At 45.9% G+C, this 70892-nt stretch overlaps 3 protein-coding genes across 16 annotated transcripts; all 3 read right to left on the reverse strand.

Annotated features, from left to right (window-relative positions):
- Nucleotides 1–19358: 19358 nt before the first annotated feature.
- LOC115316216 lies at nt 19359–28333 on the reverse strand. 12 transcript variants are annotated; one of them, XR_005798913.2, is made up of 4 exons: nt 26832–28333; nt 21971–22178; nt 20947–21058; nt 19359–20623 (listed from the first exon to the last, which is right to left on the reverse strand). XR_005798913.2 is itself a non-coding variant. In XM_042287775.1 (3 exons), the coding sequence occupies exons 1-3, from the start codon at nt 27004–27006 to the stop codon at nt 20433–20435; spliced, it is 507 nt and encodes a 168-aa protein (XP_042143709.1). In that variant the 5' UTR covers nt 27007–28333; the 3' UTR covers nt 19360–20432. The 12 variants fall into 12 exon arrangements, 2 of the variants coding, with proteins under 2 accessions (XP_042143709.1, XP_040360444.1); XR_006077022.1 differs by lacking the exon at nt 21971–22178; XR_006077019.1 differs by having other exon boundaries at nt 19359–21058.
- A 454-nt stretch (nt 28334–28787) lies between these two features.
- LOC121834037 lies at nt 28788–32102 on the reverse strand. Of its 3 annotated transcripts, XM_042287776.1 has the most exons (3): nt 31982–32095; nt 31139–31253; nt 28788–29056 (listed from the first exon to the last, which is right to left on the reverse strand). In XM_042287776.1, the coding sequence occupies exons 1-3, from the start codon at nt 32093–32095 to the stop codon at nt 28791–28793; spliced, it is 495 nt and encodes a 164-aa protein (XP_042143710.1). In that variant the 3' UTR covers nt 28788–28790. The 3 variants fall into 3 exon arrangements, 1 of the variants encoding a protein (XP_042143710.1); XR_006077024.1 differs by lacking the exon at nt 31139–31253 and having other exon boundaries at nt 31982–32102; XR_006077025.1 differs by lacking the exons at nt 31139–31253; nt 31982–32095 and adding an exon at nt 29301–29357.
- A 4760-nt stretch (nt 32103–36862) lies between these two features.
- Nucleotides 36863–52304, reverse strand: LOC121834030. The gene is made up of 5 exons (XM_042287768.1): nt 51445–52304; nt 50690–50902; nt 48727–48885; nt 41702–41954; nt 36863–37065 (listed from the first exon to the last, which is right to left on the reverse strand). The coding sequence occupies exons 2-5, from the start codon at nt 50852–50854 to the stop codon at nt 36863–36865; spliced, it is 780 nt and encodes a 259-aa protein (XP_042143702.1). The 5' UTR covers nt 50855–50902; nt 51445–52304.
- Nucleotides 52305–70892: the final 18588 nt, after the last annotated feature.

Here is a 70892-nt window from a genome sequence, read left to right on the forward strand (position 1 = left end):
TTTAGTCGAACTGTGGTAAAGTTTGAAGGTGGGCCAGTCGGTGCTGACACGTGTGACGTCACTGCTTCTCGCGCATACGCAGCACGGCTCGCGAGAAGCCACGCGAAACTTCTCAACCTCGGCCAGTGTAAACTACGCTACAAAATAAACTCCGAAAAACACGCTCCGATTCTATTCAAAAATGAACTCCGAAAACACAGTACGCTACCTATAATACGAGTCTATGCGCAGCCAAACCCCGGCGTAAAACAACGAGCGTGAAGCGCGCGAGCGTGAGGCGCGCGTGCCTTGGTTCAAAGCTGAGAAAAGTGGAGTCGACCGCCATCATTAGTTACCTCGACTGCATTTCGCTCAAAGTACAGGGTGTCACAAATGAAAATTTACGCGGTCTTTTTTACCGCAAAAATAAACTAGGCGTCGCCGAACGCTCATTCTCCGCCCAAAGGTAGAGCTAGAGGTCACAATCAGATGCCAAAGTTTCAGCCCAATGCAATAACCGAGTCAAAAGTTATAAGTGATTTTCTGAAATTTTCAATGGGAAAATGGCGGCCGACGGCGTTTTCAAACACATGGGGCTGTATGGCACCAGAAACCGAAAACGGGCGAAAATGGGCTCCATTTTCCCATTGAACTTTTCAGAAAATCACTTTTAACTTTTGATTGAGTTATCGGATCGGGCTGAAACTTCGGCATCTGGTTGTGACCTCTAGCTCTACCTTTGGGCGGAGAATGAGCGATCGGCGATGCCTAGTTTATTTTTACGGTGAAAAAGACCGTGTAAATTTTCTTTTGTGACACCCTGTGGGTTGAGCGACACGAACACGCTCAGAAGTAAACATATTGCTTTTAAGGTGAATGATCCAATGAGTGGTTTAATTAATGATGAGGTGTACCCTGACCAACGGGTTCGAATAAAACACAGATTTCATTGCTTCGGCAAGCTGCAGGTCGCCTCTTTAAGAGGTTTTTCAGGGGAGGCACTTACTTTTTTTTATTTATTTGTTTAACTGACATACCCTCAGGGCCATCAGCATTACAGAGGTGAGCGGGAGTTAGAAGAAAACAGAACAAAGCTGTACATTTTGGAGCTTAGCCTGAGCTGTATAGATTATTTGCGGCAATTTTAAACATATAGTAAGTGGCAATTGTGGCAACAGATGTGGGAAGATAGTTCCAGTCCTCTGAAATTTTCGGGAATGGATGACTCTTGTTTTGGAATGTCTACTTTATATATATATATGATGAAATCCGTGACAAAATATTAGACGGGTGATTCAGCGGTTGGTTGTGAAGTATTGCGTTATCATGGTATCTCTTATGAAAGTGGCATTAACGCGCTATTTTACGACGTAAAGTGAGGTAGGCAACGATAGGCTGGTTTCCATGGATCATAATTATTAAGATAAAATACACAGAACAATTTTGTACTGATCGAACGACGGTTTAGCGAGCGAAACCTGGCCCACGACGTTTCATTGAATGCCACTTTAGCGAATGGCGGCGTTCATTTGACCGAATAGATAAAATGGAGCCCGCCGCTGTCCTGTTTTCGAGCTTGCCGAACCTTTGGCGATTGACGCTCGAACTTGAGTTCATATCCCTTGCTATCGTTCCGAACAGACCGCCTGGCGCGGTCTGTTTGGATGCCCAGTTTGCCGCCCCTACAAATGCCTAAACGTCGACTCGCGTATGTGATCTCTATTCGCTAAAATATAATTCGCTAAAACGTCTTCGTTCATATAATATGAACTCGTATTAATGTTTGTAAGATGTTTCACAAAAATCGTGCACGCAGGTTCGTGTCTGTCTCTCCTTTTTGCCCCCTCGGCGAGCGGTCGTAAGCAAAAATATAAGCGCCTTCTTTTTTTTTTTTTTTTGTGGAAAAAATTGTGTGCAACGAAAGTTTAAAAAAAAATAAGACAGACCAGAAGGTTTTGAGGTGGGGTCGCCTCCACAATCACAATGCCGACAACCAGGCGAAGTCTAGGGAGCCTTCATGTGCGCTTTGCTAGGATGATGCCACCCTTTGTAATACCGCTCGCCCACAAACCAGCAGTCATTTTGGTTCTGGGCATTCGTGGGGCTTATAACTCTCCCGGAAACAAGCACCTTATCTCACAAGTTCGAAGCAGGGAAGTCAAGAAGCCGCTCGCTCTCCACAGCATGCGCACACGATGAAGAAAGCGCGAAACAAAACGAAAATAAAAGAAACGGGACAACAAAACTAAAAGCCAGAGGGAACAAGCTAAACCAAGAAAATGACAAGTGCAGGGTGCGTTGCCCGGCACAGCCCAATACCACCCCCCCCCCCCCCCCCACACACACACACACAGACACACACTGACACACACATCTGGAGCCGTCAGCGCCGCTGCGAAAGAACTTCGACGATGGCTGAGAGCCGGAGGCAGTGGCGGTGGCCGCGGCTGCAGGGGCCGACGCCGCTTTCCGTGACCTCGGTGACTCGGTGAATGGCTGTGACTCGGTGAATGACTGTGACTCGGTGAAGGGCCATGAAGTCGAACCGGTCGAACTTCATGAACGGGATCAGTTCACGGACGTGAGGGGAACGACTTGCTGAACTCGATGAGCTCGTGATGGGACGGTGAGCGACTTCGTGAATTCAGAGTTGGCGGTGATGGGATGGGGAATGCTTCATGAACTCTGTCGGATTCGTGATGTGACGGTGAGCGACTTTGTGAATTCAGAGTTGGTGGTGATGCTTCATGAACTCTATAGGATTCGTGATGTGACGGTGAAGTACTTCGTGAACTTGACGGATTCGTGAAGTGACGGTGAATGACTTTGTGAGTTCAGAGATCACGGTGACGTGATGGGGATGAGTTTGTTGTCCGGTTGAACTCCGTGATGTGAATGGCCGTGACTTTTGGACGTCGGTGTACTTTGTGATGTGAAGGGCCGTGAATATTAGACATCGGTGTACTCTGTGATGTGAAGGGCTGTGACTTTTGGACGTAGGTGTACTTTGTGATGTGAAAGGCCGTGACTTTTAGACGTCGGTGTACTCTGTGATATGAAAGGCTGTGACTTTTGGACGTCAATGTACTTTGTGATGTGAAGGGCTGTGACTTTTGGATGTTGCTGTAATTAGTGATGTGATGGTGAGTGAGTGGGTTCGGAAATGCCGACCTATGGTGAAACGTTGGAACGCCATAATGAAGGCCTGGGTTGGACGCCTAACAGATTGTAATGATGCATCAATTGCTATAGCACCCCACCTCCCATCTTTTTCCTAGTAGAGAATTTGCGATCACATTGATACACTGTAAATTAGGTCAGAAGAAATCAGTCAAGAAATATTAGAACGAAGCCAGGTCTCAGTTAGCACAATAATAGACGCATCAGTTATTGTTACGTTACCCCGCAGGGGGCAGCTGTGAAAGCAGGTGTTTGGAGAGTGGCGTCTCCACGGACCCCGAGCCATGCGGGTTCACCCGCCCACGTCTGGCTGTGCGTGGCTTTCCCGTGTCCGGGGAAAAGGGCATCCTGGTGGTTGAGTCGAACCCGGGGTAGGTTTGGACCCTTCGGGGCCCCCCGGGTGAGGCAATACACCACTTCGGCCCCCGCTTCCCGTAGACGGGTGTCCTGGCTTGGCCCGACCAGGATGATTCAGTCAGTCGCCACTTCTACTATCCCCTCCCTTCTTTTACCTTTGTCTTCTCCTTCTTTTCACTCTTCTCATTTTCTCTTCTTTCGTTTTTTCATTTCCTTTGGCGGCAAGGGCTAACCTTGGGTGGCGACAGACTCCTCGTCCAAAACCACACTTGGTTATAGTACCTGGGCAGTGCTAATGGTCTAACGGTTCCAGCAAAGCCCTTTTTGTTATGGTCCGTTAACTATTCCCTTGTTGGGCTCCGTGGTGGGCGGCACACCACAGGTTCTGAACACTTTCCGCCTCTTATGGCTCCCTCTCTCTCTAAACCCGGTTCCAGGCAGGCATCCAAACGGCCCTGTCTGGAACAAGTCATCGCCAAAGCACCAGAAACAGAACACTTTGTTAAGTTTTTTGTAGTTCACTCTGAAGACAATCAACGCCCTGCCGCCAAGCTGTCTCCGTTCATTGTTGCCAAGGTTCTTGAGCATTTGATCGGACACTCCTACCAAGCAAAAAAGTTGCATTCTGGGGACCTCCTGGTTGAGGTCACCACACAAGAGCAAAGTGTGGCCATTCAGAAGATGAAGAGCATCGTGGAGACCTCAGTCACGGTAACACCGCACAGGACTTTGAACACTGTGCGTGGTGTCATCTCCGAAGAGGACCTGCTAGATGTAAGTGAGGATGAGATCCTTGAAGGCCTACGAAACTCGGGTGTCATTGCAGTAAAGCGGATTATAATTCGCCGCGAGGGTCAGGAGATTCCCTCAAAACATCTTATTCTTTCTTTTGAACGGCACTGTCTCCCAGCAACAGTAAAGGCAGGCTATCTGAACTGCCGTGTCCGTCCTTATGTGCCGAACCCCCAAAGGTGTTTCAGGTGCCAAAGGTTCGGGCATGGGTCCAGGAGCTGCCGTGGAAGAGAGATCTGCGCCAAGTGTGGCAGCAACGAACATGTCGCAGACGTCTGTGAAAGCACTGTGTGCTGCTCCAACTGCAAAAACACCCATGCAGCGTACTCCCGTGCCTGTCCCCTGTGGAAGCAGGAAAAGGAGATACTGAGTTTAAAGGCTAAAGAGAACATTACATACCTTGAGGCCAAGAAACGCTGGTCATTCCTTGCACAAGGCTCGTATGCCGACGTGGCGCGCCGGGGTCCTGCGCCGCGTATGGAGTCGAGGGCAACCCAGGTCTTGCTCGAAGACCTGGCTGCCGCCCTCAGGACCCCAAAGCCTACCCAGGGGCAGCAGGCTCCCTCTCTTCGCGGAGAGGGTTCGCAGGCTGCTCCCACATCCCAAGACAGGCCAGCGCCTGCTGTGCCTGTACAGTCTGCACGGTCTCCTACCAGGGAGAAAAAGCGAGGCCCTCGGCCTCACTCCCTGGAGAGACCGCCTGCAACCAAGGAGCTGCATGGCCCTCATGCAGCTTCTGTAGCACAGAAGGAGGTGGAGAAGATGGACGGGGTTGAATCCCTCCCCAGTACATCTGCCACCCTCCCGTCAGGTTCTGGTCGTGGCCGCAGGTTAAGATCTCGCAACTCCGACCCTCCCAAGTCGGCAGGCAAGCCTGCTTGCGGAGCTCAGGAGAGCGGTGCTCCTGCCCTATCCACCTCCCCATCTACCCCTGAGTCTGACCAGGAGGAGATGGAGTGGCAGAATCCGAAAACCAAGCAAAAAACTAAAAAACCTGTGATACAGTCATGTCTCGTTAATATGGACGCCTCCGTTCCCCAGAAAAATCGTCCATAATGTGAATCGTCCATAATAACGAATCAAGGTCAAAAACACAAACATTAGGTAATAATTGTTAAAAAAAAAGCATTGTTTATTTCGCAAAGAACGAGGAGATATGAGTTTGCACTGACGCTTTCGATCCCACTTTAGTGTCCAAAAAGCGCAACACTTCGGCCACTTGAAGTGCACGTTCTCCGTCCCCCTTCTGCTCAAGGTAGGCGATTGCTGTCTCCAAGCCACGGCGAGCTTCACATCGAGTAACGGTTGGTCTCTCTTCTTCATCGTCTGTTTCTGTCGGCGCAAAGTTTTCGACAAGTTGATGGCCCTGTTGAGCGGATTCACCGACAAGCTCCATGATCTGCTCGTCGCTCATAGGCTCCCAGCTGTTAGTCTCTTCGTCTATATCCAAGAATGCCGATGCCTCTTCATCTGGGTTTTTCTCCCCGAGTTGTCGAAGAGCTTCACGAAGGGCCGCGAGCGGAAGTTCATCTATCGGATCCTCCACCTCCATAGCAGAGCTGTTAACAAGAATACCTGCGTGACGCCAGCAGTTCACAATGGTTTGAGGCCTTACCGCGTCCCACGCCCTCTTCAGCTTTTGAAGGCACCACCTCAAGTCAACAGTTTGCGGTTCGTTGTCTTCCGCGCAAGCGATGTAGTGCCGCACAAGTTCACCTCTGTAGTGTGCCTTAACCGCGCGAATAATTCCTGCGTCCAAGGGCTGTATTTTGGCAGTCATGTTGGGTGGAAAGAACTTCAAGGTAAGGTTTTCATAGTCCGCACGAACAGAATGGCATGATGCGTTATCAACCAACAAAACAGCCCTCCTCTTCTCAGCCTTCAAGAAGCGGTCGAATTTCGCCAAGAAGATTTCATATATCTTTCCTGTCATCCATGCTTGCTTGTTACAATTGTAGGAGCAATACATGTTCGGGTCAAATGTCTTTCCAAAACATCGTGGTCGCTCCGCTTTTGCCATGACAATGGGCTTCCACTTGTGGGTGCCGCTTGCGTTGCACAAAAATCCCACCGTGATTCTCTCTGCTTCGCTTGTTTCCAGCCACAGGTTCGGATGCCAGAGTCGAAGATGGGCCCAACTTGTAAAAAAAGCCAGTCTCGTCGAAGTTGTAAATATCATCTGGAGAATACTGAGCAAGAAATTCCGCAAGCTGTTTCCGAGCACTGGCAACGGCGGCTGTATCCACGCTTCCACTCTCTCCATGAATACGGTGGCTTGAAATTCCATGCCTTCTCTTAAACCTGCTGAGCCAACCCCTTGAGTAGTTCAGGTCATGAATGTCAGCATAAAGACGTGAAGATTGCAGACATTAAAATAAAACCACTGAAGAGAGAACAGTTATTTTAACGTAGATGCGTAATTGCACAAGAACGAGCAACTAGAAAAATCATTAGAAGAAACAACATTTTTGGGGAGGAATGCGTAACACTTTGAGAAAACATTTTCAAACTCGGCGCTTAAGAAGATACGCTCAGAACTGACTTACCCATCGTTGTGCCGAACTCCTTCGCCTTTTCTTGCAGCATCTCGTCGCTGACGGCGGCCCCTCTGGAGCGCATTTCCGTAAACCAGATGTTGACGGCCTCCTCCAACTTCTCAAACTTTGGGGGTCGCTGCCGGCAGGAACTGGAGCTGGCTGTGGGAACGCTCATCCATTTCTTTGATTCTTTTAGAATTGCGTGCACTGTTGATTTTCCGAGATCAACGCCAAGGTTTTTTCCACTCCACTCTTTCACGTCCTGAACAGACGCTGAAGGCGTTTCAATTTTGAATTTGCATATCTCCTTTTTCAGCTGAGCAGAAAGCTCTGTCCGTTTACGCTTAACACCTGTCATCGTCTCCACCTCCGAAATGACCGGAGAAGCGTCCAGCCTTGCCTCTTGCCTCTTATGCACAACGAATGTGATTCATCACGTATGCCAACCCGGAAGGAGATGGCATACGTTTAAGCTTGAAAAACAAGAAACAAACAAAAAAAAAAAAAAAAAAGACCACCTTCAGGCGCGCAGCTCTTATCTCAAGGGCGGAGGACAATAGTGAATTCCGGGTACAAACTGTGACCTCTACGATTCACTAACCTTTTCTTCTGTCGGGTATGTGGACTCGCCTTCAAAGTAACCAGGCGGGGAACAAAAAGGCAATGGTGAATTCCGAGTAGTACACACTGGGGTCACTAATATTTTTTTTTCGTGGACACGTGTCCATATTAACGAGACAAAAATGCCTGTATTTTCCCGTTTCGTCCCCAAAATAGCCGTCCATAGTCCGGACTGCGGGTTTCTCTATTAACGGGACAGAATTGCATGGCGGGAGACCGGTCGCCGAAAATTTCGTCCATATTGCGGGGTGTCCCGATTAACGGGGTCCATATTAACGAGACATGACTGTACCTTTGAAGGGATGATTTTTATTTTTTTTACTGTTCATCCATGTGCTCATAATTTCAAATCTTAATAATGGTTTCAGTGCTAATGCAGTGGAACTGTCGAGGGCTACTACATAACTTGGATGATGTGGAGTTTTTGCTGGAGGAACACAAGCCACGTGTGCTTTGCTTACAGGAGACTCATTTAAATCCCAGCCATACCAACTTCCTCAGACGGTACCAGGTATTCCGAAAGGATCGTCCGTGCTGTCAGTTCTTCTGGAGGAGTTGCGGTGGTTCTCCCGAGAGAAGTGCCCTGCGTACAGGTCTCACTGTCTACCTCACTAGAAGCAGTGGCTGTACGGTTCATGCTTCACAAAGCTCTGACAGTGTGCTCTTTGTATCTACCACCATCCTTTACTTTGAAATCCTCAGATTTTAATTCGTTTTTAGACCAGCTTCCTGAGCCATTCCTTTTGATGGGTGATTTTAATTGTCACAACCCTCTATGGGGGAGTACACGTCGTGACATCCGAGGAAAAATTATTGAGTCTGTGTTATTCTCTCGAACACTTCGTCTTTTTAACACTGGTGAGCCTACCTTTTTTAGCTGTCAACACCTTTCTTCATCATGCATTGATCTCTCCATTGGGACTGCCACACTTTTCCCTAACTTCTCATGGCATGTGCATCCTAACCCATATGGTAGCGACCATTTCCCCATTATTTTAAAGTGCACTGCTCCTTCATGCTCTCTTATGACACGTTCACCACGCTGGAAAGTAGACCAGGCAGACTGGGCCATGTTTGAAAGTGCATCTGAGATCAACCCTGAAACTTTAGTTGGCTTGGATGTAAATGATGCCTGCAAATGCCTTACTGCCTCTATAATTGAGGCAGCTCATAAAGCTATTCCGCAGTCTTCTACACGCCTTCCTGCTAAGCCAAAACCTTGGTGGACTAAGGAGTGCAGTGAGACTCGAAAAAAAACAAAATTGTTCATGGGATGTGCTACGCCGGTACCCGACCCCTCCAAATGTTTTAGCCTTCAAACAGGCTCGGGCGAAGGCTCGATATGTCCGTCGTCAATCAAAAAAGACGACATGGAAGAAATACACCTCCTCCGTTAATAGTCACACCAGTGTAAAAGTTGTCTGGGAAAAAGTGCACAAGATTAATGGGGGTTATCGAGCCTTCTCCATACCGCTTTTTGTTCTGCCAGGTGGTGTACTGCCTAGTCTTGAGCAGCAGGCCAATATTCTAGGGGAGCACTTCGCATCAGTATCAGGTTCATCGCATTACTCGGCTGCATTTTTAAAGCATACAAGTGTTATAGAGAAAAAGAGAATAAATTGCTCTGGAGGACTACGAGAACCCTATAATAGACCTTTTACTTTTCGAGAGTTACAGGCAGCATTAAATAAAAGTAAAAATACGTCCCCGGGACCAGATCGAATTCACTACTGTATGCTCAAGCATTTGCATTCCAATACCCTGCAGGTTCTTTTAAGCTTTTTTAACCAGATCTGGAGAGAAGGGGTCTTCCCAGATTCTTGGAAAAGAGCTGAAGTTATCCCGCTCCTCAAGCAAGGAAATGATCCTTCATTACCCTCAAGTTACCGGCCCATAGCCCTCACAAGTTCCTTAGGGAAAACCTTTGAACGAATGGTAAACTCAAGATTGGTCCATTTTTTAGAGGAAAATAACCTCCTCGACAAGTTTCAGTGCGGTTTCCGTGCCCACAGATCAACGGTGGACCACCTCGTACGACTTGAGAAAACTATTCGTGAGGCTTTTGTTAATAGACAGCATTGTGTTTCTGTCTTCTTTGATATAGAGAAGGCTTATGACACAACATGGAGGTATGGAATTTTGAACGATCTTGTCTCGTACGGAATTCGTGGCCGAATGCTCTCACTCATCAAAAGCTTTTTGGAAGACAGATACTTTCATGTCAAGCTTGGTACAACCTTCTCTCGTAGTTTCGTCCAAGAGAATGGAGTTCCACAAGGTGGTGTTCTTAGCGTAACACTATTTTTAATAAAAATGAACTCTATTGGAAAGTCTATCCCACAATCACTTTCCTATTCTCTTTACGTGGATGACTTGCAGATCTCTTGCTGTTCGTGTAACATTTCGGTCTGCGAGAGACAACTTCAGCTGGGAATTAATAGTCTGATGAGGTGGGCTGATGCCAATGGGTTTAGTTTTTCACCAGAGAAGTCAGTATGTGTCAACTTTTCTTTACGTAGGGGCATGATCCTAGAGCCTAGTCTGACCTTAAGGGGGCAGGCAATTCCTGTTCGTAATGAACACAAATTTCTAGGAGTGATATTTGATAAAAAGTTAAATTTCCGTAGTCATGTACTTTACCTGAAACAGAAATGCTCAAAGTCAATGAACCTCCTCAAGGTGCTTTCACACAAGTCTTGGGGTAGCGATCGGGAATGTCTCCTTCGTCTCTATCGCTGCTTGGTTCTTTCAAAATTGGATTATGGATGCGTAGTGTATGGATCCGCACGTCAATCTACCCTTCAGGTGTTGGACCCGATTCACCATCAAGGTCTGAGGCTTTCCACTGGTGCTTTTCGGACGTCCCCTATTCCTAGCCTATATGCTGAGAGTAATGAATATTCACTTGAAAAAAGACGGTTTTATTTAGGCTTTCAGTATGCATTAGGAATTCGCTCTATCCCTTCTCATCCGATCCAGGAAGCAATTCAGGATTCTCGCTATGAAACTACATTCCAGAACAAGCCATCTGTCGTACCCCCTTTTACGCAGAGAATTAAAACATATTCACAGGCTTACAACCTTGACAGTTTCAGCCTAGTTGCCCAACTTCCACTGGCAGTGGCTCCTTGGGAGTGCGTGGCACCCATAATCAATTTTACTCTGATCAAATATAATAAGCGGCAAACTGCTGTTGCTGCCCTGCAGCAGGAGTTTTTCCAGGTTGCTTATACGTACAGTAACTGTAGGAGTTTCTTCACAGATGGTACTAAGAGTGACTCTGCTGTTGGTTGTGCTGTTATAAGCGAGACATGGAAGGTTGTTAGGCGTCTTGATGCCAGAGCCTCAATATTTACTGCAGAATTATATGCTCTAACTTTAGCTGTTGAATTCATTATAGAAAACGCTATCGAGCATTCTGTTATCTACTCTGATTCTCTCAGCGCTTTAAAGGCACTTGCTTCTTTGGAAGTACCAAAGAATACCTTCGTTACTAGGCTCCGGAACATTGTCCACACTGCAGCAAAATCAGATTTACACATCAATTTCTGTTGGGTGCCTAGTCACGTCGGTATTCAGGGAAATGAGGATGCTGATAGAGCTGCCAGTACGTGCATTGAGAGGCAAGTGGATATCAAGGACATTCCGTACACTGATTACAAACACAGTCTTAAAAAAGCAATCCAGAAAAAGTGGCAGTTAGAATGGGACACGGAAATACACAACAAGCTTCATTGTGTGAAACCTACCCTGCGGGAATGGGCAAGTTGCCGACACAGGGAGCGCTTCTTTGAGGTTGTGCTCTGTCGTCTGAGACTGGGACACACCCATCTCACGCATGGGTACCTCCTACGGGCAGAGGCAGCTCCGAAATGTGAACACTGTAACGAGTCTTTGAGCGTCTTGCATATTCTTATCGTATGTCCTAAGTATCATCACGAACGCACCACTTTTTTCTCTACCTTTTTCCGGAATCGCGTCCCGTTCCACCCGGCATTATTATTGGGTGACGAACCTCTTGTGCCGCACCGTCAAGTTTTTAAGTTTTTAGATCGCATTGACATCCTACATCGGCTATGAAATTTAGTTTGTTTTCTTTTCTGTTACGTTTACCTGAAAATTAGTGGTGGCAGAGAGCCGGCGATCTTGTATTGTCGGCACATTTTCCATACTTCCTTGCGTGAAGGAAATTCCTTTAGAGTGCCTCTGGTTAGTGGAGCATTGGTTAAAATTTCTGGAGGCCTTAATAGGCCTGTATCTTGTAAGGTTTTAATCATTCATTTTCCATAGTTTTAAGATAGAACTACCTACTATAGGTCTTTTCAGTATTGCCTTTAACTTACCTTGTGTTTGGCACACTATGGCCTTAGTTGTCGCTGTGCCATTAAACACCTAAGTTTCTTCTTCTTCTTATTGTTACGTTAGAAAAAAATTTGTTATCTTTCGTGCGGAGACCTCAGATGTTCTGATATCGGACATTCTGCATTATCGGAGAGAGGCGCTTGGAATACCGCTTGATATGTGCGGCTCTCAGTCAGCTGGCCTGTAAATTCTTTGAAAAGGCTTCCCTCTGGCCTGAGAAGGGGATAGAAAAGTTTTTCATATATAATAATAATAATTAATAATAATAATAAGATTAAGAAGACGACAAAGAAGAAAAAAAATGGCGTGCCAGGACGGGGACGTTGGTACACAAAGATATATGTTGTATACGTATAACTGATTTTAAAGATGCAACCAGCTGCTCTTTAGCGGGCGGCAAGTAGGTTAGCAGTTATTCAAGGAACACTGGTGCTGCACCCCCGTGACATCACATCATGGTTAGCTTAGATTAGCTCAGTTGCGTAACTGCTGATAGACGGTGCTTTCACAAACACTGATCCCCTCTGCCTTCAAGACTCTCCTCCTGTCGTTTTCAAAGCACTGGGCGGCTGCTATGGTAACTGCAGTGTATTCTATGGAATACAGACGTTTCGGAGCGCACCGTCTAGATGGCATTCCTATAGTCCGTTGCAACCTAAGAACGAAGGGCGAGGGTAAGACGGGCCGGGGAGGAGGAAGCAGACAGAACGCTAAAGAGAGAAGGAGGTTTCCCCCTCTCTTCTCCAGCGTTCCGTCTGCTTCCTCCTCCCCGGCCCGTTTTACCCTCACCCTTCGTTCTTAGGTTGCAACGGACTATAGTGTTCTTTATGGAGCACACAGTTTTGGAAAATAAATTTAGATGGTGCTTCAAACGACGGGAGGCAGACTGAAGTGAGTGAGAGAGGGGAAACCCCCTCCGCGGGAGCTCCTCAACTGAGGTAATTAGTAAAGTTGGGTGGAGCTGCGGTTGATTGGTTGTACTGCATACCGCAGCATCACGGTGACGGCATGTCGAGGCTGTACGGCTGATGATCAGTGTTGCCATTCCTCTAGCAGATAGTGTTGGTTTTGCCGTAGACACCCGAAACCAAACTTTGAGCCGTGATATCTATGAAACTACATGAAATATTGAAAGTAAAATTAGGCCTTTTAATTTAAGGGTAACGGTGCCTTAGCTAAAAAAGTCATAATTTTCAATTAAAAAGATGTTGACAAGAGTTGCCCTTAAAGTTGCTCTTCGTGAGAGCCCCAGCGGAAAAGACACACTCTGTTTCTGCATTTGATAGTGGCAAGACTAGGAGTGTCATTGCACCTTCTGCACCATCTCGCATAGGATTTGCATCGCCGAATCGTTGTAGATATGCCATGACTCTAAATAGAATCGTTTTTTTTCCAGTTTCTTTCGGTGTCTAGGACGGAACTGCTGTTGAAGTTGATGACATGGTTGTTCTTTTCTGCATGTTTCGCTAGAGCGTTTCCTTGCACGTCCTTCTTTTTTACATTTTATTTTTGTCTGCATGGACGTTCGGGGAAATTTTTGATTTCTCCCACATATGAAGTGTTGCAGTCAGCGCAAGGATATACAAGGCAGTCGGCGCAGTCGGCGCAAGGATATACAAGGCTTTTTCTTTTTGTTGTGGACGACAATCTTTTGGAAGAGGAAGATGTTGGCCAATGGTTGAGATGGGCTTTTGTGTCACTGCTATGCCGTATGGTTTGAGAGCACGGGTGAGAACTTCGCTCGTGCCTCTGAGGTACGGGACGCACATGCGGCTGGAGGGATGGGTTTTCTCGGCTGCAGATGGGTGAGAAGTTTCTTGTAGATATTGTTGACGAATCTTGTTGGGTATGCGTTTTTTTTCGAAGGTCCCGTTCTGTGGAAACGGTTGCCCGTTTTTTTCACGTAGTGTAGTGTACACGTGAAAACCTTGGCCACCATAAATACCCTGTCAGTGTCCCTTCAAGAGTGTTGTGACGTCATGGAACAAGACTGCCTGCCACTTCTTATTGCAATTCGCAAGTTTCACCGAGTATAGGCGCTGCTGCGGAATTCAAAGATGGCGGTCTAGAGGGGGATTGTTTCGCCGTGGGCATCGCAATTCATAGAAATCAATGTGTTTTGAAACAGATAATATTGCGCGATCAACTTCAGTATCTCGTTAATCCGTTTCTTAACATGCACTGGCAGCTAGTCAAACACTTGAAAAACAGCTTGTAGCTTCAAGCCACACGACGTAAGGTTGCAAAAATCGGCTCTGGCACGGTCGAAAGGGTTATTGTTTCTCAGTGGGCACTGCGTCTCAGCAAGACCAGTCTTCCGGCACAAAGTGTGATGCGATGGGCTGCCGGTTTTTGTTTTATGATGCATGGGCAGCCAGAACATATGAGGACCACCACTGATTGGTCATGCAACGTAAGCGTGAAAAAACGAGCGCCGCGACCACTTTGATACGCTGCTAACATGTCTCGCACGGAGGGACGGCGCCAGGTTTTTCATAATGGGGGCAGTGGGGAGACCAATTTTTTGGGGAGGCTTTCAGTTCGTTGACTGTCACAATATGACTAAAAGAAAAAAAATCCGTGGCGACGCCTTGGTAGACTTTAAGTCGCTTTCGTCGATGTCGACTGCTGGCACCGAGCCTCTTGGTGCATTTATGATATATATTGGCTCAGTTTATTTCATTATTTTACAATGTATCTATAACTCTGCTTGTTGTAGCATTTCACATGCAAGATATTCACATATTTACATTATGCGTTACTAAATAATAGTGATGGACCGAATCTGCCCAACTTCAGATTCGGCAAAGTTCGGCAAATGCCAAACTTTTGAAAGTAAGTTCGGCAAAGATTTGGCAAAAATTCGGCAAATGTTTGCGCACGCGCGAGGACGCGACGGAGCCATGGATTGCAAATGGACGCCGTGCAGTCGTGCGGTTACCATCGTGCAGTGTGGTACAACCAGCGGTTACGGCGCGGTGTGGAGCAGGCAATGCGGTAACTTTGCGTTTGTGAGCAAGTGTGGTCCTCTTCAATATTTTCTGCCTCAAGAATAGAAGATCGACCAGTGAAGTGACAAATGATGTGGTGCATTCTGAAACATTGGCCGACAATTACTTTAAAGCACTCCTCGCAATTATAACAATTCTGTTTTCGGCTCAGAAGTACTGTGTTCTAAAACAAAATAATATTGCTTTTTCAGTTAGTGTTAATTCACGATTTCCATGTATCTGCATAAAACTAAACACAGAACTATAATGCTCGACGTTGCACATCCGACCATTCCTAACTCTCCCTATCTTTCAAAACGTTTGTGTGTGTCCTAACACCAGAAACTGGCATTTTAAAGGTTAAAAATGAGACGTTGCGAATATGGGACGCACACTTTCATGCAAAGACGTCAAGTGACTCAAATCGAAAAACATGCATATTTACAATATTATTATTATCTCTTCCAGTGAAGGCTCAGCAACCATTGCATTCGTTTTCGCGCACAAAACGGTGACTCCCAGAGAAAGCAAGAGCGCAGCGTTATTGCCTTTATTTTAGCAATGTACACCAAGGAGTAGGGGTGTCGCGAACCGGTCGAGGTTCCAGTTCGACCATGTTCGACTTTTTCTAAATTTTAGTGGAAAGTTCGACAAACCTTGTATTGAGGTACGACTCGTGTGCTCATGCGCGACAGGCTGACCAGTTGACTTTGGATTGGGTGGTGAAGGCTAAGGGATGAATCAAGGGCAGTGCTGATTGGTTATTTCAGTTAATATAGTTACAAAAAATTAAGTTATTAACTTCTTTTGTGATTAGAATTAGTTTCTTTTAATTGCAGTTGTTCACAAAATTAAAATAACCCTTTGCAAAAAAAAAACTTCTCCAAACCTAGACATGCTTATATCAAGGTCTGGCCACACTGTCCACAAAGTCGAAGCGGTCGAATTTGGTGAAAAGTTGGAAGGTTCATCGAAACGGTTCGACCCAGTCGAACCCCGAAAGTTCGACCTAAAAATCCGGTTCGACAGAAGTTCGCGACACCCCTACCAAGGAGTTTGATTTTCCACATACATGCAGGCTTGCGCTGATGATGCCTCAAAACCGAAACTCTCGTAGCATGATTCGTGACAGTGCCACGCTCGCTTTTACCCGACCTTGTTGTCATGCCACTTCTGCAAGGAGTCACTAAAATTGCCAGTAAACACAAAAACGTCACCGATACAATTATCTTGCAGAATATCACCTTATTTAGTAATAACTATGTCAATATGTATTACATGTTGCATTTAAGCTAAGACGAAAAAACGAAATATCAACGTTAAGTCTGGTAACAATGTATTTTTGCCGAATCTTTAAAAAAGTTTGGCAAAAGTTCGGCTTTGCCGAATCCCAAGATTCGGCGCCGAACTTTCGATTTGGCAAAAGTTCAGCCCATCACTACTTAATAAGCACGTTTACACTCGTGATCCAAAGTTCACTGAAGGCAAATCCATCTGTTATGATGGGAAGCATCGGAAGCATGATGTCAGTGACGCGTCACTCGTCTGCTCTATAGGCAGTTCCCTGCACCGCGGAAAACCGGAGGACGTGAGTGATCACGGAGACGTAGTGATGGTTCTCTTTTACCTTTGCTGAATTCGCTTGGCTGAGGTGCACGGCGACTAATTTATCTTTGCCGCTTTTCTTCAGCTGCTTGAGGGAAGCCGATTTGGGACATCTTGTATGGCGCGCTGTTAGAGTGGAGTCATAGTCCGCCTTCCCTTTGAAGAGCTTTTCCAGTTTCTATTGCCCTCTGTCAAAATACAGCACTTCCACTGTTCTGTCCGTTAATAGTAGAAAACGTTGCACCACTCATGGCGACATTGAAGCTCCTGGATGTGATCAGTCTAAACCAGTGGTCCACCATCTCCAAGAACCAAGCTGTCGTGAAGGCCTTGCATGAGAGCTGTCCCATCTGTACTAACAACCTGATGGCTGAAGCCACAGCATGATTGAAGACTGCCACTGCACTGGCAGCATTTATTTTCTCGAAATGGTTGGTTTCCAAATACTTTTCCTTCAGATGAGGTGCAATTTTCAGGTCTTGGCGGGCATCAATTGCAGCCAGCAAATGTCATTAAATGCTGCCGTGGGACAGCAAATGAATGACATTTTGGGGCTAATGTGATTTGCTTTGATTGGCATTATTATGAAATAAGCGTGATGTGAAGTATTGTTGCAATATTACACACTGCTGTACCACGGAGCAGCTCGTGCCACATAGCAGATGGCTGCACACTTAGCCGACACTCATGCATTTTGCTGCGACCAACCAGGTGGCACAAGCTGCCGTCTAAAACACGCAGGTGCTCATTCGCGCACATTCCATCAAATAATGCTGTCACGCCCGCTGGCTGCTGGTTTGAAGTTGTTCATGACAACATTTTTAAAGCCGTCTCCAAGCCAAGAAAAAGCACTGTAGAAGATGAGCATGCATTGTTGGCAATTTACTGCATGAGATGGTAGCAAATTTCAGTCCTCTTCCCCCTTCCAAGGAGGGATTGCAGAATTCTTTCTTTTTTTAGCTTTCATGCCTCGTGAGCTTGCTTACTCTATATTTTTCACGTTTCTTTTTCACCAAGGTTGGCCGTGCTTTCAACTCCTGGCAATGTTTACACATTTCTTTTAGATTTGAGTATCCTTTTAGTTTTTCCATCAGAACATCAGTATGATCAAAATGGATGCAGGATCACTATCTACATAGAGTGTACTAAGCAAACCGCATTTACCCTTTTCAAGCATTTTTGCACAAAGTGCGAGCTGCAGCTCGCTGTTTAGATTTAGCAGGCCCTCCTTCTCGGCGTTCAGACGGAGAATCTTGGCTGCCCGCCTGTCGAGCTCAACCTTCATTCACCTCTTGGTGCTCCTTCTCCTCCTCAGAGCCACCTAGATGCTCCAGCAGCTTCCTTTCAACTTGTCTTTTTACAGTGCCCTCAGTCTTTTTTTAACTTTCCTGAAATGAAAAGCATGATTTACTAAACAAACACAAACGTGTATTAGTTTGTTTCATTTGCAAGATTTCCATTAAAGGAAAACTGAAATACAAATAACACATTTTATGTTACTTCCGGAACGGGTCAGGTATTTCCTAAGATGAATTATTGTTGATAAAGATATTTCTTTTGCACAATATTGTCACGAATGATGAGGCGACGAAACAAAGAGTAACTGAGGAAACTGAAACGTTTAATGGGGTGAACTTGTGCCCAAAACAAAAAGGAAACAGAAGATAACAAAAAAGAGCTTCGCGGGCGTCAAAGTCAGCATAACAACAGGATTGAACGCTGGGGCGAGGTTGACTCGGAAACCAACGTGGATTGATCGGGCCCATTGCACAGCGTCGATGATTGGTCAGTTTCACTCACAAAAAGCACCAGATTGGTCAGTCTCACTCGCACACACCAATGATTGATCGGTCACACTGGCACGCCAACGGAGAGTGGTCTGGCTCGTTGCACGGCGTTGATGATTTGTTGAGATCGTTGTGCAGCGTCGATGATTGGTCAGTTTCATGCACGTAATGCAAATGATTGGTCATCCTCACACGCACAACACCATGATTGGTCGGTCTTTCTGGCACACCAACGAGGAGTGGTCTTCACGGCTTCGAGGCAGTGACGGCACCGCTCGCAGCGCCGTTCGTGGAGCCTTTGTTTTCGCTGCTGTCCAAGTGTTTCTGTCTTGACGCCTGGTCCCGCGGCTTCGAAGGGGTTATGGCATCGCTCGCGGCGCCATTTGTGGAGCCTTTGTTTTCGCTGCTGTCCGAGCGTTTCCATTTCGACGCCTTGTCCCGCGGCTTTGAGGCGGTGATGGCATCGCTCGCGGCGCTGTTCGTGGATCCTCTGTTTTCACCGCTGTCCGAGCGCTTCCACTTGGATCCCTGGTCCCGCGGCTTCAATGTGGCACACCGTGGCCGCACCTGAAGAGCCGACGCTGACCTACGCCGCAATGGCCCGACGACTGCCACCAGCTGCTCAACATTACCCAGTGGCGCCACAACGGGACTCACCAATGCAGGCATTTTCACTGCACTGTCCTTGCTGCCTCATGAAATTTCGCTTTATCGGGAAGGTAGCCATAAACAACAGCTGTGATTAAAGATGTTTATGACAGTTAACATCTTTAATGTTGTTGTTGTTTAATGTCCGACAGTTTCCCACTGGCACTTTTCACATAGTGTGCCTTCAACACCCTGTTTTGAGCCTCTATGCCAGGGGTGGCCAGGCTGGCCTGGCCTAAGAGCCGCACACAAAACCACGGAACTTCTAAGAGCCGCGGGGGGGGGGCGGGGGGGGGGGGGGGGAGGGGGAGGGGGGAGGGAGGGGAGGGGAGGGGGAGGGGGAGGGAGGGGGAGGGGGGGGGGCGAACATAATTTTCGTTCAGTCTGACTGTACGTATGGGGGCACAAGACTGTACGACTGTACGTACGGGAGTACAAGGTTGCCAAACTGCAAGCTGCAGTGTACTTTATTCTGAAATTCTTTTTCTTTTTCCTGGGGAAACGCGGAAAGGGGCGAAGGGGGGGGGGGGGGGGGTGTCCCCTTACGAGGGATCCGCAAGCCGCACTTAGACCAGCAAAGAGCCGCATGCGGTTCGCGAGCCGCGGTTTGGCCACCCCTGCTCTGTGCTATCATTTGTGGTCAAGACAGCATCCAATAACAGCCTGTAAGACATGGCCCACAGCTCTTTTACAGAGGGCCACGCTACTTCAAAGTAAATGCGGAAGTTTTCATTTTCTCAACACTCTTAGGCAACAAGGACTTTGAACGCCTTGTAGAAGTCATTGGGATTTGAAGCACTCGCTAAGTGTTTTATAAGGTTCGGAGCCTCATCCAGATCGGACATGCTGTTTTCCTGTCTGCCCAGCCACCTTTGCCATGCCTGTTTTTTATGGAAGTCGCAGATGGAGATTTTACTCTCTGGAAGCACTTGCTGGAAGGCAGCTATTTTTGTTTTGCTGTAATCTTCCATCCAGTGCTGTGGTGACCAGTTATTACACCACTGCTTGAAAACGTCTAAAGCCTCGGTGATACAGTGGGCTGTATCGAACTGCACAATAAACATACCAGCTTGTGTGTATCCTGATGGCATTTTCACAGCAAGCAAGGAAGGTGGTAGGGCATGTTCACCAGCTTTGTGTACACAACCTACTGAGCCTCTATAGTTTCTCAACATGTTTCTCATGAATTTTGTCTGGAAGTAGAAGAGCAACGTGTCCTCACACTCACTGGCAGCACTGTCTTCCACGCCGTCCGAGTCGCTGCTACCCACGCAGCTGCATGCCGCATACAGCCAATAGACAATGAAGCATTGGGGCTCCTGATCTTTTCAATTAGAATGCTACTATTCTCTTGATCAACCGTGCTGAAGCAGTCTTTCTTAAAAACAGCTTGGATCTTGTTAATGATATCACAATGTGTCTGGTAAAAGGCCCTGCAGCTGCCATCAGGTTTTCACTTGCTTAAAAAAAGTATGTCATGCACATAATAGTGCTGGCTGTTTTTACATCTGATACAGATGTAAGTCCTTCCCTTGCCAACATTTGTTTTCTCTCAGTAATGTCCCTCTCCGTGTTTAGGCTAAAAGCTTTATGTCCTCGAAACCATGGTTACGATGGGAATTGCAGTTGGCAATTCTATTGTACGCTCTTCTCTTCTCTCTTTGACCAGTCTGCTGCTCTGCATCAAGTGCCTCCTGCAGCTGCTTGGCCTTGTCTGTTTTCAGCTGACCCTTTTTTATTGGCCGTATGTTTGGGGCACGTCCACCTAGAAAGTAGGAATTATTACTTAAAATTAGCACACATCAACCGAGTCTAATGTGCCCCCATCTTATATCACAACAAAGTTGTCTGCACTGTGCAGTTACTGGCAAAAGGAAAAGCTGATATCATCTGCATAATGCTCTTGGGCTTTTCCTAAATCCATTCATTTATTGGGAATACCCTAAGGGGCATTACATAAGGAAAAATAAGTATAAAAACAGTTGTCACAAAGTATCCTCTTTACACTCACTGCACACAATCTTTGGGAGGCTGCTGGATCGGTGCATGAGATTGAAACGTTTGCAAGTGCATTACCATGTAACATACCTGTTTTTTTTATTTCTCCCAAGTCTTTTTGTAGTATTACATTCCGAACATGCAGACTTTGACTGTTTCCTTGACAACTCGAAATGATACATTGTCCAGAGAGATTTGAGACCTGTAGTGGACCATGAAGGACGGCATTCGCTGAAAACAAACACTGAAGACAATTTATTGACGGTGTCTAGTTTTATGCATGGCAGAGGGCAATATCAAATCTGGATTTAGTTTTTGTTTAATGGCAACAAAAAACTTTAACCTCTGGCAAGAAAAAAACTTTAACCTCTGGCAAGAAATTCTGGCTCTCCTTAGCAAAAATAATAATAATAATGATCAATCAAGAATCAACAATCAGTTTTATTTGGTGCCCAGTAACAGCCATTCGACCGTGGTACTGGCACACCCTTAAACATGAAATATAAAAAAATGCACTTGACCCATACAACACAATGATTAAAACCAGATTACAATAAAACAAAATTCAAAACATGCTTTTAAAAAAAGGGCCGTGCATAATGAAAAGGCGTCGGTCGAACAGACACGACCGGAGAGAAGTGAACACACACTGACAATCGGCACAAAACAAAGAATGTCGACAATGAGAGAGATCAAGGTAATCAGGCTTCTTATACGTAGGGTTTGGAGTTTTCGGTTTAAACCGATAAAAACCAGTAAAAGTACGCCGAATTCATGTTCGGAGATTCGGTATTAACTAAAAAAGGGTAGTTTTTAGGTTCGGCATTTTCGATTTAAACCGATAAAAACTGATAAAAGTACAACAAATCCATCTTCTAAAATTCAGTTTTAACCGGAAGCGCTCACTTTTACCTTCCAGTCGTACCGCAGAGCCGTGGCGAAAAAGTGGAACGACAGTGTCTATTGAAACGTGTCCGAATGTATGAGATACATAGATGCCATCACGACGTTATGGTGTAATGTGCGCATCATCGATTGGAATGTGAAGTGAGGAACGCCCCATGACTTCGCCATGTACGAACGTGTTTTCAAAATCATTGTAAGGAAGACTAACTTGATGCGAGCTCTGCATGTTGTGTTGTGCTTCAAAACGTCGCACCGTGCCTCTTTCGGCAGTCACAATATGTTGATTGGCCGATTTTGACTCGGGCAGCGCTTCATCTCCTCAGCCTGCCAGTGTCCAGTGTTAGCGTTGAGAGGCCATTCTCGAAGCTCAGGGTCATATTAACAGGAAAGAAAGAGTGCGGATCAACGAGGAGAACCTGGAAAAGTACATATGGGTTTACTATAATAAGATCACGTAATCCTGATGAACAGAAGGTGAAGTTCCATGTTTTGGGGGCATAGGCTTCATATATGACCTGTTTGTACTGTTGTGTTTTTTATTGATTCTTTTACAGTTGCACACATTTGCCATATAAAGTGTCCATTTCTTTTTGAATATATCTGTGCCATTATTCTTTGAGTAATCACAAATATCAGAGCTACAAGGATCATCTGACCCGGTGTCCATTGGTGTTTAATTTATATTCACTGGAAAAAGCCGATAAACTTTTGTGGGCATAAATATATGCTGAAAAAAACCGAAAATTCTAAAATAAACACAGAAAAAAGTACACCGAATTTTGAAAAAAATAGAAACTGAAAACGCGGAGGGATTTTATAAAGCTTTGAAACATGATGAAAAACAGCCTCGGATAAACAGGGACGAAGAACTGGTAAAGAACTGTTACTAACTGGCCCATATCACCACCCTACTTCAGTTTATAAAGCTTTCCTTCTATTCTCAAAATATGTTCAGGTCGCTGGGGTGACCATTGTACGTTTTCGGCATACAAAACGGAGGGTCATGATTGTTAGAAGGGCATGGTACGTAGAAAGGTAGCGGCACACGCGTCGCCGTGCGTGGGATTCGTAGAGATACTAACTACTTCTGCGAGCAGACTAGGACAGTCAATAATACCATGAGCTGTTTTAAACGAGAACAATAAGTGGTTTTTCCCGACGTTGATTTGAGCTGGATAAGTGTAGGTCACTCATTACAAAGCTTTTGTGTACTAAGGGTAGTCTATCATGAAAGTATCAATATTTATAGATTGACGAATTTATTTTGAACTCTCTCCAGCTTTAAAGAGTGTCTCTTACAGATGCCATTCCACACAACGGATGCGTATTCCATACGAGACCGTAATAATGCAGAGTACAGGACAAGTAACGGTCTTGGGATGCGAAAACTCTCTCTGACATTCTGCAGGCCATTCCCAGTGTACGATATGCGGACAAAGTTATTTGAGTTACGTCAGCATCGAAGCGGAGGGAACAGTCGAATAACTCTCCTAGATCTCGAACCTCACTAACGCGACATAAATCTTCGGAATGAATTCTGTATGGGAAACATCTACTGTGAGTCTTTTGTGTTTGACCCATTACTTTTGTTTTTTCCTTGTTTAAGAGCAGGCCACTTGTCAAGCACCAATTATCAAATGTGCACACATCTCTCTGAAGCATCTTGCAATCTCTATCACTGTATATCTTGAAATATTTTAGTATTGTCTGCATATTGTAAAACCAAAGAATGAGGCACAACCAGACACATCATTGACAAAAACAACAATAATAATAAAAATAATTGTTATTATAATCATTATTAATTTTTAATATTAATAATAATAATACATTTTTATTGATATATTAGGCCTGTTAGGGATGGATATGTTTACAGGTACATCAAAGCCAGTGATGGGCTTGTTGGATGTCACCCCCCCCCCCCAAAAAAACCCAGAAAAGTGCATGCAAATTCTACATAAAAACATTGAAATGAGTGATGGGGCGCAGGCGAGCTGGTTTATGTTTATGATTTAAGACAACCCTGAGACTGGGGAAAACAACGACAAACACGACAAAATGTGAAAACATTACCTTCCAAATGACAAGGTATAGCACTAAAATACCCCCCCCCCCCCTCCCTCCCCTCCTTTTAGCACAGAGTACTAAATAATTATGGCAAAGCATGAAATTATAGGATGGCAAAAGAAAAACACAAATACTAATTCTGAATGTTTCCAGCTGAACGTAGAAGTAAAAACCAAGGAGTGGAGAAAAAGAGACACACACTGCTGGACTATCAACCATTTACTGAAATTCTTCCTTTTTCTTTTCATCACCCTCATGAATTAAACTATTTACTGGAATTCTTCTTTTTTCACCCACCCTCATGAATTATACGATTGAGATCCCAGGGGTAACTTCTTCGGTATGACATTTGGTGGCTAGCGTTCACATATTCCTGACTTGGTTCCTCACTTGGGGCGCTCCCAGAAGATACAGTTTTTCTTTCGAAAATAGCGTGATGGAGGCGGCACTCACGCAGTCATCCCTGTGCGCCTCAATAGCCAGAGATTCCAGGATTTCCCTTGCAAGCTGGTTTTTGTGCTTTCCGACGATGGTAATGTTTTCGAAATCAGGAGCACATTGGCATACTCGGCAATGCGCCGGAAGATGGCCAGCTTACATTAGTGCGCCAACGGAAGCTGCATGCTCCCTGGTGCGGTCGTTAATACACCGCCCAGTTTGTCCAATGTAGCTTTTGCCACATGACAACGGAATACGGTACACAACTCCTTTTTCGCACGGGGCGCACATTGTTTGGTGTGCGATGCCACAGATGGACCTCTGATTTTGATCATTCCTACAATTTACCTTACGGCACATGGCATATGCCTTGTTGGGGGCTGAGCATACGACCTGTACGCCTTGTCGGCTGGCGATCTTTTTTAGGCGATGCATTATCCCGTGGATGTATGGCATCACCACAAGAGGTTTGGGGGGCTTCTTTTTTGTTGGTTGTGCATTGGTTTTCTGTTTTTGCCGCACTTTCTTGCAGAGGGTCTCGCATACTGGTATTAGGAGTGTACTTGCGTAACCAGAGTCCTGAAGCCTACAGAGCTGCTTTTGAAAGCTACAGCCGACTCTATGGGGGCAAGATTGTTGTAATGCCGAGGCGAGAGCTTTGGTTGCCAATCCTCGTTTTACAGTTCTTGAGTGTTCGGAGTTGCTTGGAAGGAATCCTTTGCATGAGCGGGCTTCATACATCCAGCACACGTGGGTATTTCTGAACTCCAAGGAGAGATCCAGAAACCTTATGGACTGGTTTACCGGAAGTTCCTGGGTGAAAAATAGTCCTGGACAGCTGTGTTTCAAGGTGCGTGAAACACCATCTAAGCACCCGTTGCTGGGCTCGTCTGCATTGGAATTACACAGTACGAGAAAGTCATCCACATACCGGAAAATGACCTCGATGCGTTGATCTTTTAGATTTCCTTGGATATCCTTACCGTACGCTGCAAGGTACAAATCGCACAAGTATGGGGCTACTCGGGATCCTGTGCAGACTCCACTTTTCTATACATAGCGTTGCTCCTGGTGTGATACCACAGTCGCTGTGAGGTAGATTTCTAGAAGCTCCAAGAAGCTATCGAGGCTCATACCAGCTGCATTCTGGAAGCATTGAAGGCCCTGCTCCTCGATGGTTGTTCGGAGGATCATCAGGAGAGCGGCATGGGGAATCGAATAATACTTGTCTGTGATATCTAAGGAGAACCCCGATACTATTTCAATATCCTTTTTTTGAAGAAAGGAAATCACTCGGTCCGAGTTTGGTATTCTGAAGGGGTCGTTTACTTTAACTTGTGCTAGAATCTTCGCCAAGACCTGTGACACATTACTTTGCCACGTGTGTCTCTCTGATACGATGGCGTGAAAAGGAACATGTCATACCAACCGGCTCAGCTCCAGGCAGTCACAATTACTAACACACAATGCCAAGCAAAGGAAAAAAGATCAGTCACATACGCACGCAAAATACAAAGTAGTACAAAGCAGTGCAACTAAGAAAACGAAAAAGTACAAAAGGAGAGGCAAGGTTCAGAATCTGAGATAGCTATGGCAACTAGCACATCAGGTTCATTCTATCTCCTTAGAAAGCAGGCATTAAATATTTATTATCAAGGCTAAGAGACAACTTTTTTTACAGAGCCTTCAGTGAGGTGATGTCGGATATATTCTTGGAGAGCGTTGAATATGCGGGGAACATAAAATCGTGCGAGCATTTTCCATACCGAGTCGAACAATGCAGCATTACAAAACGAGGAAAGCGGCGCAACTTGGGGGCGAATGTAGTGATGTCTTAAAATGATTGCTCCAGAAACCGCAAACGGTCTGAATAAAAAGTTAGTGAAAATTCGGCAGTCTAAGACCCTCAAAAATGTTGGCACTGGCAGACAAATGTGAATTGTAGAGGATGCTGGTCAGTATTTCTCTTAATAAGGTGTTCTACTTTCCGTGCCGGCGACCTGAGCAGATATCAAACAATGTTATGCCGTAGCGAAGCACACTCTAGGAAAGCACGTGGGCTATTAAAAACTGAACACTGATGGGCATAAAAGCCCGTGTGTTATAAAGCGTGCAGGATATAGTTTGTAGTTAGTCGCATGAGTAGGACCCAAGTATTTCACATAGTTAACAGACTCAATCAAGTCACAGTTACATGGATTGCAGCTTGACGAGTGGAGAGGAAACTTGGCATTAGCGTGATACCTCTTAAAATGCATTCTACGAGGTGTATGTTGTTCAGCCGTCATATTTTATCTGCGCGATGGAATCAGCGCCATTTTAGTTTCTGAATATTCGTGGGTTGAATATAACTGCGTTACAATCGGGGGTATGTTAAAATTGTGCGAATTTCATACAGGATTTTTTCTTCCACAAATAGATGTGCATTCATGCATTTCTTGTCCTTCAAAATATTTTTTTTTCTATACAAATGTTTCATTATACAAATATTTTACACAACAAAATTAGATTCGTATCAGAGTTTTACTCTACTCTAACTGGAAATAAACAAACTGTTTACTTACCCGAGAGGGCCAGCACCTTTTGTGGAGTGAGTGGTGCAAACGCCTTTTCTTGCCCCGCCATCTTTGCCTGGTTGGAGAGGGTGTTGGTCACCGACCTCTCCAAAAGCACTTCAAGTAGCCATATGGAAGAAGCCTTGATTTTGCAAAACATGGAGTCGCACTCCGCTTTCCGCATGTTGCCCCAGGATTCCTGGTTGATATACACAGCTTGCCCCACATGGATCTGCTATAACCCTTCCCTGCCCGGTAAAAACGTTGACCACAAATATGAAATCTTTTGTGGATTTTCAGACCACTGAACGCCTCTTATAATATATCTGAAAGATAAAAAAGAAAATTTACTTTCATTTTCAAAACGGACCCACAGAAATGTGTGGGTCGGGCTTCAATTGCTATGAATCTCACGAACTGTAAACAAATATATGCCAAGGAAAACATTGCCTCAGAGACACATTTGCCTCACAGGGAAGTATGAAATAACTTGAAGCAGTTCCTATCGCTTGTCAGGCAAAGGTAAACATTGCATTTTTCGCAATGCGTCCTTGACCGTGAGTTGCATCCCGACAACCTGCATATTCGGGGGGTCTTCAGGGCATCCACGGTGGGCCAGTGGTCAAAGGAATCTAGCCGCTTATCTTCACCGGGGAGCTTTGCCACCTTGTAAGGCTGCTGAATCTGGCCATTTGAGTCATCGACCTCTTCCGCGGCTTCACTTCTTTTTCTTTTGGGTTTTGAGCAGAGAGCTTCAGCGACTGCCAGGCGGAAGTCGAGAAGGTCCATAGTGTCTCGCTGTGGCACAGCATTTGCCCTGCAGGCGTCACTGTATTCCATCCAACAGTTGGCAAGAGAGAGGTCGATCATGTGTAGGCTGACCTTTAAAGTCCATTTCCTTGTCTTGATAGCGATCCTGTAATATTCCAACAGCTGATCACAAATGTCGACGCCCCCCATGCACGCATTGTACCTTCGGACAATTGCCGGTGCTGGTACATCGATGTACTTTTTTTCCTGTTTTGACCAGCGCTTTACAGGTTCAACAGGACTGGCTCCAGTAGAAGTTGATGCAAGGGTCATGGCTCTGCTGTCCTTCCACTTGACTACAACCACATTTCCATCGTCACGGGTGTACCCCGCGTATTCTCTCTGCTTCATGGTGTTGTCACTTCGAAACCGAATGTTCTTAATTTGATTTGCCATTATTGTTCCTGTTCCTTCGATGCCCCTCTTTAGAAGCTCATCCAAGAGAGGGATCGTTGTGAAGTACCTGTCAAAGGAGATGAGGGACCTCTCGGGCAGAGTTTGCACAAGTCTCCAAACAACATTAGGACCAAGGCCAAGTGCTGTGTCAGCAAGAGGGGTTGATTTCCCTCGATATATCTCATAGTCCATCACCAGGCCTTTGGAAATGGTCGCAACAAAATTTTTGAGTCCCACTGGCCGTGGTTTCCCTTTGACGAACTGTCGCAGAGAGGACCTTCCCGTGAAAGGTATCATCTGTTCATCAATGGAGTAAAAAACAGGTTTCCTCTCCAGCTTATGGCAACATTTTCTGACAGCATCAATTATTGGCTGCACTTTCCACAGTCTGTTCTCGTCTGGTTCTGCGGGTGGCCTCTCCGTGTCAACGAAGTGGAGGCATGTTCTTAGCATCTTGAACTCTTCACGTGCCATGACACCATGACACTGCTCACCAGCTCGAGCTGAAGCCCCCTTCGCCAGTACATGTGTATGTGCGGAAAGCGGAGACAACCCATTATAATGTGCATGCCAAACAGTTGCTTGATCTTGTGTGAAGTCACCTTCAGAACCTTTCCTGTCCGAGACATGTGGTACATACTTGTCTTCTCAGCAGCATTCTCGAAGAACTCGTCGTCGAAATGTCGCACAAAGTAGCTCGACGGTGTGCCGACAGTAGGGGGCTCATGGTCCTCTTCACTTGCTGGAATCTGATGCAGTTTTTCAGTGAAGGTCTTTCCATGAAACGTTTCTGGTCTTTTTCTTCAATGTCGCACTTAACGATGAAGGCGGGGGAAAGAACCCTTTTAACGTTGAAGGAACCGGGGTGGCTTCCTCGTTTTCTCCTTCATCATCACTGCTGTTTGCATCTGGAGCATGTAGCTGCCAATCGGGGTCGTCGCCATCACTGCTGTCACAATCGATGTCAGACGACTCGAGAATCTTGAGTATTTCCTCCATGTCAGCGTCATGTTCAGGATTTAATATTCCTAGAAATAAAATAAAATAAATCTAAGTAACAAGCATTTTTTCATGGCGACGTCAAATGGTGTTTTTGTCGTCATACATGCCCAACCCACACAAATGTGCGGGTGGCTGTTTTGAACGTGCTCGACACCTCTGTGCGATATTGATATGGCTATTTGTACGCCTAATGCCGTTTAGCGGGTCTCGGGATTGCTTTCTAATTCCTAGTTCTGAAAATGCACAAGAAAAGAAAGCAAAATGATGCACTTAGTTTTCAAAGGCGGCCGGCATGCGTCTCTCGAGGAAAGTGCCATTTTGGAAAAGGTCCAACTAGCCCCCTTGCGGCGCAAACCGGGGACTACTCGTTTCAATTTATTCCACGCACCCACACAAACGTGCGGGCTGGGTCGGAACACCTAGATTTGATAAAGGTAAAACAAATTCTATTTGAACCCGCACGTTTGTGTGGGCAGGGCAGGAAAGGGATAAACAAAAGCGAGAAACAGTTTCACACATACCGGTCTAGTTGACTCAGAGTTCTACTGTATTTTCCAAGAAGATGCATGTAAGAGGCACTAAAATAATTACATGTACGAAATTTAGGCCTTTAAATTTAAAACAGCACTGTCTAGGAGTTTCTATGTACATGGGCGTCTGCAAAGCTGATGGGACCATAAAGCTTCATGGCATTTGTATCAAACAGGTATGTAATCCCTAGTTGCATCAGGTGACAGCATGAGAATAGAACGTTTTGCAGGCCCCAGCTATTATTACAAGTAAGAGCCTGCCTACAATAATGTTTTAATGGTTTCTGGTAGTGATCGATTCAATCTACTGTGCTTACTCTATCCTAAACCCTTTTAATGTATGTCATATATTGCATGGAAGTGTGAAAACATTTCCATGCAATCCTCATTTTGGAGGCCGATGGGGACATCCGCAATCTCGTTCTTTGCAAGGGTGTCCTGCTCAGCAACTGAAAAGCAATTCCACATTAATTGAAGTAATGACAGTTTAAAGTTTCTGTGTTTGTTCATTAGCACAAATGCAAACAGGATCATGTTAATAGTTGATTAAAATTTTCTATTCAAGGAGCGTCGTGATGCTTTTTGCGAGCCCCTCAGTGGTGGCACATGCAGTAAAACATCTGGTAGAACCTTAATAATTTGATTTCGGTTAATTCGAAATCCCGGATAATTCACAATATTTCCACGGTCTTGTAACTTTTCATGACATGTGATCAGAAATCAATAAATTTGAAATATCTTATATATCTTCCCTCTGATTTTTGACAGTTGGCAGTCTGCATATTCGAACGGTATTAAAAATACTGACGAGCACTTCCAACTATGTCGCTCGCTGCACAGTATACGCTCTAACAAATGATTACAATAAACATACTTGTTCAACACATCTTGCAACATCAAATAACGTATCACAAATTACATGCACTTAATATTGTTTCCTGCTTTCCCTTTGACCAACCAAAACTAGAAACCTGTACCTTCCGTTGTGTACGCCTTCGCTCAAGACAGTGACAATTCGCATAATTGCCACACAAACTGAGTTTTTAAAGGGTTGAACCCGCACTCCGGATGTATGACTCGCCCGTTAGCCTGATGATCTCGGCATCGTAGTAGTCGCAACGCGTGTTTCCGTCCCCGTCCCTAAAGACTTTATAAACCTTCTTCCACTCAAAGCCAGTGATGTTGGTTGGGTGAAAGTTTTTCACGACAGCCTTGTGGACTATGCACATCTTGCCATCTTGAAGAATTTTGACTTTAGCGTACATACTCATTGGGAGAGAAAGAAGAGGAATGAAACATACAGAAAAACAAAAAAAAAACAGGAAAGATGCAGAAGCACGTCACAGTAGGGGGGGGGGCGGTACAGTAGCAGATGCGAATGCGAGGGAACACACGAAGCACCAATCCAGCACGAAAGCAACATGGAAACCATGGCCACCATCGGTCGCACATTGCTTGCACACATTGCCCCATCATTGCACCACATTGCGACATCGCACACGCGGGAATACGGAGAGTGACGGGAAGACGACAACCCGGATATATTAGTCACTGACAGTTGAAGAACGGTGTTCGAACCGGAGAAAGGGAACCAGTCAGTAGCTTGGAGCGATGTGAACGTCCCTCCTCCCCGCTCCAGGCTTTCGTGCTTTCTTCTCTTGCCAATGGCACAAGTTGGATTTGGATCTGGATGCTTTGTGGTTGTGAAAAGATTGATTATGGCGAAGTTGGCGAAGATATTCGAATTTGTTTTATAATTTCAAAACAGGTTTTGAAACTCCGAAGCACAGTTCAATCTGAGCACGCCTGTCATTGAGGTGTGCTGCATTCTCAGGGCGAATGAGGTTTTTTTCCCGGTGGATCTCGCGACGAGTGCGTCGGATGGTTTTTATTTTCACCCTGTATAATGTTGGAAATATCTACGAAAGAAACTTCTCTATGGGGTACGGGGGAGAAGTAAAGCCCCCCTTCATGTTTTAAAAATAGTGCATCAGTTCTATATGGGAAGGGGGGGGTGTTTAGTACGAAAGAACAACACATGCGGAAATAGGACACAACCATACACAGCAACGTAATAATAAAACACCTGAATTCATGTCAAAAGGAGACCCATTCAGAGGCAAAGATGCATTCGATGATGCCTTAGCGTTCAAGTTTGAAGATCTAAAAAACCGTGTGGCAAAGCGTTATCGGGAGATGACGTAACTTTAACTGGACAGGTGGGACAGTGTGTCGCACCTTCGCTATATGAGTGTGCTTCCGTACTAAACCCAGCTTTCGTTTAAACGGATGTTCGAAGTCTTTGAAACAAGGCGTCTACTTTATTTTGCTTTTTGTATCAACTTGACTGCAGGTAGTTTGATTCAAGGTGGAGACATGCAATCTGGTGTCAATTAGAAGATGTAATGGGCAACCGTTTACCCTAGCGTCAGCGAGGAATGCATTCAGGCGGCTGGGATTGCCGGCTTGGCGGGACGTGGCTTGACCGGGCACCTTGACCGGGCACCTTGCTGGCCGTGGGCCTCCACACTGCATTGGTCCTGTCCAGCTGCAGCGGCCGCCGGAGGAGGATTTCTTCGGAACGCCTGGTTGTCATATTGACGACCCTGGAACTGGCCTTGGGCCCGAGTTGGGAACGAAGCAGGTTGCTGGTCGCCTCGAAAAAGACGACTGCGGTAGTCGACAGCTGTGGCTGACCACAGCAAAGTATCCCATCTCAGCACTAAGGAAACACTGGGCCAGCTGGGTAGGGCAGACGTTGGGGCTTGGCTCAGCTGCCCGCAGAAACATCAGGGGCTGCCGGTTGTTTCCCACTCCCACAGACGAGGAGTAGGTGCGTCCTGTCCATGGGGTCTCTCAAAGTAACTGGTTCGCGCCGGTGAATGCAGCGCGTGACTGCAGGGCATCCTAGCACCGCTCGCTGCTGGCGATGAGGTGTAGCGATGGTAGACTGTGGGACTGGGCTCTTCATACTGCACCGGTTTACTATGATACATTCGAAGGAGCTATGGATACAAGGTGTGCGATTTCAGAAGACAGTGAGCATGGACGAAAAATTTCTGCGGCAGTTGCTGCACGTGGCAATCGGCGATGCCTTTGTCGATACTCAGCTCTACACGGTGTAGGCAAACCAGAATCCAACCGACAGGTTGAAAATTTGGAGTTGAAGCGAGACATTTTAAATCCAATATAGCGCATTCGAATCTAACGTCCTCCCCAAACCATGGCCAAGATGGCGGCATTTTCGAAATTTCATACATACATACATACATTTTATTTCCTATTTTTAACATGTTACAATCTGAAATGAAAATGAAATTTGGGGCTCTGGCATGCTCAATAGTTTCATTGTAATAGTGTACATATTCAACTCTGTTTTCAGAGTTAAAACCAAGATCAAACCAAAACTTCTATAATACTAAGGTCAATTTTAACGTTTGTTTATAATGTGAGGTGGAACAAATCACAATAAACAAAGTATCTATAATAATAGACACTAACACGTCTCGGCCAATATGCTGTCACGTCCCTCAGCCAAACATTCCAATAGGCTCGTTGGTGCCATAGCTTTGTGTTGGGCAAGTTAGGGTGAAATGCAGTATAGCACTTTTGCAACGCCCTGTAATGCAGAGCTCGGTGGGTACAGGGGGAGTCGACCTAGTTCCTGTAGCGGTTCACCTCATGTACAAATGTGACCAGAAAATGCTCCTGCCACCCAAGAATGAAGGTCGACAAATTTCCCAGCATACAGTCTCCGATTTTCTTCTTGTGGCCCAGATGATGAGCTGCCTCTTGAGTTTTCTCACCTTATCCCCCTGGTTACTGATGGTCCATGTCTTGGGTGTCTGGCCCTTGGAGCTTGCCTCCACACGTTTGTTGCCCTCGTGGTATTCTCTTTGATTTTCCGAGGAACCGTCGTACTGGGACAAGAAAGTAACAGCATGCACTGAATGGACGAAGTGAGACACACCTTAGACTTCTAAATTAGAGAACTACTGTTCGTCTTACTGTTTGAGGTTCCAAGCAGAGAAATGATGCCCGGAGCTTGACGATCGGCGGCTTGACGCGTGTTGAACGACAGGTGCGAGATGCTGCCATACCCACAAGGTATCCTGAAGAGACAATTCATGCGCGGATCCCAGAAACTGTGTTGTTCGAGCAACACTGTTTTTAGAGGTACCTTCCCATTTATTTCTTTCAAGGTGCATTTGTCTGACTAGGCAATTCAGAAGTATGTTCAATTTACCCAGTCCACTTGCTTGGCCACTTTGCTAAATTTGGTACATTCATATTTTAAAGTAATGCAGATTAAAAAAAAAAATGTTTTTCTTAAAATATGTTTATATTTCGATGCCAACTTTCCTTTTATAATTTCACAACTTGGCAGACCCCAGATTCGCTCCTGATTAACATCCTTTGCCACAATATTTTTGATTTTGCCAGTAAAGTGGTGTGAAACTTTTGATGCGTGGAAGTTGCCAAATCATTAAGCGTGAACTAGCAATTCATTACGTTGACCGTTTTACAAGTCTTGTCTCACGTACATACTCCCAAGAAATTAACTTGGCCACATACACTACGTTCGACAAAATTAATTGTGTCCTGCCTGATTCGGAGGATAGCGCGAACACTTAAAAAATGTTTGTACCCATCGGTAACGAACTTGAAGCAAAATTTCAGAATCTCGAACCGCCAAGTGAGTCCCCTTTGGCTTCTTGCCTGAGGAGGCCCATTTAGAACACATTCACTGCGTGATTCGGTAACTCACGTGACATTAAAATGCCAGGAGAGGATCCAACCGAAAGGGAAATACTTGGAAAGAGACATTCGCAGAACAGGAACACAGACAATGCCATCAACGCGACCGGCAAAGTTTAAAAACATGACTTTCGTTAGGGCAATGAGCTTCTAACCTTCTAAAGCTAGCAGTTACTGCTCGATTTTTCCTTTTCACATTGGTTTATCATTAAAATCGGGGCTTATTATGTTTTCTAAAAATAATAACATCAACATGTAGTATATAGATAATCAAAATTGAACATAACAATCAGCAGAAAAGGATCTTAATAACCTCAAGTGGTTTCCTGTGGCGTTAAGTGGTTCTCACCTCGTGAAGTTGTCCTTAAAGGGGCGGTGCAACAATTTCCGAACTTTGGCTAATTAATTGCGGGAATTGATCCCGGCCACATATAAAACAAAGGACCGGAAAGTATTCTTTCCTGCTTGCCCTAGTTTTTATTAAAAAAAATAAAAGAAATTGGTATCTCCGGCACCCCTCATTTCAACTTTGAAGCGGCACCAGCTTCGCCTGTGACGTCATTCGGAGTGGCGCTGGTTTCCGGTTGGGTTCTTTTGGCTTCCGTTTCCCCAGCGCTTGCCGGCTCGCCAGGCTCGCCGCTCGCCGCTCTCCCGTCGATTCCCGACCAACATGGCGGCGCGGCGGAAGTCGAAGTCAAAGTCGAGGTCGAGACACCAGGAACAATAACGATACCACGATACTACGGACCACGAACAACGCACTCCGTCGAGCGAGGGAAAGACAAAACGTCCGGGTTGCTCGTGTAGCCGCCGTAGGCGCCTCGGGCGTCGACGAATGACGGCGACGGCAGGTTTTGTTGACTTGCGGTAGATGGCGCCACAAATAATTCATACGCTTTTAGCGACAATATTAGGCTTTTGAAGCGTTTCTGCATGCCTAAACAACAAGATTTTTTAAACTTAACCTTAAATCAGGCTTACAATTGCCTAACACTATCACTTACAAAAACCACTCCGAATGACGTCACACCACAGGTTCCATTTGCGGCCACCATGTGGCCGCAGGTTGGGAAAAGAAAGGGTTTTTTATTTTGCGATTACGCAGCGAAATAGAGGTATTTTGGGGTATGGTGGCACTTTTTCTCTTACTTATGCCGAAGTAAACAATGTAAAAAATACTAGCTGCATATTCGTTCAGTGTTAAAATCATTGCACCGCCCCTTTAAAGGGAAACTCCACTCAGTTTTTGCTACTGAGAAAACAATGTCATTCTATTCAGTATAATCTAGAAAGGCTACAAGTTAAATATTGGGATTGAATTCCGTCTAAATCCTTATTAAATTGGCCATAAAAGTTGTACAGGTGCAAAACTAACAATATCAGCTAACTGTAGCGGGAACGTGAGGTGCAGCCAACACTGCATTTTCACTGACCTGCTTCCGTTGCCAGCGACGTCTATTGGCGAGGAGATCAAATTCTAGGAGGCACTGCATTCACCGAAACAAATACCGCCTGCATGGAAAACAACTTCAGCGTTCCAGTGTGCTGTCGTTGGCTGCCGTGTTGTTGCCGCGTTCCGTGCAGGTTTGTTAGAATATAGTACGCTCTTGTTGCATACTGCAGTGCTCAGCGTATGCTTTAGAGCCTGGAATCAGTTTTCATTGACTTCCTGTCGAAAAAAGCTCAAATCGCAGTGGATAAGTAGGGAAGAAGTTGACTGTGCACGACGCGGTGTGTGGGCGTCACTTTTCAAGCGATGCCTTCCAAGCAAACTACGCTAATGGACGAGGCATGTACGTGCGTAAATCACGCTTGCATCGACATTCGTTCAAACCGTACATAGTAAATGTTCTGCCAACAATCAACACAACAAACCGAAAAAAAAAAAAAAAAGTTGCCGGTAGTTGTTTCTATTGGGTTTTGTATAAAAGGAATAGTCGAAACGGGAACTTCTAGTCCTGGGACTAGCTCATGGGAAGGGTGTCCGTTTCACGTGTCGTGGGTTCCAGGTTCAAATCAGAGTAGGCAAACCTTTTTTTTTTTTTTTTTTCGTGAAACATTTCACGATTTATGTATATATATTTTTTTAGAATAATCATTGCCGTCTGAAACTCCCGGCAATCTTTTTTTCCCGAGTGGTTGTGCCGGCTACCGAAAAATATCCTCCCCCCATTTTATAACAGTGCACAAGAGGAGGTTCTTGGTACGCAATGCCGTTCCATCAGAGAATTTTTCGAAGGGATAACACGACCAAGTCGTGAGTCTTTGGAAGCCACCGAGAGGTACTGCTATCATTTGATCACTATTTTATTCCAGGCTAGCTTTTACACTGGAGCATATTAGGTAGTGTCTCGCGGGGAAGGAGCGACCAGCCACACCGGAGTCTGGAACCCAAGTGTTTTATTCTCACCTTTCTCGAACTAAAGATAACCCCGAGCATGCGCACTAGCATGGACGCGTTGCCGCGGGGCACGCGAGTGAGAACTGTCGTGTCATCACTACATTTCCCCTCCTAAGCTTTACAAGTCCAGACGTACCGGTCGCCTAACTTGGCGGCCCGACCAAGTCACTCTTATCGGCGTATTGTCTGCCATCGACGTGTCCGTCGACGTTAATGTTGAAGGGGAGTTTGTCAAGTTTGTCGGCGCTGTTGTTGGTGCAGGCTGAACTGCGGTCGGCTGTTGTTGGCTCCCTGCACCCGGACTTGCTCTTGCCGTTGAGATCGCCGAACTGGCTGGAGCCGTAGTCTCATTGGTCGAACCGCCGGGATCCGGAGCTTCGAAGCTTGCCGGAGACGCATCGAATGGTACCAGGTGCCGGCGGTTGCGTTGCAGGACTCCTGTCCCGGTCTCGACTACGTAGGAGTGCAGCCGCTTGGCTGGACTGAGGACTGTTGCTCGGCACTGCACGTCTTGTACCCACACGTCCTCTCCTACGGACAGCGGGCGAAGTTGGCGAGCGGCGTGACGGCGATTGAAGTCCTTTCGCTGGCGTCTTCGGGCCTCCCCGTCTTTCCTTTTGAAGTCCCGACGGGATGGCCACCCCGGCTGCAACGTCTCTAGCATCTTCGCTACCTTTGCAACCGTCGGCCCATTAGCAGTTGGGACCATAGGTCGGCATTTTAGAGCCCCTTCATTCAGCATCACATCACAAACAAAATCACGTCTCCAAATTCATTCGCATTCACGTCGCAAGGTACTCCGACATTCCAAAGTCACGGCCCTTAACATCCTGGCGTTGAACCACGCCAAAACCTCATCCCCTTCACATCATGGCGTTCAACCACGCCAAGAATTTATCCCCTTCACATCATCGCCGCCTCCGAAATCACGGAGTCATTCACAATCACGTCACCAATTCCCAAAGTCATTCACCATCACCACGAATTCACAATTCACCATTGTGAATTTATCGGAATTCACCATCACATCATGAATTCATCCGAATTCACCATCACCTCACAAATTCATCCGAATTCACCATCACCTCACGAATTCATCCGAATTCACCATCACTTCACGAATTCATCCAAATTCACCATCACTTCACATAGTCACCCGAATTCAACATCACATCATGAATTCATCCGAATTCACCATCACATCACGAATCCATCCGAATTCACCATCAAATCATGAATTCATCCGAATTCACCATCACTTCACGAAGTTATTCACCTTCACGGTCAACACAAATTCACCGAAATTCCCCATGACATCATTAATTCTGCATAATTCACAAACTCACTCGGGTTCATTCCGACTAAATTCGACTTCACGGCTGGTAGCCCTTTACGAGTTCGCAGTTCTTGCGGACTAGGACTGGTGGCGCCTTTTTGTGTCAGCCACTTGAAACCAGGACCTGACTCAGCCAGGGAAGTGGGGTATTTTGAGTGCGTGAAACACAAACCACCTTGATTAAGCGCCAACCCAGCCAATGCCGCGCTGCGATCGTGTCATGTGAATGTGCTCCGTGCGCCGCCGCGCAGAACCGGCAGGTCACGTGATATGGTCTCGGCGCCGGATTAGGTGCGCCTGCTCGTGACGTCGGCTTCGTCTCTTTTGAAATGACATATGGCTGCGCCGCGTAGACAAAGCGGCGCCTGCTGCTACTAGTGCCCGCGCACAGTGCGGCTGCGCCACGCACGACTCACAATCGAAACGGCACAGCGAGAGCCGTCAGGGATTCCGGACAATATGCTCCGAGGTACGGAAGGGCAAGGTCGGCAAGGAGCTCAATTTATTCACGAGGAACCGCTAAGAACAACGGCAAAATTAAATGTCAAGTGCCAAAGGAAACGACTAGTCCCCCCCCTTCCCCTTCATTGCCGCTGTAACCGCACTTTCCTTATAAACAGCTGTTACTACGGAAGTGCTCGACAAAGGGCCACCGCGCTGAGGCGCGCACAGCTACGCAGCGAGACTGGTGCCCAAACCGCTAAAGTCAAATGGGTTCTTGTGGTTTGCGGTGAAGGATGAAAACAACCGGCCAGCAGGCAAGCAAGCACCTGCGTAGCACGTTTTCTACTTCTTCTGAATTCATAACCATATTCACTATCATGTCGAGAATTAAGTTCACGGTATTACTCCCATCACAAACTTATCAAGTTTACGAGCCTCGCACATCCCAAATTCATTGTGTTCACGAGCCATTCACCATCACGTCACGAATTCATTCAGTCATTCACATCACAATGAATTCTATTGACTTCACGAAGTCCTTCACAATCACAACACATCATGGTTAATTCAAATTCACGAAGTCATTCACCATCACATCACGACTTCATTCAACATCACATGAATTCATTCAAATTCACAAAGTCATTCACCATCACATCACGACTTCATTCAACATCACATTACGCATTCATTCAAATTCACAAAGTCATTCACCATCACATCACGACTTCATTCACCATCACATCACGACTTCATTCACCATCACACCACGAATTCATTCAAATTCACGAAATCATTCACCATCACATCACGACTTCACGACTTCATTCACCATCACATCACGAATTCATTCAAATTCACGAAGTCATTCACCATCACATCATGAATGTTTTCAAATTCAAGAATTCATTCAGAGCAATTCAGATTCACGCCGTGAATGTGAATCAAGGTGAATGAGCGAGTTCATGAATGAATTTGCCGAGGTATGGTTGGGACAGGCTTTAACCGGTCATTCCAGGGGTGTCTCGATACACCAGGAGGGCCATGTGCGGGTCTCTTGACTTGTAGAACAGCTCTTTTATTGTCCGCACCATACGCTCCGCTTCCCCATTCGCCTGTGGGTAGCGTGGGCTGCTCGTGACGTGCTGGAAACCGTAGCTCTGGGCGAACTCGGCGAATTGTCTCGAAGAGAACTGCGGCCCATTGTCCGATACCAGCACGTCGGGGATCCCAAACCGGGCGAATGTACTCTTGACTGCTGCGATGACGGACGTTGACGTCGTCAATGTCAGGCTGATGACCTCTGGGAAGCGGGAGTAATAGTTCACGACAAGCACTTGGTTTTTCCCCTTGAGCTCGGACAGATCCGCACCGAGTCTCTGCCACAGACGACTGGGAGTCGGTGTGCTGATGAGGGGCTAGGAGCGCTGTACTCTTGTTTGGGCGCACCGCTCGCAGGCTGTCACAAGTTGCTCCATTTCGCTGTTTAGAGTAGGCCACCAAACAGCGTCCCTTGCTCTTGCCTTGCAGCGTCCGATGCCCTGATTGCCTTCATGTATCAGCTGCAGTATCTCATGTCTTACCTAGATTGTGGAAACCAGCTGAACTTACAGAAAAGGGTGAGGAGAGAAAGGAGAAAAGGCATCCGATCGCTGGATGCAATGGAAAGGAGCTCAGCTCCTTCCCATTGCAAGTATCTCGTGTTGCAGCGAGCGTGGAATGAAGATGCGGCGGTCTTTAAACTGACATATAAGCTACTGCCTATCTCCTTAACAGAGTGGATTTTGGGCTCTTAAAGAGTTGCAAGACCCTTGAGCCTGAAGAAGGCATTCAGATGGCAGTATTATCCTGTTCATGCTTTGGGTGGGTTTGCCTATATGCATGTGTATGTCTTCCTCTCTGCAAGGGTTTCGAAGATGAAGTGTGTTATACTCGGGATAGTACCCACTCTTTATAAGGGGTGACATAACCTAGGCCGCCCCTCGGTCTTCTCCCTATTGGCAGCAAGTTCTGTGACCTCCCTACGGTTAAGAGAAGTCCAAGCTTAGTAAAATTACAGAAGACACTCCAAATATCAGGCATTCTGATGCGTGGTACTAAAGAGATTCTACTGTGAGTACTCTGAACACAGTGGTTTTAAAAATGCAGACTACATCGTTCACAGCTTCTTTGATGGAACGGGTTGTCTTCAAGCGACAGAGGCCAGAGTTGATATCACATCTCTCTTAACTTTCTTTCTTTTGCGGTTTTAGCAACATTTCTGACACAAATAGGTTTTATCAAGTGAATGTAAGGGCGCGAACGAGCTGGTTTAGATTGAGCATCACCTTAACTCTTAGACTGCAGGCAAAAACAGCACAAACACTAAAACGTTGATACCTTTTAGTGTCGCTTTTGCCTTTGTGTCATTTTTTCTGGCCGTCTCGGTGCCTATGTCATGTTCAATTAAGTTTTCTGTTTGGATTTACTGTAAAAAAATGTCAATAGATGTCTCAGTCTTTTGAGGAATTTCCAGCTTCCTTTGATGTCTTTAAAGGAGGACAAATGCAAACATATGACACACAGATTGCGTACCTGTTATGACTACCGTATTTACAGGAATGTAGGTTGACCATTTTTTCAATTTTTAAAAATCTGAAGTGGGGGGTCGACTTGTAATCGAACCAAAGCCTTCCACCGCCGGCAAAAACGAAACAACCGCAATGTCATGAGCAGCTCGGCGTACCCCTAGCACTGTGCTATTTTGTGCACTCATTTTACAAATTAATTATTTTTTATTTGTGCAAACGAGCATTAATGATAGCGATTCACAAATTAACCCGAATGTACGGCGGTGAACAGCGCACGGCGCGCCCGACTTTCGTGGGGTGGCGGCACTTCTTGTAAGAGTCACCCCGTAGGCCGCTGAAGGCTGGCAGTTGCAGGTCTTGGATGGTCTTTTCCAAGCGGCTGAGTCGAGCCGCTATATCCTGGGAAGGTGCGGCTGCTGCGGGATCCGATGCTCGTGATTGAAAGCTGGCCGCGGCGACAACCGGGGGTGTGGAGTATTCTGCAACACGATCCGCCAGATCAGCCAGGCGCTCCAGGGGCATGTCCTCACTTGCTGCGAGCACGACGACCATGTTGTGGGGCAAGCGCTGCAGAAATAGCTCACGGAGGAGCGATGTTTCAGCATTCGAAGTGGCGTCGCCCAGAAGTCGCATCCGGCGCAGTAGCCGGGAGGGACGCTGGTTACCAAGCTCCTTCATGTTGAGGAGATGCTGGAGGCAGCTGCGCTCCGACGTGGTCTTCCGGGCGAGGATAGCGGCCTTGAGGTTGTCATACTGGTTGGATGTCGGCGCCGCCGCGAGGACGTCCTCTAGTTCATCGGCGACTTCAGCTGGCAGCGAGGAGACGACGTGAAGATATTTAGTCGCTTGCGAGGTGATGCGATGCAGCAGAAATTGCGCCTCAACCTGCGCAAACCATACCTTGGCGTTCTTCGTCTGAAATGGAGGCAGCTTGATTCGAATTGCCGCTAAAGATCCCGTCGGAATGGTGTCCCCAGCAGCAGACTGTTTGCTTTCGGAAATGGTTGGAAAATTGCCGGGAACCATGAAGGAGTCGCTCATCTGGGGTCACCAATTTGTAGGGATGTGTTCCGAGATTTTGAGGACGCGAAGGAAAAAACGTCCGACTCCGTGATTGTACAAATTGGTTCTGTGGTTTTATTATCCGTCTGAAGACAACTGTGCCGACTGCGCACGGAGGGAAGAAACCTGACCCTTGAGCCCGGCCGGTGCGCCGAAGTGTTTACTCGAATGCGCACCGGAGAACCAGATGGAGCGCGCTAGGGTGCCTCGACGTCCGAGATTAACATATGGCGGAGACGGAGCGCCTTGACGTCTGAGATAAAATATATGGCGGAGGCCGCCACATGCGCATCTAAAGATTATTTTTTTTTTTGCTGATATGCAATGTGGGGGGGGGGGGGGTCGACTTATAATCAAGTCTGCGGCTCGTTCTGGGTGATTGCTCGGCCACGGCAGCAAAGTGCGGCAGTCTGGGACTAGGCAAAGTTTAGGAATTTGATCAAGGCGAAAGCCTTATATGTCGATCCCATTACACGAAAGGGCAGCGTCGGCATTGTGCCTGAAAGATGGCCATAAAATCCCAGTCCAGTGTGTCCTGGTGCAATCCCAGTCTACTCATGCCTGCTTTACCGAATTTAAATGCCAAATAAATTTCTTTGAATGCAGCATCTTGCAAGAACAGCACTGCAATCTTTTTGAAGGCTGAGCTGTTTATTCAGCCAGTTGTGCTGGTGCCCTGGGCCACTTGTGCTGTGGTTCGCATGGTTTCTGAATCACCCGAATCCCAATCTTTGATGACATGGCTACCTCCAGGTCCTTATGGCTCAAGCCTCAGCACAATGCCAGCAATAGTTTACAAAACATGAAAGACGTTTACAGTTCTCTATAATGCCGAATTAGAGCGCAGCTATTGAGGAGGAGGAGGGGAAGGTATGCTCTCCTCCACCTCCATACCCTCCCTTTCTCCTCTCCTGCTCTCCCATTTAGCGTGAAATTTTCGTTTAATTTCCCTCCAAATTTAGCGAAAATTTTCCCAATAAATTTAGCAGAGAAATATTCCCACTTAGTTTAGCAGGAAATTTATCGAAAATTTTAATGCTAAATTTAGCAGGAAATTTATCGGGGAAATTGAATTGGCCTTGGAGGTCATGTGACGTTAATTTCCCCGCTAAATTTAGCAGCGCGAAAATTTTCCCACTAAATTTGGTGGCAAAATTTCCCCACTGAATTCAGCAGAAAAATTTCCCTACTAAATTTAGCAAGAAAATTTTCCTGCTAAATTTAGTGGGAAAATTTGCCTGCTAAATTTAGTGGGAAATTTTCCCCACTAAATTTAGTGGAGAAATTACCTTGCTAAATTTAGGAAAAAATTTTCCTGCTGCATTTAGTGGGAAAACTTTCCCGCTAAATTTTAAGCGGAAAATTTTTCCCTCTAAATTTAGTAGTAAAATTTTCCTTCTAAATTCAGCAGAAAAAATTTCCTTGCTACCTTTAGCGGGGAACGTCCTATAATGCAATGCACGGTTACGTCGACGCTGACTGCGACGCTGCTCAACCCGGAAACAGGTGCCTAAGAGCGCGTGTTTTAAAATTCACTCTTGAGATCAAGCAAACAAAACAGGTTTTAATATTGATTTATAGCATCCTGTCGTGTCACCAATTCGTAACAAGTATTTCTGCCAAACTACAAGGACAGGAAACAAAACAGTTGTGCAATCAACCTCTGGCTTCCTGTTGACAGACCTCTCATGACATCTGGTTCAATATTTCTGGCCCTGCTGGCACGTTGAAAACACTACCATCTTCGCAATGAGGCGTGTGAATTGCTCGGTCGTTACTGTTTTACCGTGTTGTACAAGCGACGTATCAATCAGAATTTCACGACTTTACTCCAACAAAATGTCCTCTTCTTACCTAGTTGAAAGAACCGGCGACAAATGCTACCGGCAAAAGCTGACAATCGCAGGCCAGGAGCTTCGAGATCCATTAGATGCTGCTATTCAGAAACACGTCTTCACCATAGATGCTCGCCAGTGGCCGGGACTAGAAATTGGCAACATCTATATCTACCTTGTGGAGGGGTCCATGCTTGGACCCCTCCACGAGGTAGATATAGATGCAACTGCCTTCAAGAGTTACATGTAGATATAGATTGCAACCGTCTTCAAGAGTTACATGCTTGAAGACAGTTGCAACCTGTTTTTGAGTGGTAGGGTTCATGCTGTTTGCTTATTTGGGGCTACGACAGGGAGCACAGGCATCATTCTCGTCACCATGAAAGTGGAAGCTAGTCAAACCTTCAAAGGGTACCACCAGCCTTGGGCCATGGTCAAAAAAGAGGGCACAGTCCTAAGTGTCCACAGCACTTGCATGGCAGAGTGAGTAGCTTGTTTTTTCCTTTCATTTTGATTGCTTTCTGATCGCAGCAACACGGCCCCTCCCATTTAAAATCATTTTGTGCCTACAGGCTCAGCGAGGCCTGCAGTCACGTAGCTGCGCTCTTGCTTTGCGTCGAAGGTGACGTCAAGTTTGGTATTAATGACCCAAGCTCGACTTCTGTCCAATGCCGCTAGTTGACAGCATATTCCACTGCATGGGTGTGCATTTAGTAATATGCTTCCGTGGTTTTTTACCTTTTTCACAAATTGCCACGTAATAACTTTTGCACAAAGTTCTTTCAATTTTTGCTTTAAAAACATTCACACATCTTTGAATAATTCAATAAAACAAATATTTTATAATTTTACCATAAAGTTACGAAAGAACGCCCACCCAAAGTTTTGCTGTGGTGATGCCAGAGCAAAACTTTATTGTAATTGTAATTATAATTGATTTCCACAGATGGCAATGTACGTGGCTAAGCAGAAAGGATACAACCCTTATGCATATGCGCCTGCTAGTCAACTGCCACATACACTATTGACGAAAAAAAGATCACACACGAGAGAAGCAAGAGCAAAAGAACACAAGAGGATCTCGATGCCACTCAAAGGGAAAAGAAAACGCAAAGTTCTTGAGACTCCTTGTTTGAAGTTGGCAGGGGGCTTGAGGTGGGTAAGAGAATAGTTAGGAAGTCTCTGTCAGCTTCATGGGTTCACTATGGCGGATGGTTCTGCCGCGGAGCTACTCGGGTTGCCCAGTTTTACTCGCCCGCACTGCAGAAGACAAGGGGGTTCCCGAAGGCGGCCCATCGAACACCCGACAAGGCCTGCATACCCGCGACGTACGTAGCCTCTCAACAAGGGTCACCACTAAGGGCTCCGAGACGTGTGCCATACGAGCTGGCGAAGGTGATGGATGACTGGCCACAGATGATGCACGTAGCACAGTGCTGCACACTCTCGAGGCACTCGCAGTGGCGCTGTTGGTCTGGGGACTAGATTGCCGAGGATTGCCATAGTGGGGAGCACAAGTGCTGTGTAAAGCATCCGCAGCACTATTGGCCTGCATAATTTGGCCACGTGCTTTATACCCAGCGTCCGTCAGATCCTGGAGACGACACTCAAAATATGGGCAGAAAAGTCCAGATTGCTTGCGAGTGTGACACCCAGAATATTGACTGAATTCAAGACAGCAAGTGGGGGACTGGCCAGTGTGTAGACAGGAATGTCACTCTTTTTGCTGTTGGTGAAATGGACCACGGTAATTTTTGACGGACTTATTTGGTGGAGTTATAGGCAAGGGGGGCTTTCTTTTTATCGTAATAAACTTTACAAACTTAACTACCACACGCTGTGTTTTGTTTTTCTCGAGTAAATACCATTTTCCAAGACACGGGAATCTCTACAAAAACGTGGCTCTCAATAAGCATGTTTATTTGGCTCTGAAAAGAGCCGTTGTCACTTGGAGAAGCCTGAGGCTTCATGCAGGTGTTTCTTTACTCCAGCCTACGCAGTTTTGTTTTCAGTCTGGGACCGTCCTCCACCACATAAAACCCTGTGCAGTACTGCTTGAAGGAGACATACTTGCTGCGAGCTATGAGGGCTCTTCAGTGCCTTACATGACCGGTTGCTACTTTCGGGAGGAGGGCATGCTTGGCGAAATAGATGAGCTCTGGCAGCAGCACTCGATCAACAAACTCCTTGTCGAAGGTGATGGTCTCAATGCGTGTTGAGTTGGCAACAGTCTTGTTATTCGTCCAGAGAACAAAATCGCACCACTCGTGTCCGGTCACCGCCATCTGCCCTTGCACCTGGTAGAAGTAGGTGTGAGTTTTCTTAAGGCGTACCAAACCATCCACGACCTTGCAGCAAAACTTTTTGTCCTTAAAGTCCTTTATTGGTGTTAGCCAATCTTCTACGATGGACACTTCACCTCCAAAAGACCCCCTTCATTGTCCTCCTTTACCATGATGCGGTCTGGCGATGCAGCGATGAAGCTGCACTTTGGGCGAATGTGCAGCCCAGTCTCGAGGATCTCGACAGGAGTGTCGAATGCTGCTATAAGTGATGTGTAGGCAGCAACGGCGGTGCCCTCATGTGTCCTCCAATTGCACATGGCCTCACTTGAGGCATCTGGACTCGGGTACAAAATGTCCTTCACCAGGTGCTCGGGCTTGACGCAGTTGATGACAGCAAAGAACACCGACGCTGTAATTCTGCCCTGCCGCTCTTCGTGCCACCTTCCATTGTTGGCTTGACCGATGGTAAACTGGGTCACTTCTTCCCTCTCTTTGTTCGTCAATCTGAAGAGGGACTCTGTGTTTTTCAATTACTCCACAAATCTTCATCGTCTTGAATGGGGAGCACTGGAGTCGCTGGTCCGAGTTGCTGCGCACCCACTGTACAGGAGCCACTGGAGGCCCTGTGTAGCGACACTGAGAGCATCCCGAAGTTGCTAGATCTCTTCAGCCAAAGCAACGCCAACATTCTCGCAGGGTTCAAAGGAGCGCCATCTCTTCTCCTTCACCGGCCTGTTGATGAGGTACTTCTGGAATGTGATGCCCGCAAGTGGCGTCAAGGGAGTAGGCTTCTTGTTTGCAAAGAGAAATTTTGGCTTGTCAGTTCAGTTCTAAATTGAGCTACATCTAGGTTCTCCATTTTGTAATCATGTTAATAGCTTGTCATCCAAGCGGCTTTATGTAGAAAGTGCAAAGTGATAGTTTCATGACTTAATGAAAAAGAACACGAAAAGCATTGGCTGTTTGGTTCCTCATGTTTACCTAGCAATGAGAATGAGCTTCACTAAATAATTTAGACAGCTTGGATGTTGGTAAGTTATTCTCCAATATATTAGGTACAAAGTAAAATGGATTTTATTTTTTTTATGCCTTTGTTATGTTACAAGTTAGTTTTTGCTTCCTTATTATGTGTCTTCATGACCTGTACAGTGAAGAAAGGTTTTCTTAAATTATAAGGCTAAAAGATATATTTTAGGCCTCATCATCTGATAGAAATGTCTCCACGAGCTGGCTATGAGATGGTATCCTTCTTGGGGTATTTGATTGTAGACTGGCCAGAACAGCCAAAGGAAGTTTGTTCATATATGAAAACCTAGCGGGCAATTGGTGTTGAAAGGATATTATGAATGCTCCAAACACAAATCCTTTTTTACTTCCTGAAACCACCAGTCCTTTTTGATTGGGGTATGGGTCCAAGGGGAGGTAAGGGGTCTAGGGTGCTGGTAAACGTTGATCACGTGTTGCATGGCGGGCATCTATTTTGCAAGCACCAGCATGCCATTGTCATTGCTAGTCTGGGCACACCAGCAGACATGCCCATGTACGGTCTTCACCCATGTGTTCAAGACACTGTTCTTCGTCTTGCCTGCAGTGGCCATCTCGTTGTAAATGCCTAGAAATTAGAAAGCATTACTAGCTCAGCTCGTGCCAAGTCTGGAAGACAATGTAGGTAGACATATTATTCGGTCAAAATAGGGTGCTATAGTAAAATCGCATTTGGTCCAGCATGGACAATATCATCAACTTTAGTATACTCTAAGATGATGTTGGAATAATGCCTCATGTATCTTGACAACAAAGCATGTTGCACTACCTTTACATTAACAAATTTCATCTTCGGTTATACTTTGAGTAATTTAACAGGTATTGGAATTCATTTCTCAAATATTGTTAGTTTCTTCGATGTGGCATGAGTCAAACCGGTGCTTGGTGTCAGGGTATCTGTCCATCAGGGCCTTCACCCTAAAGTGCTGTTTAGTCACAAGCTATACACAGACAGTCCCGTGCTCACGATGAAGTCCAGGGAACACTTCATGCCTTCTGTATCCATGTGATTATTCTATTTTACTTCTGTCGATTAGGGTAGGAACAAATTCAGTAAAATGCACACCTCATCCATGCAATGCAATGACATAATTTTATATTTAGCCACTCCTTATGTGAAGAACCTTGACTTATGAGATCTTGTTGAATCTGGCGTGAAGTATTGTGTATGTCCCATACTTTGCTGAGTAGCCAGGTGTGAGTGCACGGCTATTGCCTACCAGGTGGAGCTTGCTGCCCTTCTTGGCTGTCGGGAGGAACTTCTGTTCAGCTTCTCAGGTCTTTGAAAGGAGAAAACTCAATGTCGGGCTCAATCACTGGGCATGTTTAGTCAACTGAAAATCTTTGTTGTCAGCTCTGCTCACTTTTGTAGCAGCAGGAAACACCAAACAGCTCTGAAGCCGGAAGAACAGTGTCTTTCTTAGGACTTACATTTTTATGGAACGAAGAAGGCAAAGAATGTGCGTAGGACTGGCACCAGAGTATGTGATGGCAGCAGGTAGCGGAATGTTGAGGAGTGCCTTGCTGTTGACTCGGGGCTGGTTCTCCCACACAGTCTTGTGTCCTCATGCACATGTAATGACAGCGTGCCTACCCAAGTGAGAATATAAAGTGGTACTTCAAGTGTTATCACTTAGTTTAAAGTGGTACCACTTTGACTGCAAGTGGCAGCACTTTGACTGCAAGTGGTATCACTTGGGTCTGTAAGTGGTACCACTTGAGGCCAAGTGGTGCCACTTGGGCATGGAAGTGGTACCACTTCAGGGCAAATAGTACCACTTGGGCCTATAAGTTGTACCACTTCAGGGCAAATGCTACCATTTAAGTTGCAAGGGGCAAAACTTCCAAGTACCTTAGCTCTGGCTAAAAAGTGCTAAAGATTGGCCCAGAAGTAGCGTCAATGCATTAGACTTGCATGTGCAGAAAGTTGCTTCCATGCATGCCAGAGACTCGCCACCACTATACCACAGCAAAAAATGGCCCCAGCAAGGAAGCAACTTGTATTCATTTTATTCACAGTTTACACTGTGAAGTGCTTCCATAGAGAGCTTGATAGTTTGCTTCTTGTTGCAACTTTTTGCAAAATTACCACCAAGTGAGCTTCAGTCACAAAGCGATTTGGCTTAGCTAAAATTATGACTACTTGCTGATAAAATAAAAAGTATTTCTATTTATGAAAAGTATTAGGTGTGGGAAAAGCAAGTTATATAGCTAAAAACCAAGAGATGGGACACAAGGAATGCATTTAAAAATGTTACCGGAAAAGAGAAATAAGGCTCGGTCATGTGGGTGAGCAACAGAATTGCAAAATTTTAAAAAGATTGCAGATATAATATTAGTGTGCCTAGCGACCAGGAAAACCGGGAATTGTCAGGGAAATTTTAATTACCGGGAAAAATCAGGGAATGGTCGGGGATATTGTCAAAAAGTGAGCCTAGTCAGGGAAAATGAGCCGGAAACGCCATAGAGTGCCCTGAGCAAAGACTTGAGGACTTGGGGGCAGAAAAATAGGCATTAAATTCTGCTAGAGCGGTTCGCGGGCTCTGCTCACCCAATGTAGAGTGTGCTACCCAATACAAAGAGAACAGCCGACAAATCTAGTCCAAGCTTTGGATTGGATTAGATTGGGGGGACAACATTGCGCTTGATCCAGTTAGAGCTACTAGATTTAGTAACAAATGGGAAAGCCGCAGACCCCAATCCAATCCAAGCATTAAGCCGAACGGATCTGAAAGTGTGCATCTGGAAGCCATGGCCATGCACTATGCTGCCATTCGGTTATTGATGTGTGTGGTTGAGTATTGTGTGTTCATTGTGTTTCCGGAAGTGGCCTCTTCAATGACGATGTCGGTGGCAAGGAAGTGCTCAAACCGGACTGGACGAACCCGAATATTTCGGAATATGCAAGTTAGATTAAGCCCATGCAAAATGATGCTCACAGTGCTCAATGCTCAATGCCTTGTGTTGTAATGGTCTTATATATTTCATCGCCTGTACAGTGGTCAGGGAATTTCACCTGAAATTGTCAGGGAAAACCTGGAAAAGCCAGGGAATTTCAAAATAATAACTTGCTAGACACCCTAAATATGGTACAGTGTACAGCATAATAATCTAGACCAGTGGTTGTCAAATGAGGGTCCGCAAAGGTGCTATAGAGGTCTGCGAAACCCTGCCTCATCATTCAAGCCCGGCAATAAAAGTTGTCTTTTTTTAGATTGAAAGGAACATTCTAATTTTCAATTTTCGGGCCTTGTGTGTATGTCAATGAGAGAAGTCTACTTCCCACTAGCTCCACTCGCTCCACTTTTGCGTAATCATTGCCAACTTTCACAGCTGTCGAGTCTCGTTTCAGGGGGCTAATGTACTGCTCACTGTGAATGACGCAACCACACACCTGCATACGATTGTACTCTTCAACACTGTCCACAATCCCCAGGTTCTCTTGCAGCAGGTGTGTGACATCTTGAGGTGCTTGTTTGGGTCTGCCCAGGAGCTCTGGTGTTGTGTTTCTCTTCATTGTCTTTTGAGAGCAGTGCTTCCTCACTTCTCCTGAGGCCATTGAGAGCAACTGACGAAAGTTGTTTCGGAGGAAAATACGAGACAAGGTCTGAAAAGCGATGCCATTTGCTGAGGTCACCAACTTCAGTAAATGTCCCATATGACTCAAACTCGAAGCAAGAGAGTGTCCACAGTGGTCCATGAAGCAGTACACTTTTTGGCATGTGCACCAACGTGTGCACACGTAGAGGCACTGAGTCATAACAACAAATTTAGTGATTTTCTCCGTACTTTCATGTACATCCTCCTTCGTTACAAGGGTTTTCATGAGCATATCCGTGTAGAACAGTATGTTGTTGTCGCTTTCCCGGAATTTCTCAATTTCGAATGGGACCGATTCTTCCTTAAGCTTTTCTAAGTTGCACTGAGCAAGGATAAGGTTGTCATGTAGTATGTCCAGTTCTTTGCATAGTGTGCTTACTTTCTGCTCAAACAGACTTACTGCTGCCACAAACCCTCCCCCCCCCCTTACTGAATACCCAGACCGGGTATAACAAATGTCATCCAAGTGTGTTATTTATGGGCTCCTACAAATATTGTGTGCAACCCTCATAGAGTAGTAAAAGCATGCAAACTGTCTTTAATTAGTACCTTCTTAGGCAACCATCCACCACTGCCAGCTCACTTGTCCCTCGTTGACGAAGTACCGTGTGAACAGCTCCCGCACTGCTTTGGCGTCGTCGCTGCTGTTGCTTCCTCCTCTTCGAAACCGCCTCATGACTCCAGCGGGAGTCACACCCTGTCTCCATAAGCCGTTTGTACAGTTCCTGCAGGCCATCGAAATAGCATTGTTGAACCACGCATGTTTATGATGAGTTTCACTACTGTAAGCATCTATATCAAACTCAGTTACTAACAATCTTTCTGAACCCTTTCCATTCACCACATCTTTGCATCCAGTTTACTTCAGTGAGCTTGCTTGTGTTAAGTTGTACTTCAGGCTCTGCTCTTAGCTTCCAACCTCTGGCAAGTTCGGCCTCCGTTTCAGACTGCAGCCCTACCTCGTTATGGCTCTTGGCTTGTTGAGTGTGCAGCTCTTTTTGAAGCCTCGATTTGTTCACCTTGCTTGTGGCTAGCTATGCTTGTAGTGCTACAATGGTGTTGCTGCATTTGCAGTTTTGCAGCTTGCTCCTGCAGCTTGCTCCTGCAGCTTGCTCCTGCAGCTCTGGTGACTTGTGTTTGAAGGTGCAGACCGTTGTTCGGGGATAGCATCCCGTGGTGGGTGCCAAATTTTTCTTATCTGCTTGCGCACAGTGTTCATGAACCGTGTTCCTCCCGTTCTGTGGCCGTTGGATGCTAGAGAGTGTGCACAGTAACCGCGGAAGAAGTGCCTTTCTTGAGGGCTTCACCCTCCAAAAGACGAGGACGGATGGCACAGCCGTGTCCCCCTGAAGCTGCCGGCCACTTGCCAGACCTTTCCAGAAATCAGCTTCCACAACATGCTCAGAGCATGCTTTAGTTTTGGGTACTCTGAAATATGCTCTTTCATCCCTCTTGACGACTGCAATACATCTCTTTTAGGACACAGCTCTTAGGCGCCCATTTCCGGCTTGAGCGGCGTCGCCGTCGCCGTAATTGCGCGGTGCATGATTTATTTATTTGATTTATTTGCACTGCACGGGACCCTCGTGACGTGATTCGTGAGGTCACGTGTGACGTCACGAGGGTCCCGTGCGGTGCATAATGGGACATTTCCCATGATGCAACACGCGGGGGGAGGAGGAGGAGGGGAGGAGGGGAGGAGGAGCTTGAAGGATGAGGGGAGGGGAGGAGTAGCAGGGAGGATGAGGGGGTAATGGGGAGGGAGGAGGGGTATACCCTCTCCTCAGTACCCTCCCCTCCTCCTTCTCATGAGCTGAGCTCTAATGCGGTGTTACAGGGGGTTGTAAATGTCTTTCATTTGTTTGAAGTTGGTGTTACAGTCGGGAACTTGTGATAGGAAATCTGCAAATGAAGTACCAAGGTGAGCATGTGCATTTGTTACTTTTCACCTGCGTCACATTAACACCGTGAATTGCAGGCTGTGCACCAGTGAACACTACAGGGATATCCATAATAATAGAACTGTATAAAAATGCAGGCGCCTAATGGAGTTTACATTCCACGTGACGATCCTAACGTAGTTCGCACAGCGGCTCACTGTTACCATTCCTGAAGGTCACACGCAAGTTTGACAGCAGTCGCTGAATGACACACCAAATGCACTGACATGGTCAGGTCGTCACGCTCTGCGTGCTGCGCCCGACACAAACACAAACTGTAACAAAAGCAACTCAGCGACACGCGAAGCTCATAAAAATGTCTGTACACATTGACAGAACTACGGTAAAATCACTACCTGTGTGGTTGGCGTGCTGAACGGCCGCCTTGTAGCAACACACTAAGGGCACCTTTTTTACGGAAGAAAAACAAAAAAACTGAAAGTACCAAGAAACTGACCAAGCGACGTGCATAGCTTAAAAGATTGTTTAAATAAGTCGCATGACTAAACATTCAAACAATGTGACACATACAAACCTTTTGTCCGGAACTTGTTCACGTATCCGTACCGCTTACAGAGCTGTACGCAGCAGTGGGTAGGCATCTTGTTTCACATTCTCAAAACTGTGTAAGCAGCTTGGAAAAAAAGAGCGAACAATTTAAGTTTGTCAATTTAAACGCAGCTGGATAGTACAGCAGTGGAGCGCTTCCTTTCTAGTGATGTCGGATTCAGATTTGAATTTACTGGTGTCCCCTTTGTATTGGGTGGCCACTTGCCAGTAGTTCTCGTGAGGGCCTGCCAAAACGCAGCTTGGCTGGGCTCATTAAGTGCCAACACTAGCCGGGTTTCTCTTCGTCTCCTTCGTTCTCGGGTGGGTGTCTGCAGGTTTGGGCCCGTCTGCCTTTGACTCTCCCAGCTTCACCAGGAACACTCCCACCACTGCTCTAGCAGACATCAAACAATGACATTAACAGGTCGTCGGTCACTCTCCTAAGTTTCTTTGTTTCAGAGCTTTGTGGAAAAACCTGGACGCAGCAGTCAGGCCTTCATAAGCGACTCCCTCCTCCGTCCAACCCACTGTCACCCGTGACCAAGATGGACCTGAAATATCGGGGAATTTCATTTTTATTAAACTTTAATAGACTGACTGAAATTTGAAACTCTAACCATTTTCCTAACCAGACAGATTTCTGTCAAAGATGTTTACGTAGCAATAGTAACTGATGACAGCTTTTCGGTTCTAAGAAAAAAACAGGAAAATTTTTCGATTGCTTGTTCATATTAACAGTGCACTGCTCTGTTCAGTGCTTATCAGCTGGGCCTCTTTTCAGAAATAGGTTGTCCTCATGGTTTTCACTGATCGCTCAGCAAAATGCAGAGAAGCTCAAGTTTAAAACGACAATGAAAGGATAGACAAAAACAATACCATCACAAACCTTAGATTAAAAAATGCCTGTTGCCTGCAAACATTTTGTCAGAAAATGAGGAGCTTGGCATAGGTTAAATTTTCCTAGCTCTGTGAACAGAAAAAAAATACTTGTTAGGCGAGCGAATGCGTCGGTCGCACCCCTTTGCAACTGCAGGATTTCTTCTAGTGCTGCACGGATGTGGTGCTGTGCAGCCAGCAGCTGAAGCTAAGCAGCCAGCTGCTGCTGCTGTGTGGCCAGCAGGTCCCTGGCCATGCATGCTTGCCCAGGCCGTGGTCGTACGGAACGAGGAGGCAGGGTGCATGGCAGCTGGTGTACTGCCAACACAAAGCACATTTTCATGTGATTCAAGATATGTAATTTTGTGTTTCCTCATACCATCTTGTTGCGGTGAACCTGCCACCTCCACAGGCAATGCTGCATCTGGCGCGTCCTTGGCCTCGCTGTCTTCTGCTGCTTCTGCTGGGGAGTCCTGTATATTTGGTTAAACTGGTGTTATCATGTTGTCAATGCTCTTGGTTTTAGCCCATGTCTTTGCACTAGTTTTTTTTAAAGATTGAACGAGCAACTGACCTGATCGTCAATGTTTATCGAGTCAGAAAAACATTACATCAACTGGTGTGTTTTTCCACAGTTATGAGTCGATGTTCTGTACAGTATATCCAGTCATTACTGTACAGTTGTCAGGATGAACTGTGGCATTTCTGACAGCCCTAACAACACATGCTGCATTTTCTGTTCACAATTCCCACACCACGAGGTCAGACACTGGTGCCTCAGCTACACCTGCGATTCCAAGTACTTAGCGTGGCTGCAGCCGATGGGCCAGGCTGTGGCGTTGGGCGAGGTGCCACCGGTGCCAGGCGCCTTCCCCCACGGCCTCGGGAGGAATCCGTCCCCACAAGGGACAATATTCTTTCCTCTTCGGCGTTTAACAGAGGGACGGGGTTGGCACCCCCACTGCTGCGCGCACACGTGCATTCCAGGACTCCTTCCATTCGGCCTGGCTTTTAACAGATGGGCCCTCGACATTTAGCTCTTGGACAGTGATGTGCCACAGGGCAGTTCGGTCTTCCTCAGATAGTGGACTATCTGTGGTGGCCCTCACAAGGACTGGGTTCGCCAACAGATAGTAGAGGAGTAGGGCGAACTGCCTCACAGAGACACGGGCCCTGAGCCTTTTCTTAGCGGCGTTGTCGGCGATGGCCGTGGTTCTGAGTCTGAACCTCTGAACCGTAGTCAGAGACTTTAAACTACCAAATGCTGGGGTCGATTAAAAACCGCGAGGTCTTGTCAAAAACAAACTCCAGAATCCAGATTTTCCAACGTTGTCAAGACCCCGATCTTCACAAACGGCTGCAATCCATGGGAAAAGTTACCATTGTCACTCAAGTTAAATACATAATTGGTGGATGCAGAATTCAGCTTATGTTATTCTATTTCAATTGAAACAGGTACAATGTGTTTCCAACTTAAAAATAATATTTTTTACAATTCCCTTCACTGCAGTGTTTCAAAGTTCCCTCTAAGGACCATTTTTGAAAGAATTCTCAATGAAGTTTCAACTTAATTGTTTCTGTTGACCGACGTCATGATAAGGTTGGCTCTCCAGTGGAGTTTAGCGGTGATGAAGTTGAGGCTTCTTCCACCGGCGACGTCGCAATGAAGTTTCTGCATCGCTTTTTTCAGCATACACAGACAACCCTCCACTCATTGAATTTTTCTTACGGTGTATTGAAGATATTTTTTCTCTGTACATGAAAGTGATGCTCTATTCCGTATGCTCTTCCGTATGCACAAAGTTGTTGGGACTGATAAAACTGGTGCCTTCTTGAGAACTACGACTTTGTCAGAAAGTCACTTTCTGATTTGATCTACTAGCGTGGTAATAAATCTTGAGCACCTTTCTCGCATCGAGAGAGGACCCGTTGGTCTTCATGTTGTCAATGTACACTCTCCGGCAATATGAAAGACCCACTGGGAGCGCGTGGCCGAGGCGGTGGCTGGCGGGGGCGCTGCGAGCCCTCCGGGCAATTCCATTCTGCTTCGAGGGGAGGACGCTCACTCGGGCTCAGATAAAGCGAAACGCGCTTATCAGTTTGTGCCGAGTGCCGAATGAGCGTCCTCCCCTCGAAGCAGAATGGAACTGCCCGGAGCGCTCGCAGCGCCCCCACCAGCCAGCGCCTCGGCCACGCGCTCCCAGTGGGTCTTTCATAACGCCGGAGACTGTACGTCTCACACAGGTAGCCCAGAAATAGGGTCTAAGTGGTCCTCAAGTCTGGACGTCAGAACATCCATCTGTCCTGTCAGAATGACAACTTTTTGAACCAAGCTTGAAAGCAAAGTCGAGGTCTTTTAGCAGCTTTGTTTTAGTCGCATCTTTCGCCTCGAATTTCTTGCCTTTTTCAAAGGATTCACATCTTTTACCTTTTTCGCAAAACATTAATCACTGCTAATATCTTTCAACTCCTTTTTGGCATTACAGAACCTACAGGTTTGTCACCTACTGGAAGTTTGTCTGGTGGGTGTGGAAGAGATTGGGGAGATTCAACAGGGTGCAACTTGCGTGCTGCGTGGTGGCGAAGATAAGGAAGCACTTCCCTTCAGCCACATAGTCTTCCAGTACTCCTATTGCCAGAACCTTGAGACGTGGGCTCTGATGGTGGCTTTTTTGTCTGGCCTATTAGCTGCGCTGCACAAGGAGGAAATAAGGGCCGTTGCAACGCAGTGGAACCTAGCTGCTGCTGGCCAAGTTTTCACTTACCAGAGGAGGGTGGCTCTGTCACTGAATGAACAGACCGCCCTTAGTTGCCTTAGGAAACCTTAGGCTGTACCGAAGCTCCTTGTCCCTGGTTCTTGCTTGCTTCCAGACGGCGCATTGGCATTATAATGCCTAATAGCCACGCAGGTTCTGATATGTGCTCAGATATGAGACATAATCAGAGTTTGCCATCATACCAGTGAGCTTTGCAACTTACTGTGCAATCATACCATTATAGCTGAAAAGCAAAGACTTCGGAGTGATGTGGATAAGCATGCTGTGAAATGCTTCAAGGTTGTAGGTCTGGCTCCCATTAGAGAGTCTCAAGATGTCCCTGAGAATGTGGTGGGCCATCACAATTTTGTGAAAAGCCACATATGGTTCCGTCAGTGACAAAATTGAAATCGGACATTTGTATTGAAATACGGTCTGAGTATAGGAAGGATTGTGTGAAAGCCACATATGGTTCCATCCCTGATGAAATTGAAATCAGATATTTGTAGAAGGATATGGTCTCAATATAGGAAAGATTGCGGTGCCCATTTGAGGAAGTAGTGCAGAAATCTTAGTTTTTATTTTCTTTTATCTTCATTACAGTATGACTAATGCCATCATTACAACTAAGCTAGAACTTGTGTGCAATGTGTAGCTTTTAAATCAACCAACACTTTTCCTTAGTACAATGAACTACATTGTAGTTCTAGGTTAGATTTTGAATGTCATTGTAACGGACCCCAATCTAGCACAATATTTCAGCAAATGGCTCAAGCGTTGCACATGTAAATTAATATTTGCATCACAAAGAGGAGACCTCCAATGCAATTTTACACTTGAATTTGATGCAGACGTGCGAGGTAAACTTGCCTTCTAGCAGTCACCACCTGCGGGTCATGTCCCCATGAGAACATGCGGGGCATGGGGGCTTTTGTGGAGGCGGACATTTGACACATGTCACGCCGGGAAGTCCACTTTGCGAGCACCACTTATTGGGGCACACCAGTACACATGTGTTCGGATAGACTTGATCCACGAGAGGAGTACCTAAGGGTCCTTCCCCTTGCGTTTTATGGTCACCTTGCTTTGACGCCTGAAAAAAATATGTATATCCATAGGGTTTCCAAATTTAAGATTATGGCTGGCTGCTCAGGCAAAAATACACAAAATGATTAACATTTAGCTAGCCTTAGTGTTTGTGGTCTCCTTGTTTTAATGGTCAGTGCTTCAACAGAACTACTGCTCCTGAAACACATGTTGTGGTATTAAAACGCCAGTTATATCCCTTTATGAGAATGCATCCTTATCTTTTGCATGATGCCATGCGTCAAAGCTGTGCATTGTGTTGGGGTAGTCGGACTTTATCATTGCGTTGACGCCAATGTGCCTGTCCGTCACAATTGTTGCAGCGGTGAGCCCCTGGCACAGCAGGCTTTCTAGACTGCGATTTAGGCCATTTTTCTCTATGTGGGAGTTCGACCTGACTTCGGTTGACTGAAATGCAGATGAAATGGATACAAGCAGATTAATATCCTCAGGGTGCTTAGTTTCAGAACAAAGCTTGTTTTGCTTCTAGCCTTTCTAGAATAGCATGATCCTCAAGTCCAGAAATTATGATCAGCTTAACAGCATATAGTTTGTCTCGGAGAATGCTGTATTTATTGCATAGAATCACCACCTACCTCACATGCATGAAATGTTTAGACACACTGTCCAACATTTACCGTAATACCCCGAATCATCGCCCACCCCCCTGCCACGTGAAATTCATAATAAAAGTGGGGTGGGCCTTGTTTCGGTGGGTAAGCAGAAAAAGTTTTGAGAAGGCTGAACAAATGCCCACTTTTCTATACATATCTAGCACGGCTGCACAAGAGATACGTTACACTCAAAACTTAAATAGCTGTCTCTAATGTTGTCTTCATGAAGTCCTTCAAGCAGTGCAGCATATTGTTCAGGATCTCATCCTTAAATGGCCAGATGATTGTGCATTTTAAGATGACAGCTGATGCCATTATTGTCTCTTCTATCGTTGTTCTGCATGTTGTCGGAGATTCTAAACACGTGACTGGGTAGGTCGAAAGTTAGGGTGTGCTTTAGAACCATCATTGCAAGCACAATTTGATTCTTCCAACATAAAATGTGGGCTCCTGTTTAAGGCATCTTTTCGTCGAGCACTTGTTGCAAGCTATTTGAAACCTTCTTACTGTGCACACTTGGGATAGAAGATTGTTGAAATCATCTAGCAAGCATGAGAAATGAAACCCAAAGTGTATAGAATCACTTGGACCGCCTTGAATTTAAAGGCCAGGACAGCGCGCAAGCAGACCAAGGCTTCGGTAGCATTCAGTTTGTTCCCGGTGATAAGCTTGATGTTTTCGCTGCTCCCAGTAGGAGTGTCATGGTTTCCTTCCTAATTGCTCAAGAAGTACTCCTAGAGAACAAAGTTTGTTTGCAGCTTTAGTATGTGGTTACGGCTCAAACATGCCTAGGTAGCTTGATGAGATATAGAGAGGCTTGTCTCGATCCACGATTAATAGTCGCTGTGCTGCGCCTGGAGACATAAGAAAAGCACCTTGATAACTTCATCGGTCCTACTCTTTGACAAATATTTTTTGAATAGATATGCCGAGCACCACAGGATTACAGATGAGGATAATAACAAGTTGTGGGTTAGCTTTTCAGGTCAGTGCTTCATAGTTAGCAGTTTGACTCCTGTGATAGCACCTAAATGAGGAAACTACACTCTCCTCTATGGTTGCTCACAAAAGGACTTCCACAAATAAAACTGATCTCCTGCTTTACAAAATGCCTTTCTTTTTATTATGTGCGCTATTTCAATACATACCTTTAGTCAGAAGGATGTTGTCCAGGAAAAAGCACAAATTTACTCATTTTTATTTCGGGCATAATTCTTTCTTTCTGAATGTTGAGATTTTCGTTAAGCTAAGTATGTTATTTTACTAAAAAGAATGGTTTGCAAAGAATTCTTATCAGCTTAATAAAATATACACATATTCTCGTGGCTTTGCTAGCACAGCTAGGGCTATGCACTGAGGCATGCCATGCTCACTTGGCTCTGTTGTCGCTCGTCGCTCCTTCTGCAGCTGCAGGCGTCTAGCCTCCTTCCTTTGGTTGTGTGTGAGTGCTGTCGTGACGGCTCTTGCGGCGCGCCGCCGTGGTTCGCTTGCTTTTGACGGCTCTGCGCTCGGTCGCGCGTCGTCGCTCTCTCTGCACGCTTTTAAACATGGTGCTAGTCACGCGATGAACTTGGGGTCCCTTTCGTCCGCGCTTTTAAACTGCAGATGACGGGGCTCTGTTGCGCTTTTGAGTTTATACATTTGAACAGTGATTGCAGTGATGTCTTGTAAAATTTAATCGGAATATATAAAACCATCCCTGATTGATAGACAGTTTGACGTCTATTTCTAGGTTATTAATTGTCGTATCAATACCGGTTTTCTTCTAGCAGTCTTCTAGCTGAAAGGCTCAATATAAAAAAAAAGAAAGAAAACGCATTACGTATAGTGCTGGTACCTGATCCCCCCCCCTCACTGACGGAGATGAAAGCGGGGAACAGAAATAACTCTCGTATAGTAATAAAGTTATCATTTTTGCATGAAAAAGCAACGGTAGAAAATTGCGAAGGGAAATAAATTTCCTTATCACATATTTATGTTTTTTTTTCACATTTTTTTCGTTAGTTTCAGTACGGATATTGTGATCCGAAATCGGAGCAAGCAAGCCCAAAGACACAACTACGCAAAGCAGCAGAGACTGGGTTAAAGAATTATACATATATCATTTTGGGACTCCACAATTAGCTCACATTTCTCACCTACCTTCAAAACAACTTCTCACAAGGTGTATCAAGTGATGAAAAAAAAATACAGTAGAGATATTTCGACTTGTGTACGTGATCAACCTATCGCGCGAGCACGGACATAGCAACCGGAGCAGCTATCATCCAAGCATTTCAGACTGCTGCCGGGCGAAAACAATAAAAATGAAGGAACAGCTGCACTGCGCGATAAACCGGCCCTCACGTTAGGGTGCCCGTTTGGAATTTTGCTTTTTGTGGTGGTGCTCAGATACGGGTTCCCCACCAATGCAAGCCTCGCCATCGTCTGTTCATTAGAGCTCAGTTATAAAATTTATTAAGGTTTTTCGTGTTTTGTTTTTTGCTTCCAAAGCACCTGTCAACGTGCTCCTGGCAGTACTTGACCGCGCGCAAAGCAGAAGACGTCGCGGTGTTACAAAGTCCCTACATAAGAGCAATTCTTACAAGCTGCGACATTCTTTGAAGCGCCGACTGCTTGACGGTGCAGTTTTAAGGAAGCGACTGGCGGCGCACAGCAGAAGACTGAACGGAATGACGCCATTTTGTTTCAGCGGAATGGGCCCCGCCATTTGGATTGGTTCTCGTTACTCGTAAAATTAACAATGAAGGGACTTTACAGTGTTAAGAAGCGGGGCGTCCCCTACATCGTGATGTCACCGTCCTCCAAGCGCCGGCCGCTCCCAATGCACGGCGGAGGCTACGCGGTCACTGTCGTGCTGTCGTGTGACCGCCAGTGACCGCCTGTGGCCGTGTGGACGTACACTTTCGTTCGCGGCTCCCGGAAGGCTCCCACTTGCTTTGCAGTCACTTGCTTTCTCTTTCTTTATGACAGCATTTCAGAAATTTCATAACATAAGTATCGTGATAGTTTAATACCAAAATTAAAAAAAAAAGAAATAAGACATCCTCGTTGCCCTTTTTAGTGCGACACCTTTAAGCTCAATTATCATACTCAATCTCGAGCCCTTGATTGTTTCATTCTCCCAAGCTTGCCGATCGATACCAGGGGGTCCGGAGACTGTGCCAGTCTGACAAAGGCACGAAAGAAGCCAAGCGAATTCGATCAATCTTAATGTACGAGTTTCCCATCAACTCATAAACCGTCATACATACGCAGAATGAGAGTCATGGAAAAATGGACAGCCATCTAACGACACTTTCTTGGGAGTGCCAGATAATGTGTGTGTGTGTGGGGGGGGGGGGGATCATAACGCGTTGACACGTGCTGAAACGCGCAGTTGTGCACATGCTTCGGACGGTGGCGAATTCTGAGTCAGGTTCCGTTAGAATGGAATTCTACATTGATATTGGGAACTTCTAGCAATCCGTTACCGTGTTCCGCGTACTGCGCTACCGTCCGCTCAAGGTATCATCGGGGCGCGCCCTTAGAAGCATGCTTCAGAGGCTCCGGTAGTGCGGTATGCGAAACTCAGTAGCGGATTGCTAAAAGTCCCTATTACTACTATCTACGACTACAAACTGTTCAGAACGCTATTGAGCCAAAATATTGCGCTACTTTTACTCTGAAATTGTTTCTCCCCACGTATCGTCACCTCTAGTTGACTTCTTCAGACATGGCTCGCATACGTCAATCGTACAAACCCACCGTAGGGACGTACCGTTTAGAAGTCTGGCACTCTGGGACTATTATGTTTTCTTGTTTTTTAGACTACCCAGCTACGCGGAGAGTCGAATAAAAACACAAAAAGCTGTATGAAAGTAAGACAAAGCATAGAAGAGTAAAATAAGGAATAAGGAAAAATATAGTAGATTTTTTATTCTGCGATGAACATGAACAGAGATAAATGAACTGCGCGAAGGACGAGGACAGAGGTAGAAACGAGTACGACACACTGCGCTCTGTGTGTCGTACTCGTTTCTACCTCTGTCCTCGTCCTTTGCGCAGTTCATTTATTTCTAAAATCATGAACCAACTAGCCCGCCAAAAGGTGTTACATGAACAGAGTTTTCATTCGCACTGAATAAACTGATGCACTTTACACACAGAAGTCGGATCTATTTGAAGATACGCGTAATCATTTCAAATACAATGGACCTTTTTCCAGTAAGCGTCTGCGCACGCGCACACCCTTTTCCCTTGACCTTGACCGCCCTTTCGCCATTCTTGGGGGGCACTGTTTTCTTGCGACACTAATCTGTTTCCATGGGAGAAGGCGAGTCCGGTTGCCCTCCATTTGTAGTAGGCGGCGAAACCGTCATGAGGCACTCCTTACTGGAAAAAGGTCCATTCATAATGCGACCGTTGGATATAAAGAGAAAAAACAATTATATGTTGCTCTTTCAAGACGAAATCAAAACTAGCCCATAAAGGGGGCGGTAAAACAAATTATGTATTTTGCGCGAATACGGCCTATACCCACGTCAGACGGGAAGGTAAATGTCATTTTGATTGAATGTCATTCATCGCTCGGCGAATCAGCTCGTGATGCTATAGTTCTGCATGTGGCGGGTGCACGCGCAGCGTGGCTTATTAAACACGCGGATTGGCCGAGCTGTAACGTCATTTTGCTTAAATGTCATTTAACGTGCCCGTCTGGCAGGGGTATTAGTACAGTGGTCTCAAACTCATTTGAGTGTAGGCTTATAGATTAGACACGACAACTGCGTGGAGACTCGACTTCGGCTCGTAACAGTCAATGCCTCGGCGGACACTCGGATCGTGGCTCGTGTGTACCCACTGCGGTGATGAGAATAGCCGTAACAATTCCTAGATTCCTGGAGCCGTTTAACGGCATAGGATTGGCACGAGGCCACGTGGCCGCTTGTTCTGGCTTAGATTTGAGGGGATAGACGATGCATATAGATATTTCTCGAATTTTTTTAGCGACTGCCCATTGCCTAGAAAGAAAAACTAAGTCAAGTTTATTCAGTTATTAACGTTAGTGAGTGATTTTAAGTAGTAATTGGCGAAGGTACAAAAATCGTTTCGTGGCTTCTTTGATGGTGATATTTATTTTATATTTTTTTGAAGGCGAGAATCCCGAGCTTTTAGCTTTATTTTTGGCAGTTGCTCCTGTTGATCGAGAGATCGCGCAACCGAGATGCATCCCTCAACGAATAGCTCGCTCTTGCATATTTCTCGAATTTTTTTAGCGACTGCCCATTGCCTAGAAAGAAAAACTAAGTCAAGTTTATTCAGTTATTAACGTTAGTGAGTGATTTTAAGTAGTAATTGGCGAAGGTACAAAAATCGTTTCGTGGCTCCTTTGATGGTGATATTTATTTTATATTTTTTTGAAGGCGAGAATCCCGAGCTTTAAGCTTTATTTTTGGCAGTTGCTCCTGTTGATCGAGAGATCGCGCAACCGAGATGCATCCCTCAACGAATAGCTCGCTCTTGCATTACAAAAAGCTGGAAAGCAAAAAATAAAACAATACAAAGGGCAAATGAACACGGATAAGTTTAAACTATGTGGATACGTTAAAAGAGCAGAGGTACTTTTCGAGCAAAAATGAATCGACGACACGAGATCACTACGGCGCATGCCATGTCTAGCGGTCGAGACATTGGAACCGCGGGACTTGAAGCTGATAGCCTGCGGGCCGCGTGTTTGAAACCCCTGGCTTAGAACGAATCCCTGCACGTTTATGACCAATAAAACACGCGTTCGTTTTGCTCCGCACGAAATGAACGTCGCAGAAAAACAAAAAAAAAAAAGCGTTTATTCTTTTAACTCGCAGTCAGAACAAGCGGCCGAGTGATCTGGAGTCGATGATATGCCGCCAGTGTGGATCATAGCCACACGCTGAGGTAAAGCACAGGACACGCGCCGAGTTTCAGACATTATTTGGGTTCGGCGTCGTGATTGCCGCGATCGGACACACGAGCCACTATACCCGAATGCTTGTCGAGCTATCGATTATCACGAGTCCAAATCGAGTGCTCACGCGATGCTCGGGTTCAATCTATGAGCCGCATTTAAATATTATCACTAGGGGACTATACCAACACTGCGACCCCCACGCACGTCATCAAGTTTTGCGAAGGATAGACTGAAAGATCACGCTCGCTTTTATCCTTGAAATCACACTGCAAGAAAGAGGTTTCTCGGTCAGTGGTGTTGCGTGCGAGTATACATGGGTCCCACGAGCGCCAGTAAACTCGTGTAAAGTGAAACACATTCCAACTGAATATCCTTGCACCGCCCATTTGTAGGGGTAGTGCAACAATTTTAGTGTTAAAAAAATTGTCAGTTTTTTTTTTTGCATCGCCAATCACTACGAATGACATGTAACAGAACGACGAATAACTGAGGAAAGTGAAACGTTTAACAAAACGAATTTGTACAAATCCACGATCCCGGCACGTCGCAGAACAAAGTTGTTTTTCCTGTCTCAAAAAAAAAAAAAAAAAGAGATGTTTTTGACGGCATTGCGGCCATCTTAGTGGCATTTACAGTCAGTGCCTCCATCACGCGCTCTTTGTCTTTCGCAGCGCTTTGGCTAGAGTGTATTTTGGCTGCGTGTATAGGGAGTATTCACTGTCGGCCATAGCTGTGTGCGCGAATGCTGAGCGCGTGGTGATGCCGAGCTTCCACAGTTCTTTTGCAACGTGCATTCCGCACCATCAAGAGTGCCGGTCTTAGCAACCTATTGATGTGAGCTCGTTCTGAGCTTGCGCTCTAAACAGCACCCACAAATATGGCGTCCAGTGAATACTTCTTACAGCTGCGTGAGCACTCTTCCGCTTTCAAGACGAGAAAGCTCGCGCTGGAGGCGGAGCTTCGACTGCGCTCTTCGCCTGTCACCACGACTATTCGCCCCGAGATTCGATCGACACGGCTCATACGGTAAAAATCGGAACTATGCTTTGTTTTACACTTACTTGGAGCAAAAGGAATGCTACGCACGTGAGGCCGAACCCATGGGAGACGCCAATGCAGCGCTCGCGCACTGGGATCAAGTGCTAAGAGCTCGTGCTCTGTACCCTTGCCCGTGCTCTGTGCCGCTGGTGTGGATGCTTTGTCTCCACCCGCATTGTGGTCAAATGGAATCACCACATGCCTCATAGAGAACCATGGATAAACAAAAGCACGCTTCCATACAATCCAATCTGGGTCTCGAGGCCAATAATGTTTGTTTTGTGCGCCATAAAGAGAGCAAGACGCGTTATCGGAACTGTCTTCTGACGCCTATAAACGAGACAAAATGCCTTTATATAAAATCGGCTTCGATACTTAGAGTGATGACATAACGAGGAAAGGATCATGCCGGCGGCATCGCTTCTTTCGCCTATTGTTCGTGATAGCCTAGATCAGGGGTCTCAAACACGCGGACCGCAGCCCGCAGGCAACCGGCTACGAGTCCCGGTTCCCATGTCTCAAGTACTAGAAATGGCCTGCGCCATCGTGATCTCATCTCGCCTATTCATTTTCGCTCGGAAATTGGCCCTCTTTTATCAACTTTTTCACATCGTTTTTACATACCGTATTTGTGTTCATTTGCCCTTTGTTTCGCTTTATGTTTTGCTTCCCAGTTTTTTGTAATGTACAACAATTCCGCGACTAGGCTGCAAGCGTGAACTCTTCCTTGAAAAATGCATCTCGGAGAACTCTCGATCAGCAGGAGCAATTGCTGCCTAAGATAAAACTACAAGCCCGGAATTCTCGCCTTAAAAAAAAAAAAAAAAAATATATATATATATATTTATCGCCATGAAAAGACAAGTACATGGGTGTTGCAATGAAAATCTTCGGGAAAGCAAGAACTGCCAAATTAACTGATTCTTTCATAGAGACATATCGAGCTTGGTTAATTCGCGAGTGAATTGAGCAACGGGAACGACAGTGTACTTGCTCTCCTATTTTAAAAATGCGAGCACGTTGGCGGGGCGGTGTCATTTTAATTATCATTATCACATCAAGTCAGGGCCCAGAGTAGTCATATAAACAAATGAAATCTAAAAACGTCCCTCGGAAAACTGAGTTTACCTAGATTGTAGCCTAGATTGTAGAGAGGGTCCAACTCAAACTGTGGGGAGCGTTTGCCGTTTGAAAGCGGACGCTTCTATCGGAGATTGGTCGCAAGTGTATCTTGTTAGCTCCATAACCTAAAGGTGTACCTTCTGTTTGCAAGTAGAAAAATGCTCATGCACTCTTTGGTGTAGTGTCCTTAGGTATGGTGTAACTCTATTTTTTAACTGCTTTCGACAATGGCACGCCAGAAGTGATAGCATTCTGAGGGGGATGTTGAAAAGTGTTACTTCAACACCTCAGGTGATAACTTATTTAGTTTACTCAAATTGTCTTGTTTCTATTCGTTATTTATTCAGGCGGTTGATTTTTGTCACTTTCGATGCAGTGATTTTAAAACAGAGTTTGGCCCCACGTATATTTAGAACACTACTCGGCTTTGAAATTCCTCGTATCTATACTCATTATGGGGAAAGCATTAGGTAATTTTACGTGCCGAAGATTTTTAATGAGCTACCAGATAACTTATTCTAACCATGGGTTCAAAAAGAGTCTGAAAAAATTTATTACATGATATCACCAAGTGATAAATCTACAGTTAATATTTAGTGAGTTATGTTGCTACCTGCTATTTCTGCAAGGAATGGGCTGTACCGCAAGGTCATGCAACATAAGCCTCCCTTGGCTCACGCAGACCTGTATTTGTATTTGTTTATTGCTATGAATAAAAATGTATAATTATTATATTATTAATAGTATTATTACTAGTATTATTAAGTGCGCATGCACTGCGTTATCGCGTGACTATACCCTGTCTCACTAAAACTGTGCAGTACAGCCAAAGCTACAGGAGAGAGTGTACCCCTGACCTGTTCAAGAGGAGGGAAAGGGGGGAGGAGGGAATCCCGTTCCCCCGTTCCCTCCTCGTGAACAGGTTAGCACATGCTCTCTCCCCTGTAACTTTAGCTGTACTGCACGGTTTTAGTGAAATGGAGTATAGACACTTTTCACAAGGGCGCCCCAGTATCGACGAAAACGTTGTTTTGCCGTCGCTACGCCAATGTAATATATTTAGGATATAAGTGGTAGCCGTCACACATTCTCGTTTTGCCGCCCCTCTATTTATTTATTTTTATTACTATTTACAGGTTGAAGCGTTTTATTATTTTTTCGTCGCCCATACACAAATATGCGGATGGCTCCGGTCAGCTGTGCCCGGAAGCAAAGCGAGAGGCGCCTTGGGGTCGCCAACGTGGCCTTCAACGAAGGATTATTGAGTTGACTGACGAAGTTCGTCCCGAGAGCCTTGGAGAGATTCCGCCTTCTCCTAGCTTCTGGCGCGTTTGTGGGATTATCCCTTACCGCATGGATTATCCTCTTCCTCCGTCCGGACTTCGATGGCGACACAGCGTCGAAGGACGTCTGGCCCCTCGGCGCGGGTGTGGTTAACGCGAATGGCGGTGTTTGAGGGAGAAGGAAAGGCATAGCTGTACGTTGAGACAATGGCCCTATCGCTTTGGCCGGGGCATTGTCCATCGGGATTCCCTGCTAGCGATATGGAGAAATGTGACGTTATAAAAGGAGCGGCAGGCGGCTGCTAGCGTGGGTGCGATTGCGCTATGAGCAAAAAGTTTCCATATGCCGCCAACGAAGTTTTGACGCAAAAAAACCATCCTGTCGGCAAAAAAAAGCCGCTTGTAGTAAAACATTTACGATCTCGCGAAGTACTGGTAAGCAAAGTAAGGTTACCGTCATAATCTAAACCCTGAAAAAAGGAGAAAAAAATACTGAACAAGACGACTCTCCTTGTATCAAGGTTTAAATTATATTTCCTAAACAGCTCACGTGCACACTTTCGCTCCTTGCCAAGGTTATCGTGTCGCAGACGGCACAAGCCGATGCCCCGGCGGCGGCGTCTCTGTGAGCGTGCACACGGCGGCGCCGCTGACCGATCGCCGTCTGGCCGGGCAAACAGCCCAAATGTGCGCTTGAAGCGTGGAAACGGCGTGATGAAACGAAAGGCCAAGGGTATCCACAGGACGAACGGAGAAAGCAGAGGCAAAGGTGTGCACCAACGTAAACAACGGTAGAAAAGTGCGGTCGCTCGCCGCTATGAAATCCGTCCGCAAACTCAGTAATGCGCGCCCGCATTCCTTTCCTGCTGCTCGTACTTTTTCTAACTTGATGATTACTCTGTCGCGGGGCATGCCGACGAAACGCTGGGCGGGGCACTTAGCAATTGCTACAACCGAGCGCGGCGCAGTTTACCAAGGCTCTTGCCGCGAATCACCATCGACTCAACCACCAGCATGGGTACCTGTTACCGGTGTTCAACGTCGTCATGTGACGTAGGTTCAAGGCATGTATACAAATGACGAAGCAGATTCCACTGGAACAAAATGGCGCCATTCCGTTCAGTCTTCTGCTGTGCGCCGCCATTCGCTTCCTTAAAACTACACCGTCAAGCAGTCGGCGCTTCAAAGAATGTCGCAGCTTGTAAGAGTTGCTCGTATGTAGGGACTTTGTAATACCGCGATGTCTTCTGCTCTGCGCGCGGTCAAGTAGTGCCAGGAGCACGTTGACAGGTGCTTTGGAAGCAAAAAACAAAACACGAAAAACCTCAATAAATTTTATAACTGAGCTCTAATAAACGGACGATGACGAGGCTTGTATTGGTGGGGAACACGTATCTAAGCACCACCGCGAAAAAAAAAAAATTTCCAATCGGGCATTGTGGCGTGGGAGCCAGTTTTTCGCGCAGTGCAGCTGTTCCTTTATTTTTATTGTTTTCGCCTGGCAGCAGTTGCTACACTGCGAAGTTTGAAATGCTTGGATGATAGCTGCTCCGGTTTCTATTTCCGTGCTCGCTCGATTGGTTGATCCAGAGCCTTTTATACTGGGTTGATCACCTACACAAGTGGAAATATTTGTACTGTATTTTTTTTTTCAGGTTATTGATACACTGAGTGAGAAGTTGTTTGATGGTGGGCGAGAGATGTGAACTAATTGTGCAGTCCAAAAAATTGAATATATGTAAAATTCTTTAACCCAGTCCCTGCTGCTTTGCGCCTTAGTGCCTTTTGGCTTGCTCGCTCCAATTTTGAGTCACAATACCCGTGCACAAACTAACAAACCTACGAAAAGAAAAAGAACTTTGTGAAAAGAAAGCAGGAATATCTGATAAGGAAATTCATTTCCCTTCGCAATTTACAAGCATTGCTTTTTCATGCAAAAATAACAACTTTATTACCGTTCGAGAGTTATTTCTGTTCCTCGCTTTCATCTCCGTTAATGCGAGGTCATGTACCCAGTGCGTTGTCTTTGTTTGTCTTGAGCCTTTCAGCTAGCAGACTGCTAGAAGAAAAGCAGTATTGATACGACAACCAATAACCTAAAAATAGACGTCAAACTGTCTATCAATCAGGGATTGTTTTACGTATTCCGAATTACTTTCACAAGACCTCACTGCCATCACTTTTCAAATGTGTACACTCAAAAGCGCTAAAGAGCCCCGTCATCTGCAGTTTAAAAGCGCGCAGAAAAGTGAGCGCGAGTTCATCAAGTGACCTGCGCCATAAGCGCGCCCAGAGAGCGACGACGTGCGACCGAGCGCAGACCCGTCAAAAGCAAGCGAAACACGGCGGCGGGCCGCAAGAGCCGTCACGACAGCAGAGGAGTGCAACTTCCTATACCGCCCATGGAACGCAAATTGGAAAACCCTGGGAGGCCGCAGCGCCATTTGAATCCCCTGGTATCTGGTGGCTGTACTAAAATCAACATGGCGGCACAGCGAAACCAAAACCGAAACTGCACGGCAGCGCCATTGTGTTTGGATGGATGGGCGGTAGCTTGCGCCACCTAGAGTTAAAAATATATATATTGTAGCTTTTTTTTTTTTTTTTTTTGCCCGGTGTGCGCGTTGCTTTGCTAGGCTTCTGCTGCTTTGCGGCTGGTTTTCGCATTTCAATGCTGGTTAATTTGCGTTGAAACGCACACAAGCCAGCACTGAAAAGCGAGACCAGCAGCAAAGCAGCAGAAACCTAGCAAAGCAACGAAAGTGACACATACACAAAAAATATGCAATGCTTGTCCTTTTGCGTTC

This window comes from Ixodes scapularis, unplaced genomic scaffold (genome assembly GCF_016920785.2).
Source record: "Ixodes scapularis isolate PalLabHiFi unplaced genomic scaffold, ASM1692078v2 ptg000303l_1___fragment_1__unscaffolded, whole genome shotgun sequence".
In the NCBI taxonomy this organism is placed as follows: Eukaryota; Metazoa; Arthropoda; class Arachnida; order Ixodida; family Ixodidae; genus Ixodes; species Ixodes scapularis.

What these genes read in the sequence shown, in the direction of transcription:
- LOC121834030 (XM_042287768.1), bottom strand. Translation starts at nt 50,854, where the DNA reads ATGGCCTCAGGAGAAGTGAGGAAGCACTGCTCTCAAAAGACAATGAAG. An exon ending in AAGAGTACAATCGTATGCAG is followed by an intron (nt 48,886 to 50,689) that starts GTGTGTGGTTGC and finishes TCACTTGGGTAG; the next exon opens with GCACGCTGTCATTACATGTG. An exon ending in CTCCCGGCTACTGCGCCGGA is followed by an intron (nt 37,066 to 41,701) that starts TGCGACTTCTGG and finishes TCGACCAATGAG; the next exon opens with ACTACGGCTCCAGCCAGTTC.
- LOC115316216 (XM_042287775.1), bottom strand. Translation starts at nt 27,006, where the DNA reads ATGCGGAAAGCGGAGTGCGACTCCATGTTTTGCAAAATCAAGGCTTCT. An exon ending in AAAGGTGCTGGCCCTCTCGG is followed by an intron (nt 21,088 to 26,831) that starts GTAAGTAAACAG and finishes GTTTGTTTTCAG; the next exon opens with CGAATGCCGTCCTTCATGGT. An exon ending in GGGAGAAATAAAAAAAACAG is followed by an intron (nt 20,624 to 20,946) that starts GTATGTTACATG and finishes CCTACTTTCTAG; the next exon opens with GTGGACGTGCCCCAAACATA.
- LOC121834037 (XM_042287776.1), bottom strand. Translation starts at nt 32,095, where the DNA reads ATGCAGTGTGGAGGCCCACGGCCAGCAAGGTGCCCGGTCAAGGTGCCC. An exon ending in CATTCCTCGCTGACGCTAGG is followed by an intron (nt 31,254 to 31,981) that starts GTAAACGGTTGC and finishes ACAACCACAAAG; the next exon opens with CATCCAGATCCAAATCCAAC. An exon ending in TGACTGGTTCCCTTTCTCCG is followed by an intron (nt 29,057 to 31,138) that starts GTTCGAACACCG and finishes TTTTATTTCTAG; the next exon opens with GAATATTAAATCCTGAACAT.